Genomic DNA, 57,978 nt, shown 5'->3' on the forward strand with positions numbered 1-57,978 from the left:
TCAAAATGCCCAAACTAAAACTTAGGTCCACAAATCAAATGAATTAAAACAACACATTACCCATTCAGTGACTGGAGGCCCCTTAGTGGGTGGCTTTTTTGCCGAACACGTGGCACACTGTTTCGATGTCAAAAACTAATGAAAATAATTATAGAAATTATCTTTTGTAGTACAATATAAATTAATATGAAGAAAAGCTGTCACACACACCTGATGCAGAGTAAGTCAAGTGCCATGTTTTGTCGTTCCTCAACAATGTTGTCCAATTGTGTCCCAAAGGCCATGCACATGGACATAGCAGAGGTCCCTCTTAACAAGACTACAGTGGAATTCCAACATACACACCTAAGGATCTGTTTTTATAGCCGTTTGAATATTGTGAAATTGTGAACATCATTATGAAATTTAAGCAGACTTTGAATTCACTTTTCTCCAAAACTGTACAGTAATATTTGGAGGCCATGCACATGGGCATAGCAGAAGTCACCATGAACAAGACTGCAGTGGAATTTTTATATACAAGTCTATGGATCTGTTTTTATAGCCGTTTGAATATTGGGGAATTGAGCTGGGCCCCGTACCGTAACACCTTGAATAGAGGTGCATTTAGACTTGCAACTGAGGCTCACTCGGCGGATGTGGGCTCACTTGACCGCAGTTCATGTACTGAACGTCTGGTTGTTGGTTCGTGTTTAGCTTTAACTTAGTTGCAACTGACAAGTAATAAGCCCGTCCGATTTTGACAGTTATTATCACAAACATGAACAAAGATCACTTCGACTGAGGCGCAACGAAATTTCTGCAGGAAGCATCAATTAACAGATACAGTCCAAAGAGAAATGCATTCAAAAAAGACAGGATATTATACAACTTGAGCAGGCCTTTGTTATTCAGATTTAAAGTGCAGTCAGACCTCCATCTAAAAGAAATGCATGCTGGTTGTTTTATAGTTACTGTGCAAATAGATCAGTGTTCTCCTTACCATGCAGGTCTGGAGCGATATGGAGGAATAACAAAGAAGTCAGAAAGACCAAAGTTTGTTTTGCACGGCGGTTCATGGCAGTCATCTCGGTGCCAGATTGTGACACTGTTGGTTTCAGCTGAACGAGAAAATGACGTCTCGCAGAGTATGGGGTAGATCTACTGTTGAGTGATGAGTTGATTGAAGGCAGCTGGGTTGATTGGACAGGTGAGGTGAGTTGTAATCAGCAGGAAGCTGGGAGGAGACTAGATCGGAGCCACGCCCACACACACGATAAACAGGGAAGAACAGCCTGGCCGTGACAGGTTGACCAGGTCTGTGGGGGAGGGGCTAAACGAGGGTTGGAGGGTGGAGAGTTTTTCAGTGAGTCAGGCAGACGCGGATGAGAGGCAGGTGGACTTGATATTAGGGAGGGTCATGATGCGCGTCTGTTTGTGTTTTGGGATCGGGATGTCCATATTCATGATGATGGCTAGGTGGTCGGAGATGGTGAGGTCAGAGCCAGAGAGGTGATTGATGGTGATTCCTGTGGAGCAGACCAGGTCTAGGATGCAGTGGCGGGCCGTCATGGCCAGCTAAGCCTTCTCTGTTGGCCTAAACAGAATCACAAAGTTATAGCTATTTTATAGTTTAATTGTTCTTCACAAATGCACTACATGTATTATAATTATTTTTCCCTCTTAGCTTATTTTCTCATTGCACACCTGCTGTGTTCCTCTGAACCAGCGCCGCGATCAGCTGTTAAACTAAACAGACAGAGCAGGCGTAGATACCAAATCCACGGCCCGCCACTACTAGGATGTGGTTGTGGGTGGGTAAGTTGATGTGCTGAGTGAAGTTGAAGGTGAGAAAGAGCAGAGCTGGGTCAGGAATTCAGATAGGTCGGAGAGGAAGGAAGGGTTGGGTTTGGGTGGGGGATAGAAGATTGAAATGACCAGGGGTTTAGGACCAGAGAGTTTGAATGTAAGGTGTTCAAATGAGCATGGATTTTGGATGGTAGTCAGGCTGACTTTTATGTGTTGGCAGTGAAGAGCGGCGATTCTTCTTCCATAGCCATCAGGGTGTGGTTTGTCCAGGTAATGATATCCAGTGGGGGTGGTTTGGTTTAGTGCAGAGTAGTCCAGGTGTTTTTGCCAAGTGTCAGTGAGACAGAGGCTACTACCAAGATTGTTGAGGTAAATACCATCGTTCTTAAAAGAGCGGTCCCAAAACAGATTAAAATGGTCAATGAAGCCCACGTTGTGAGTCCTGCAGGCGGACTGGAGTCAGGTGTGGAGACTGAGGACTCGCTGAAATCCATGGACGAGTGTGGGGGTTGGACCACTGATTAAAAACGTACAGACCACAGCTGTTTCAGATGTGTAGAAGATTTTTTAAATCAGTCTTGGTCAACTCAGACTGTTGGAGGGCTGTGTTGTTGATTCCGACATGAACAATAATTTGCTGAACGGTGGTCAGGTGTGCGCGGGGCAGATTCAGAAGGATGTCGTGGACCGTCGATCTGGTGAAACAGTGTGTGGCTGTGATTATTATCACACAACGCTAACCTCTAAAATGGGAGCTAACCGAGCTACGGGCCATTCCTTCAAATATCGATACATCTCAAATCATTTGTATTGACAATGCATACAAAGGATTGACTTGCTTTCTCAGGTATAACAGTATGACATGGTAAAATATATATATATATATATATATATACACATACACACACATACATATATATATATATATATATATATATATATATATATTTTTTTTTTTTTAATTTAAAAAAGACGGGTACATTATACATATTTTGGTATATAAGTGTAATATATTATGAAGTGAAATGTAGTAGTAGCAAAACAATATTCAATATAGTAGCAACATCAGTATTATTCTATATGTTATCTTATTGCATATTGTAAGTATTAAGTCTAACAAATAACCCACATTATCTATGTATCCATATATCTATCTATTTGTATACTTAGGCATTAACAACAAAACAAAAAAACGCAGCTCCTCCATTCTATGATCATACAACTGATTTACAGCAGCTGACCTGTTGGGTGTTCGCATGAAATGTGGCTCCACCCACTCGCGTCAGCTTCTCGCCGAGTGTCGACACTTGAGTGGCGACTGCCACTGACTCGCCGCGAACACGTCGCTGAGTCGCCGCTCTCCTGGCACCTGGCTGACGCCTGCCACATGCTCGCCACGGACTCGCCGCTGCCAGTGATCGCACTCGCTGTCACTCCCTTCCTGGGCAGAGAATCATTTAAAACCACTGGGCAGCACTTTCATATTAGACTGCAGATTTACTAACATTTGCACACAAAAAGTCTCTGCTAAAGCATTATCGATTGTATTTGATTACTTTCTCCTCATTTTCAGTAGAAATGTTTTATACATTATCTGTAAACCCTCTGTGCGCGGCTATTTGAATGAAATGTTGCTTTCTACTATTTTCCAATTCGAAATGCCTGATTTTGTGGAAAAAAACACAACAGCCCTGTATTACACGCGCCCTGTGTACTGTTGTCGGTTAAGGTTTGAACCCATGTTCACCTTGCATCCCACATTGTTTGACCTCTGAAGAACCCTGGGTCCACCATTTCACACCAACAGCCACTGTGTGTCTTCTGTGTTCATCTGCATGAATGGTGAATGAAATGGTTTGACAATAATGAATCACAGACAACACACAGGCAAATCATTTCACAACATTTTTTTTATTTTACATTTGAATCTAGATATTAAATATGTGGCTAAACACTAAGGATATCTCATAACTTGAGGTGTCCTTCTGCTACATATTTCCTCTTGGGCTTTTAGATTTTAAAGAACTTTTCCCTGTGGCTATCTACATAGAAACTGATGTTCAATATACACAGTATTTACCAAATAAGTCAAAATGCCACTTCACACGCAGCTTTTTTGAAAGTTCAGATGCAATTGGAAAATCAATCACATTAGTTTAACAAATGTATTAAACATTTTCTAATGTTCGTGGTTGAAGATGGAATCAATTAAAAAAATAAAATAATGGAGGAGAAAGGAGAAGTGGCAGTTCTACAGCTCGTTACGCTCCTTCTCTTTATGTTGTCGGATTTTCTCTGGGAGAGTTTGAGTCACGAAGACAAACTTGTCCTTCTTCAGGTGCTGACCAGTTACCTGCTCCTTTACATCAATTGACAAGTAGTCTTCTTCTGCTCCATACTTGGGCCAGTGGACCAGACCGTCACCATTAGGAGACCTACATGCACACAAGTTAAAACAAGTCTCATCTCCATTTGAATATGAACTTGTAATGAGGCAAGGCAAGTTTATTTGTATAGCACATTTCAACAAAAGGCAATTCAAAGTGTTACACATTAAGTCATTAAAAGCATCAAAAGATAATGCAAAATAAAACAAGATTTAAAAACATTCATAAAAACTGTCATTAGGGTGAATTCCTACCCTGAACGAGCAAAGTTCCCCCAGTAGCTCATCATGGTTCTGCTCAGCTGTTCCTCCTCTTCATGGCATGCCTCTAAATGAATGATAATCTGGTAAAACACTTTGCACTCAGGAAACCAAATCTCTGGTTGATGAAGACATTTTTGTATTGACTTACCGCTTAATTTGACATGAGTAGTTGTGAAGCAGAATCCGAATACAGTAAAGATTTCATCACCATGGTCGCTGCCAACAAAGCTTGGCCTTCTTGTCTGCAGGTATTCTGGAGGATACTGGTACTCATACAGGTACACCGGGGCACCTGCATCTAGTAGTAGAGGAGTATGATAGATATATATATATAAATCACATATATTGTTAGTGAACGTGTGAGACAGTAAGTTATTATCTTGAGTAAATAAAATACCTCTGTGAGCATTAGCCGTCCTAATGGCTGGAATGTTGAACAACATATCTCCAATAATCTGAGTGAACCCATCTCTATTTTTCATACGATCTTCACCACTTCCAATATATTCATATGCAAACAAATCCCTGAAGCTCTCATCTTTGGCCTGGAGAAAAGGACCAACACATCTGTCTGAGTTTGAGCACAATGCAGCAAAGCAATATTGCAATGCCGAGCACCGTTTGCCTTACATCAGGGTAGAACATGTACAGCATGTTCATAACGTCCTCCCGATCCATTCCCTCCGTCCAGTTTGGAGGAGCAAAGAACTAAAAAGGGAAGACAAACAATATTTCAGGCAAAATCATGTTTCCATGGGCTCACCTGGAAATCTGTGAGCTCGTCAGTCACAGATTTCAGTAACGCTCAGACTTACGGCAGGAAGTAACCAGCCCCCTTCATCATTATTGACGCCGGTCATGAACGGTATGGTGAGTAGTTCATGTGTACGGTACAGCTCATCCACACATTTAGTCAAGAAGACACCGTCAACTTGTGGAGTAAATCTCCATATTTGATCCTTTAGAAGACAATTTACAAAAGAAGAAATCGAGATAAACGTGTAATTCAAATAAACATATTTATCAGTCTATATCAGTCTCGCATAGGATATCTCACCTTCCCAACAGCCAGAATTGTGTTAAGATCGACGTTTCTCATGCAATCCGCGATCTTCTTTGTGCTTTCGATGCTACAGCCAGACATATTTGCAACCATCTGAGGGAGATATGTGGATTAAACCCAATTATTTTGATTTTGCAAAGGATAATATTTACTCAAAATAAACACCGACCTGCGTCACTGGGAGCGGATCATTTGCGATGAGTACATCCATTGCAGCAGTGCCACTCTCAGCAATGGCATGGTGAAACAGGCCATCAGACAATGGCGAGAGAAGCTGTTGATTAAAGCAACAGAAAAATAAATGAAGTTTCTGTGGACAGTAGAGACTGTGCTGTGACATAACTGTGTAATAGTTGCAACATTAAAGTGCTTTATATGCAGATTGATCCTTACCAGGAGGGATACACTGATTCCACCAGCAGACTCCCCAAAGATGGTGACTAAATCTGGGTTTCCTCCAAAGGTATGAATGTGCTGCTGGATCCACCTCAGAGCTTGTACCTGGTCCAACATTCCAAAGTTGCCCGACACGTGTTCATCTCCAGTGCTGGATAGAGAATACAATCATAGTCTACACCCGCTGGTAAGAGGGACTCAGTTTAGAATTATTGTTCACATGTGTTCACAGATCAGATCAAAACCAGGATAATAGAATGTCCAGCATGTCCAGTCTGCTTGTGCTGAGTCATTTAAAGGCTTTTTACCTGAGAAAGCCCAGAAGTCCCAAGCGGTACTGGATCACAACCACAACCACGTCCTGGTACGCAGCCAGGGCGGAGCCGTCATACATTGAAGCTGCCCCCATGGCAAACCCTCCACCATGGATCCAGACCATAACCTGGTGAGGCAATAAAAGACCTTCATCTTTTCCACAGACCATAAAGCACATTTCTTCTTTCTTCTTTTTTCTCCCCAAGCTGGTAAAAATCTCAATCAAACAAAGACTTTAATCTAACTAAAACATTGATGGTAAGAAACCAAACAGGGCATCAGTATCTTTGCAGTGTGGTTCTAAATATGGGAATCGTTACTCATATTGCCATTATGGATTCTTCTAAAAGCGATCATGTCAACTTCACCATGAACACTGTCAAAAGTTATCCAAAGCATCATTTCAAACCGGCAGCAACTTACTGGGAGCTTGGCACCGACAGCTTTCTTTGCAGGAGTGTAAATGTTGAGGTAAAGGCAGTCCTCTGAAATCTCTGGGAGATCACCCAACATGCCAAATTTATCAAGCAGATCTATGGATACCTCTTTAATTTGAACACACCTGAAAAAGACATGTTTTTACAGCGAGAACTGGAGGGGATTTCTCCAAGTGTGTTAAGCAACAACAGAAGCACACGAAGGCCTTACATGGGTGGCTGCTGGGTGGCATCTCTCACTCCTTCCCATCCCTCTACAGGCTGGGGTGCAGCCAGTCTCAGAGCAGGGCCTATGGGTGGCCTGGCAAATGGGACACCCAGGTAGGCATGGACCCCGGTCTCCTTCCCCTTTACACTCACATACTGACCTCGAAGGGTCCCAAGCTCTGTGTGCACTTCTGGAGCTGTCGGGATATTAGAAAAGACTCCAGATTGTAATCTAAAGCAGTTGATCAGTTTCAGGAAGTGGACAATATAAAAACAAGACGACATTTTTAATATGTAAACATTTGATCTCAAAATAAGTGTGGAGCATGCTGGGCATTCGTTTAGATCAGTGATTCTCAACTGAGACCTAAAGCACCAGATGTTTTTTAATTAGCCCCAAATATGAATAAAAAAATAAATAACAAATATTATTATTATTTTGGTGATGTCATTAAATTAAACTATTGTTTCTCACATGGACAAATTATTTATAACTCTAACATGCTACATATGTGCGTGTGTTCTGGTTTGTATGTTTTCTCCCCTTAAAATTACAATCCAATAGCCTATCATCATACTTATCCTTAGGGCACTAGGACCTTGGGGAGGCTGCTGCGCTGGCTTTCTCTCTCTGCCAAGTAACGTCTCTCATCAACCACAACAGGATTACACCAAGGAGTTTATCTCACAGTAAACTATACCAAGGAGCTGTCGGGATATTAGAAAAGACTCAAGATCGTAATCTTAAGCAGTTGATCAGTTTCAGGAAAATATGTCCAAGTAACAAATATAAATCCATATATATTTACATATAAATATGTAAACTTTTGATCTCAAAATAAGTGTGTAGCGTGCTGGGCATTCATTTAGATCAGTGATTCTCAACTGGTGGGGCAATGCCTGGGCGGAAAAGAATCCTGTGCTTTTATTTTGAAGGGGATTTTTATTTTGAAGTGTCGTTTATTCCCACTCCTTAATTCTGCGTTCACACCACGCTTTCCTGCCGTGAGTTTACTAGCTGGTCTATTTGTGATCATTCGCTTCATCTGCGCCGGAGAGGAAGAGGGGCTTATCGCCATGAAAACAGTTAATACCCGCCATCCACCATGGAAGAAGTAACCACTATTTCTTTGTACATGTTGTGGAAGTTGCACAAATGTCGGAACATCAAACGCTCCCGTGTCTGGATTCATAATATTATCCGTGAATGAGGCAAACTTTTTCAGGTCGCACCATTCGCGTCATTCACGCCGCCAAGAGGGAATATGCATTACTTGCATCCATACGTCTGCACTGACTCTATGTAATCTACTTGCAACGCCAATGGTGTGAACGCAGCATAACTCCAAACTTTGAGACTCTTTTCAGGAGCAAACATCCAGTTCTCCCATTATGAATTCCTCCAGACTCAGGTCTATGTCAGTTTGAAGTGAGTGCTGATTCATGTTTCAGTATTTACCTACAGATAAGGTAATTAGAAGAAAAGTTAATTTTGTATAGTTGAATCTTTTTTTAATTGCACTTTTTGTTTAATTTATTTTGAGTTTGTGGAGTTTGCTCCTTAAGAAACTGAATTATTTCCATAGTGCAGAGTTGGTTGTCACAGCTAAAGTTACACCGTTTGAGTCTTTTTTTTAACAATTTCTCAGTCGTTGGACTTTTTTATTTCATGTTTGTGCATTAAAGCTGTTGAGTCTGTTAAAAAAGGCTGAAGTTACTGAATTGTTATGTTGTATTACCTTGTGTCCTTAAAACCGTATAAACGCAAAGCTCCTTTTTTCAAATTTTCCAAAAATGTGTTTTTTCAAAACTAAAACTGCTATCTCCTCATCCACACGGTCGATTTAATTCATTTAAATTGCTAAAGTACCGTAACCCTTGTGAGAAGAGGCGTGTGGTTTTAAATTTAAAAAATCGTTAAGTTTTAATATTTCCGTAAGCTCCTTAACATGACTCATTGATTTTAAAGTTTTACTAAAACTACAAAAAGTACCCCTTGCAATGGTGGATTTCAGTCAAAGACACAACCCTGTAACCGTATGGGCCTGTAGGAGTCAAATAAATCTAGATCATTTTCTGACCATTCTTTTTTTTGACGTTGTTAGATCCTGCGATCTCATTGGTCCTCAGCCTCTTATGACAGTGCATCAGGCGGAACATGCGGACGAAGGGGGTCATGTTGCTATGCAGCATGTCATGGTGGGACCAAGGATCAGGTCAAAGTAGGGCACTTTTCAATTTCTGAACCGAAAAACACGTTGTTGTTTTTTTACAGAATATGCTTTCTAACATGTCAATGCTTTGTGTTTATCGTTGTTATTGTTGCAGATGCTTTAGGTCGTAATCTTTCTAAAGATGTGCAGTTAGTCTGTGGCTTGATGGGAAGGCACCGAACAATACAATTTAAAAAAAACTCGGGAGCAATCGAGGAGTCATTTTTTGGGAATCCTGCTCAGACTCATGAATTTTGATCATATTTATGCTTGATTGTTGGAGATCAAGGACAATAGGCTATGGTATTCATATCGTAGATAATAGTGTTAATCCGACCTCTTCAACTCACCTGCTGAGTAGAAAAATTACCACAATAGAAATGATGAAGAAGGAGGAATTGATGGATTTGAAAATGGTGTATCACGGGCAGTTTTCCGGCATTGTGTAGTATTTGTTTATTCACCCAATGTCATTCCCAATCCGATCCCGAAAGTTGGTCAGCAAAATAAATTATTTGCCTCACTTAACCCCTCAACCCAGTTTGCTCTTTGGGTGAAGTGTTTCACCTTTGGACAGTCATTATCGCAAACATGACCAAAGATCACTTCGACTGAGTCGCAACGAAATGCCAGCAGGAAGCATCAAGTAACAACAGATTCAGTCCGAAGAGAAATACATTCAAAGAAGGCAGGATATTATATAACTTGAGCAGGCCTTTGTTATTCAGATTTAAAGTGCAGTCAGACCTCCATCTAAAAGAAATGCATGCTGGTCGTTGTATCGTTACTGTGCAAACAAAGCTGTGTTCTACTTACCATGTAGGTCTGCAGCGACATGGAGGAATAACAAAGACGTCAGAAAGACCAAAGTTTGTTTTGCACGGAGGTTCATGGCTGGTTTCGGCTGAACGAGGAAATGACGCCTCCCACGCAGTGTTGCCAACTCCTCAGCAAGAAAAATAGCTATTTGTAGCATCCCCGGCTGAATTATGGTCTGGAGTCTTTAACTGAAATAGCAGTTGATTAGATTAAGTTCTGACACAGACAAAAAACGTAACAATCTAAAACAATATTTTCTCAAAAAATGAACTTGAACAGGTACAAACCTTGTGCCCATATCAGCAAGGTGCTAAAACTAATACAAACGTAACCTTTGTACCACTGTTTTCCGTTGTGATGGTAACTTTTCCTTTCTGCCGTTTCTTACGAACAACGTTTTTTCTACCTTCAAAATAAGAGCGCAAACAGAAATGCACCAACTGCAGTAACAAAACGGACTAAAATAAAAGACAAAAAAAAAGGAACAAACTATTACAATACTTTAAACTCTCAGAGGTCCGTTACACTCCCACCAAATCACGAGTGGTTTTAAGAATAAAATAGAATACAAGCACGAATGATTTCTAAACTCAAAATGACCATAACTATAAAGGCTCAGTAAATACAAAATGTAACTTTGGCAAATGTCCACATTTTGTAGCTCTTCATACAGTAAAGGATAGGACAGTTAAACAGTCTCTAGGAGTAGAATCAGCTTCTGAACAGGACGTTTAACGACGGATGGCTTGCCAGAACGCTGTCCATCCTTTCCCAATTTCTGATCTCCGAAACAAATCTTTACTCTTCTCACTAGTCCATCTCTATCAGTCATTGTCTCTACAACTTTGGACAATCTCCACTCATTCCGTGGTCGATCATCTGCTTTCTCCATGACGATGTCGCCGACCTTCAGGTTCCTTTTTGGGGTATGCCAGCGTTGTCTGGTGGCAATATTGGAGAGATACTCTCTTTTCCAGCAGCTCCAGAATTGCTCTGTGAGATACTGAATATGACGCCACTTCTTACGAGCATACATGTCCTCTCTAATGAATTTGCCAGAAGGTGGCAAGGCCGCACCAGATTTCATGGTAAGCAGGTGATTGGGTGTCAGTGGTTCAGGACTGTTTGGATCACTTAGATTGTCTACTGTGAGTGGACGACTATTAACAATAGCCATTGCTTCATAGAAGAATGTCCGCAGAGAGGCATCATCCATCCTGCCTGAAGAGAGTGAGAGAGTGGAACGAAGAACATTCCTTACTGTTCTGATTTGTCTCTCCCATACACCTCCCACATGGCTTGAATGGGGAGCATTCAGGATGAAGTCGCACTGCTTTTCAGCCAAAAATGTTGTCAGCCTATTAGCATCCATTTGCTCTAATGCTCCTTTCAGTTCGTTTTTAGCTCCAATGAAGTTACTTCCTTGATCATATCTCAATAGACGTACAGCTCCTCTTACAGCAATAAAACAACGAAGACCATTAATAAAGGCATCTGTTGACAAGTCATTAAAAAAGTCATGTGAGGCTGCTTTGGGACGGCGGAGGGGGCGGGGCTCACGGCAGCACCTGCTGCTCGCTGAGGGCAGTAACTGCAGAACGATACGTGCAGCGCTTTCTCGTCAGTCTCCAAGAAGTCTCCAATAACACACAAAAAAGTCTCTAGATTTGTCGCTAGTCGCTTTTCACAAAAAAAGTCTCCAAGAGGGTTTGGAAAGTCGCCAGATATATCGAGAAAGTCTCCAAGTTGGCAACACTGCTCCCACGAAGCTCTTCCCTTGTATCTGCGACCAAGGTGCTGCACTTTGTCACAAGATGACACGTGACTCCGGTGGCTTTATACGGCAGCTAAGGGTCACGTCAAGAGAAAGAAGACTTTCCGCCCCCCAACTGCCTTGTGTTACTGGACAGCTGGGCGTTGTCTCCTGTAATTGAGAGCTGTAGTTGTGCAGAGTACGGGGTAGATATACTGTTGAGCAGTGATAGCCAGTCAGGGCCTAAACAATCACAAAGTTATAGCCATTTTATAATGTATTTGTTTTTCACAAATACACTACATGTGTACTGTCTTTGCTAAAGGTTGTTGTGAGAAACGTATTCTTCAGCTCAGGGGCGGACTGGGGGAAAAAAAGTGGCCCGGGAGTTACTGTCAGATCGGCCCACTCGATACACGGCGCGTTGCCCACTCAATGCATCGCACGTATCCAGCAGTCAGTGGCTTACTTAAGCAATAAGGTACGAGAGGCAGTACTGTGTCGTGCAATAATGTACTGTTCAAGGGAGTTGGCCCGACGCGCAGCGGAGGGCCGGCAAACCCTTGAACTGTACATTATTGTATGTAGACACAGTACTGCCTCTCGTACCTTATTGCTTTTATAATACGGGTACCTGCGACTTTATAAATAGTAAGCTCCCTTTCAGCACAAAATAGTTGTAGCCACCAAACGTTGTGTATCGCATTTCAGCGACAGAGAAAATAGTCCCGGGACGCACATACGGGACTATAAAACTGACTGCCTGTACTGACCAGGCCGGTTGAAAGCAGGGTGGAGGACGCATGCAGCCACCGATGTAAAGAAGTGCTCTCGCTGCTTCTGTCCGTCTTTTCTCTGTCATTTTTCTCCTCCATGATGTTTAGAGAACTTGCCTCGCGTCGGGAAATTACCGACGTAATTATCTCTCACTAGAAATGATCATGATTTTGTGGTCAAACCCTTTTCATTCCCCATCTCATTTTAGGGAGGAAGTGACGTTGTGTTGTCGTTCGTTATGCTAGTGTGGGGGATGCTAAGTGAGCTTGTTAGCTGTTCCGTTTGAGCTAACGTTACTGTTAGCGAAGAGCCCCGTTGCAATACTGTGAACACTCAAGCAATACACCTGCAAGTTAAGGAAACCAACATATGCGAGTCGTTTCTGCGAACGTTACAATATCAAAGTTTACACAAACATGTTTGGTAACTGTCAAGCTTGAAATGACAACCACGGTCGCGCAATTTAAATCTACCTGTTGTTTTAAGTGCGCACTGATATGGAACGCTCTAAATGTAAACAGGCTGTACAGTACTTTATGGCTGAATAAACTACACCTCGTGACTCACTCTCAACCAATCAGAATGCTGGATTCTATCTACCCGTATTATAATTGGAAATATACCCATACACTTAACATTATTTTGGACAAATACAAATAAATCACATCATATGTTCTTTTATACAACATTTGGCTCCACAAATTTCCCTGGATGGACACATGAAATAAACATTACCCCGATGAAAACTTAAATGTACGTTTCAACTCCGCTGAAGTGCCGGTGTTCTGGATTTAAATCCAGGCAGAATATCCAAAAAAAAAAAAAAAAAAACTCTGAAAACCTGCAAGCAACTTCCAAACCATGAGTGAATACAGATCGTGATCAGTAGTGTTGCATTCTGGGTGTTGAAACCATGAGTGAGAGTACAGATTCAGAGGAGTAGTAGGTCACCCTTTTGCTGTCCCCCACAATTACAACATTTATCCGGCACATTATCCTTACAGTCCTCCACTCTGAACCTCTCCACACTTGCTATATGCCCATACCTCTGGCATTTGTAGCAGCGAAGTGGGGGAGGGATGTAGGGCCTCACCTGGAAACTCATGCATCCTACCTTTACGCTCTCTGGAAAAACGGAGCCCTATGACTCAATAACAGATAAGCTGTCAACCCTTTCTCCATTAACTGTTCTTAACAATCTTTTCATTTTGCTCACCCATACATACTCAGTTTGAGTTTTTCGAGATCCTCATCAACAGGAATACCTGTTATCACCCCACGTGGCACTCGAGTCTCACCCATCGATCTTTTCTCACTTATCATTTTCTTACATATGCTTTCTACTAGCATAGATTTGTTTTTCTGTTCTTCCGTTTTACATATTATCAACAAGTTTCCATCCCTCAGGACTTTAGCCATTTCCACCTCTGATCTTCTTTTTCACTTCCCTAGACAGGGCTATCGGGCTAAGACCGACATGCTCGTCTTCCTTTCTGAAGTTAAGGATTATGTTAAATTCCCCCCTCACCATCTTCTTGCACACCACTCTATTTCCTTCATCAGCACTGTTACCCTCCAAACTTCTCTTCAGATGTTGACTGCCCTTCATACTGCCCTCCCTTTGCCTGTTCGCTCCCTTCTTTTGTCCTCCTTTCCCACTAGAGACTGGAGTCCAACCATCCGTATCCCCATCATCATCCCCATCCATTTCCTGATTTGCCACCCTAACCCAGTCACAAACCAGTTTATGCCAACCGCCGACTCCAAAGGAAAATCGTTTAGTGTCTCACGAAACCGCCCACAACTGTACAGCCGCTCTCCACCGCGTGTCACACCGGACCGGAAATCCTTCGTCGCCTGCATCCGCAATCGACGTAGAGATGTCTGAATGGACTCGGGAAACTATGGAATGTCAACCAGATCCGAGAGCTGTAGATGTGCAGAGTACGGGGTAGATATACTGTTGAGTGATGAGTTGATGGAAGGCAGCTGGGTTGATTGGACAGGTTGACCAGGTCTGTGGGGGAGGGGCTAAACGAGGGTTGGAGGGTGGAGAGTTTTTCAGTGAGTCAGGCAGACGCGGATGAGAGGCAGGTGGACTTGAAATTAGGGAGGGTCATGATGCGCATCTGTTTGTGTTTTGGGATCGGGATGCCCATATTCATGATGATGGCTAGGTGGTCGGAGATGGTGAGGTCAGAGCCAGAGAGGTGATTGATGGTGATTCCTGTGGAGCAGACCAGGTCTAGGATGTGACCGTAGTTGTGGGTGGGTAAGTTGATGTGCTGAGTGAAGTTGGAGCATCAAAGCATGTCCAAAAATTCTATGGTTGTTTTACAGTCAGAGGTGTCGATGTGGCTGTTGACGTCACCAAGCAGCAGGATGGAAGGTGAGAGAGCAGAGCTGGGTCAGGAATTCAGATAGGTCGGAGAGGAAGGAAGGGTTGGGTTTGGGGGGCGGTAGAAGATTGAAATGACCAGGGGTTTAGGACCAGAGAGTTTGAATGTAAGGTGTTCAAATGAGCATGGACTTTGGATGGTAGTCAGGCTGGCTTTTATGTGTTGGCGGTGAAGAGCGGCGATTCTTCTTCCATAGCCATCAGGGTGTGGTTTGTCCAGGTAATGATATCCAGTGGGGGTGGTTTGGTTTAGTGCAGAGTAGTCCAGGTGTTTTTGCCAAGTGTCAGTGAGACGGAGGCTACCAAGGTTGTTGAGGTAAATACCATCGTTCTTAAAAGAGCGGTCCCAAAACAGATTAAAATGGTCAATGAAGCCCACGTTGTGGGTCCTGCAGGCGGACTGGAGTCAGGTGTGGAGACTGAGGACTCGCTGAAATCCATGGACGAGTGTGGGGGTTGGACCACTGATTAAAAACGTACAGACCACAGTTGTTTCAGATGTGTAGAAGATTTTTTAAATCAATCTTGGTCAACTCAGACTGTTGGAGGACTGTGTTGTTGGTTCCGACATGAACAATAATTTGCTGAACGGGTGGCATGAGTCTCTATGTGTCTTCTTACGGCCTGACGGGGCTGCTCAGTAGCTTTCTTACTCCAAGTGCACCTTTCTGGGCAATGAATCATTTAAAACCACTGGCCAGCACTTTTATATTAGACTGCAGATTTACTAACATTTGCACACAAAAAAAGTGTCTGCTAAAGCATTATCTATTGTATTTTATTACTTTCTCCTCATTTTCAGTAGAAATGTTTTATACATTCTATCTGTAACCCCCCTTTGAACTGCTCACAGACGTCAAGGAGCTTTTAAGCTTAAGCGCTCTTAGTAATACAAAACTGTCAAATCTGTTGTAGCCCATTGCTGCTCTACTATAATAATAATACATTGTATTCATATAGCGCTTTTCCTAGTACTCAGACACTTTACAAACGTTTAAAATAATCAAGAGCAATAAAGAGCAATAAAAACAGAGCACACACTCACACATTAAAAGCAGTTCTGAAGGTGGGTTTTGATGTGAGATTTGAATATGGAAAGGTCAGTACAGTCACGGATGAGTTTGGGGAGAGAGTTCCAGCCATGGAGAAGCTCTGCTACCCCATGTCTGGTGATTGGTTCTAAGGTGGTATGAACAGTAGATTGGCATCAGAGGAGCGGAGACGACGGGATGGAGTGTGGTGGTGGAGCAGGTCAGTGACCATCACCTAAAAGTATTCTCACCTTCCAGTGCCACAGCTGCATTTTGGATTATAATGTAATAAAATGTTGCATCCCTTTACACAACAGCCCTGTATTACACGCGCCCTGTGTACTGTTGTCGGTTAAGGTTTGAACCCATGTTCACCTTGCATCCCACATTGTTTGACCTCTGAAGAACCCTGGGTCCACCATTTCACACCAACAGCCACTGTGGGTCTTCTGTGTTCATCTGCATGAATGGTGAATGAAATGGTTTGGCAATAATGAATCACAGACAACACACAGGCAAATCATTTCACAACATTTTTTTATTTTACATTTGAATCTAGATATTAAATATGTGGCCAAACACTAAGGATATCTCATAACTTGAGGTGTCCTTCTGCTACATATTTCCTCTTGGGCTTTTAGATTTTAAAGAACTTTTCCCTGTGGCTATCTACATAGAAACTGATGTTCAATATACACAGTATTTACCAAATAAGTCAAAATGCCACTTCACACGCAGCTTTTTTGAAAGTTCAGATGCAATTGGAAAATCAATCACATTAGTTTAACAAATGTATTAAACATTTTCTAATGTTCGTGGTTGAAGATGGAATCAATTAAAAAAATAAAATAATGGAGGAGAAAGGAGAAGTGGCAGTTCTACAGCTCGTTGCGCTCCTTCTTCTCTTTATGTTGTCGGATTTTCTCTGGGAGAGTTTGAGTCACGAAGACAATCTTGTCCTTCTTCAGGTGCTGACCAGTTACCTGCTCCTTTACATCAATTGACAAGTAGTCTTCTTCTGCTCCATACTTGGGCCAGTGGACCAGACCGTCACCATTAGGAGACCTACATGCACACAAGTTAAAACAAGTCTCATCTCCATTTGAATATGAACTTGTAATGAGGCAAGGCAAGTTTATTTGTATAGCACATTTCAACAAAAGGCAATTCAAAGTGTTACACAAAGTCATTAAAAGCATCAAAAGATAATGCAAAAAACATTCATAAAAACTGTCATTAGGGTGAATTCCTACCCTGTACGAGCAAAGTTCCCCCAGTAGCTCATCATGGTTCTGCTCAGCTGTTCCTCCTCTTCATGGCATGCCTCTAAATGAATGATAATCTGGTAAAACACTTTGCACTCAGGAAACCAGATCTCTGGTTGATGAAGACATTTTTGTATTGACTTACCGCTTAATTTGACATGAGTAGTTGTGAAGCAGAATCCGAATACAGTAAAGATTTCATCTTCATGGTCGCTGCCAACAAAGCTTGGCCTTCTTGTCTGCAGGTATTCTGGAGGATACTGGTACTCATACAGGTACACCGGGGCACCTGCATCTAGTAGTAGAGGAGTATGATAGATATATATAAATATATATAAATCACATATATTGTTAGTGAACGTGTGTGACAGTAAGTTATTATCTTGAGTAAATAAAATACCTCTGTGAGCATTAGCCGTCCTAATGGCTGGAATGGTGAACAACATATCTCCAATAATCTGAGTGAACCCATCTCTATTTTTCACACGATCTTCACCACTTCCAATATATTCATATGCAACCAAATCCCTGAAGATCTCATCTTTGGGCTGGAGAAAAGGACCAACACATCTGTCTGAGTTTGAGCACAATGCAGCAAAGCAATATTGTAATGTCGAGCACCGTTTGCCTTACATCAGGGTAGAACATGTACAGCATGTTTGTAATGTCCTCCCGATCCATTCCCTCCGTCCAGTTTGGAGGCGCAAAGAACTAAAAAGGGAAGACAAACAATATTTCAGACAAAATCATGTTTCCATGGGCTCATCTGGAAATCTGTGAGCTCGTCAGTCACAGATTTCAGTAACGCTCAGACTTACGGTAGGAAGTAACCAGCCCCCTTCATCATTATTGACGCCGGTCATAAACGGTATAGTGAGTAGTTCATGTGTACGGTACAGCTCATCCACACGTTTAGTCAAGAAGACACCGTCAACTTGTGGAGTAAATCTCAATGTTTGATCCTTTAGAAGACAATTTACAAAAGAAGAAGTTGAGATGAACATGTAATTCAAATAAACATATTTATCAGTCTATATCGGTCTTGCATAGGATATCTCACCTTCCCAACAGCCAGAATTGTGTTAAGATCGACGTTTCTCATGCAATCCACGATCTTCTTTGTGCTTTCGATGCTACAGCCAGACATATTTGCAACCATCTGAGGGAGATGTGTGGATTAAACCCAATTATTTTGATTTTGCAAAGGATAATATTTACTCACCAAAATAAACACTGACCTGCGTCACTGCGAGCGGATCATTTGCGATGAGTAAGTCCAATGCAGCAGTGCCACTCTCAGCAATGCCATGGTGAAACAGGCCATCAGACAATGGCGAGAGAAGCTGTTGATTTAAGCAACAGAAAAATAAATAAAGTTTCTGTGGACAGTAGAGACTGTGCTGTGACATAACTGTGTAATAGTTGCAACATTAAAGTGCTTTATATGCAGATTGATCCTTACCAGGAGGGATACACTGATTCCACCAGCAGACTCCCCAAAGATGGTGACTAAATCTGGGTTTCCTCCAAAGGTATGAATGTGCTGCTGGATCCACCTCAGAGCTTGTACCTGGTCCAACATTCCAAAGTTGCCCGACACGTGTTCATCTCCAGTGCTGGATAGAGAATACAATCATAGTCTACACCCGCTGGTAAGAGGGACTCAGTTTAGAATTATTGTTCACATGTGTTCACAGATCAGATCAAAACCAGGATAATAGAATGTCCAGCATGTCCAGTCTGCTTGTGCTGAGTCATTTAAAGGCTTTTTACCTGAGAAAGCCCAGAAGTCCCAAGCGGTACTGGATCACAACCACAACCACGTCCTGGTACACAGCCAGGGCGGAGCCGTCATACATTGAAGCTGCCCCCACGGCAAAACCTCCACCATGGATCCAGACCATAACCTGGTGAGGCAATAAAAGACCTTCATCTTTTCCACAGACCATAAAGCACATTTTTTCTTTCTTCTTTTTTCTCCCCAAGCTGGTAAAAATCTCAATCAAACAAAGACTTTAATCTAACTAAAACATTGATGGTAAGAAACCAAACAGGGCATCAGTATCTTTGCAGTGTGGTTCTAAATATGGGAATCGTTACTCATATTGCCATTATGGATTCTTCTAAAAGCGATCATGTCAACTTCACCATGAACACTGTCAAAAGTTATCCAAAGCATCATTTCAAACCGGCAGCAACTTACTGGGAGCTTGGCACCGACAGCTTTCTTTGCAGGAGTGTAAATGTTGAGGTAAAGGCAGTCCTCTGAAATCTCTGGGAGATCACCCAACATGCCAAATTTATCAAGCAGATCTATGGATACCTCTTTAATTTGAACACACCTGAAAAAGACATGTTTTTACAGCGAGAACTGGAGGGGATTTCTCCAAGTGTGTTAAGCAACAACAGAAGCACACGAAGGCCTTACATGGGTGGCTGCTGGGTGGCATCTCTCACTCCCTCCCATCCCTCTACAGGTTGGGGTGCAGCCAGTCTCAGAGCAGGGCCTATGGGTGGCCTGGCAAATGGGACACCCAGGTAGGCATGGACCCCGGTCTCCTTCCCCTTTACACTCACATACTGACCTCGAAGGGTCCCAAGCTCTGTGTGCACTTCTGGAGCTGTCGGGATATTAGAAAAGACTCCAGATTGTAATCTAAAGCAGTTGATCAGTTTCAGGAAGTGGACAATATAAAAACAAGACGACATTTTTAATATGTAAACATTTGATCCCAAAATAAGTGTGGAGCATGCTGGGCATTCGTTTAGATCAGTGATTCTCAACTGAGACCTAAAGCACCAGATGTTTTTTAAATAGCCCCAAATATGAATAAAAATATAAATAACAAATATTATTATTATTTTGGTGATGTCATTAAATTAAACAATTGTTTCTCACATGGACAAATTATTTATAACTCTAACATGCTACATATGTGCGTGTGTTCTGGTTTGTATGTTTTCTCCCCTTAAAATTACAATCCAATAGCCTATCATCATACTTATCCTTAGGGCACTAGGACCTTGGGGAGGCTGCTGCGCTGGCTTTCTCTCTCTGCCAAGTAACGTCTCTCATCAACCACAACAGGATTACACCAAGGAGTTTCTCACAGTAAACTATACCAAGGAGCTGTCGGGATATTAGAAAAGACTCAAGATCGTAATCTAAAGTAGTTGATCAGTTTCAGGAAAATATGTCCAAGTAACAAATATAAATCCATATATATTTACATATAAATATGTAAACTTTTGATCTCAAAATAAGTGTGTAGCGTGCTGGGCATTCATTTAGATCAGTGATTCTCAACTGGTGGAGCAATGCCCGGGCGGAAAAAGAATTGTAAGAAAAGAATCCTGTGCTTTTATTTTGAAGGGGATTTTTATTTTGAAGTGCCGTTTATTTCCACTCCTTAATTCTGCGTTCACACCACGCTTTCCTGCCGTGAGTTTACTAGCTGGTCTATTTGTGATCATTCGCTTCATCTGCGCCGGAGAGGAAGAGGGGCTTATCGCCATGAAAACAGTTAATATCCGCCATCCACCATGGAAGAAGTAACCACTATTTCTTTGTACATGTTGTGGAAGTTGCACAAATGTCGGAACATCAAACGCTCTTGTGTCTGGATTAATAATATTATCCGTGAATGAGGCAAACTTTTTCAGGTCGCACCATTCGCGTCATTCACGCCGCCAAGAGGGAATATGCATTACTTGCATCCATACGTCTGCACTGACTCTATGTAATCTACTTGCAACGCCAATGGTGTGAACGCAGCATAACTCCAAACTTTGAGACTCTTTTCAGGAGCAAACATCCAGTTATCTCCCATTATGAATTCCTCCAGACTCAGGTCTATGTCAGTTTGAAGTGAGTGCTGATTCATGTTTCAGTATTTACCTACAGATAAGGTAATTAGAAGAAAAGTTCATTTTGTATAGTTGAATCTTTTTTTAATTGCACTTTTTGTTTAATTTATTTTGAGTTTGTGGAGTTTGCTCCTTAAGAAACTGAATTATTTCCATAGTGCAGAGTTGGTTGTCACAGCTAAAGTTACACCGTTTGAGTCTTTTTTTGAACAATTTCTCAGTAGTTGGACTTTTTTATTTCATGTTTGTGCATTAAAGCTGTTGAGTCTGTTAAAAAAGGCTGAAGTTACTGAATTGTTATGGTGTATTACCTTGTGTCCTTAAAACCGTATAAACGCAAAGCTCCTTTTTTCAAATTTTCCAAAAATGTGAAAGTGTGTTTTTTCAAAACTAAAACTGCCATCTCCTCATCCACACGGTCGATTTAATTAATTTAAATTGCTAAAGTACCGTAACCCTTGTGAGAAGAGGCGTGTGGTTTTAAATTAAAAAAATCGTTAAGTTTTAATATTTCCGTAAGCTCCTTAACATGACTCATTGATTTTAAAGTTTTACTAAAACTACAAAAAGTATCCCTTACAATGGTGGATTTCAGTCAAAGACACAACCCTGTAACCGTATGGGCCTGTAGGAGTCAAATAAATCCAGATAATTTTCTGACTATTTTCTGACTATTTTCTGACCATTCTTTTTTTGGGCGTTGTTAGATCCTGCGATCTCATTGGTCCTCAGCCTCTTATGACAGTGCATCAGGCGGAACACGCGGACGAAGGGGGTCATGTTGCTATGCAGCATGTCATGGTGGGACCAAGGATCAGGTCAAAGTAGGGCACTTTTCAATTTCTGAACCGAAAAACAAGTTTTTTTTTACAGAATATGCTTTCTAACGTGTCAATGCTTTGTGTTTATCGTTGTTATTGTTGCAGATGCTTTAGGTCGTAATCTTTCTAAAGATGTGCAGTTAGTCTGTGGCTTGATGGGAAGGCACCGAACAATGCAATTTTAAAAAAACTCGGGAGCAATCGAGGAGTAATTTTTTGTGAATCCTGCTCAGACTTATGAATTTTTATCATATTTATGCTTGATTGTTGGAGATCAAGGACAATAGGCTATGGTATTCATATCGTAGATAATAGTGTTAATCCGACCTCTTCAATTCACCTGCTGAGTAGAAAAATTACCACAATAGAAATGATGAAGAAGAAGGAATTGATGGATTTGAAAATGGTGTATCACGGGCAGTTTTCCGGCATTGTGTAGTATTTGTTTATTCACCCAACGTCATTCCCAATCCGATCCCGAAAGTAGGTCAGCAAAATAAATTATTTGCCTCACTTAACCCCTCAACCCAGTTTGCTCTTTGGGTGAAGTGTTTCACCTTTGGACAGTCATTATCGCAAACATGACCAAAGATCACTTCGACTGAGTCGCAACGAAATGCCAGCAGGAAGCATCAAGTAACAACAGATTCAGTCCGAAGAGAAATACATTCAAAGAAGGCAGGATATTATATAACTTGAGCAGGCCTTTGTTATTCAGATTTAAAGTGCAGTCAGACCTCCATCTAAAAGAAATGCATGCTGGTCGTTGTATCGTTACTGTGCAAACAAAGCTGTGTTCTACTTACCATGTAGGTCTGCAGCGACATGGAGGAATAACAAAGACGTCAGAAAGACCAAAGTTTGTTTTGCACCGAGGTTTATGGCAGTCATCTCGGTGCCGGATTGCGACGTTGCTGGTTTCGGCTGAACAAGAAAATGACGCCTCCCGCGAAGCTCTCCCCTTTTATCTGCGACCAAGCTCTGACGTTAGAGCAAGGTCCGCCGACTTTAGAGCTAGGCGGCTCTAAAATCTGGCTCTAAAAGTGGCTGTAATTAAACCTCTTCTTAAGAAGCCCACTCTCGATCCAGAGGTGTTGGCTAACTACAGACCTATCTCTAACCTTCCCTTCCTCTCTAAAATACTGGAGAACGTAGTCACAAACCAGTTATGTGACTTTTTACATAACAATAGTTTATTTGAGGAGTTTCAGTCAGGATTAAGAAAGCACACAGAAACAGCACTAGTGACAATTACTCATGGCCTTCTAGTTGCATCAGATAGGAGACTTGTCTCTGTACTTGTCTTGTTAGACCTGCATTAGTGCTGCATTCGACACCATTGACTATGACATCTTATTACAGAGACTAGACCAGTCAATTGGTATTAAAGGTACAGCACTAAGCTGGTTCAAGTCCTATTTACCAGTATTGTATTTTGTATTTGTATTTGTAAACGATGAAGCCTCGATGACCAACGCCGTTCATCATGGAGTTTCACAAGGTTCTGTGCTTGGACCAATTTTATTCACCATATATATGCTTCCTTTCGGCAATATTATCAGAAAACACTCCATAAACTTTCACTGCTATGCCGATGATACTCAACTATATCTGTCGATCAAGCAGATGAAATTCACCAGGTCGCTAAACTTCAAGCGTGTCTTAAAGACATAAAAACCTGGATGACCTGCAACTTCCTGCTGCTGAACTCGGACAAGACTGAAGTTATTTTACTCGGCCCAGAACACCTCAGAAATCAATTATCTGATGATATGGTTTCTCTGGATGGCATCGCTCTGGCATCCACCGCCACCGTAAAGAATCTCAGAGTTATTTTTGACTAGGACCTGTCCTTTGGCTCCGATGTGAAACAAATCTCAAGGACTGCCTTTTTTCACCTACGGACCATTAACAAAATCTGGCACATCCTGTCTCAAAGTGATGCAGAAACGTTGATCCACACATTTGTTTCTTCAAGACTGGATTACTGTAACTCCTTATTATCAGGCTGCTCCGGTCAAAATGCTACTAACGAGGATGCGGAAGAGAGATCACATTACTCCTGTACTAGCTGCTCTCCACTGGCTTCCTGTAAGATCGAGAATCATATTTAAAATCCTTCTCCTTACCTACAAAGCCTTAACTAGTGATGCACCATCATATCTTTAGGAGCTTATAGTGCCATATTACCCCACTCGAGCGCTGCGCTCACTGAATGCAGGATTACTTGTGGTTCCCAGAATCTTAAAAAGTAGGTTGGGGGCCAAAGCTTTCAGTTATCAAGCTCCTCTTCTGTGGAACCACCTTCCACTTTCAGTCCGGGGGACAGGCACGGTCACCTCATTTAAGAGTAGACTTAAGCCATTTTCTTCTGTGATAGCGCTTATAGATAGGGCTGACTCAGGCTTATAGTTAGGGCTGGCTCAGGTTTGCCCTGGTTCAGCCCCTAGATATGCTGCTATAGGCCTAGACTGCTGGGGGACATTTTAGGATACGTCAAGCTCCTCTTCTCCTCTTCTTCCTCTCTTTCTGGATAAATTATTGTCTATTCAAAGGCACATTACTCTACTTTTTTCGAGGAGCCTCTGTGCTTCCTTGCCTCAAGTATCCATGGATCGTGGCTGTCTGGAACCGGTCCTGCCTGCTGCCATGGATCGTGGCTGTGTCTGGAGCCAGTCCTGCCTCCTGCGATGGCCCTGCTGATGCCCCTCCTCTCCCTCCTTCTGCTGACATGGATCGTGGTTATCTGGATCGTGGACCATGCCTACTTTATTATATGAATAATTTCTGTCATATTCATTGAATGTGCTGTAACTACGTTACATTATTCATTCTGGTCACATGACATCTATTGCTTCTGTCCACCCGGGGAGAGGGATCCTCCTCTGTTGCTCTCCCTCAGGTTTCTTCCCTTTTTTCCCTGTGAAATGGTTTTTACGATCTGTATTTGGGGGAGTTTTTTCTGATCCGATGTGAGGTCCCGGGACAGGGATGTTATGTGTACAGATTGTAAAGCCCTCCGAGGCAAATTTGTATTTGTGATTTTGGACTATATAAAATAAACTGAATTGGATTGAATGATGGGAAACGCCTGGCTGTCGCCACATCAGAGCTGATTGGCACTTAGATTTGACAGCAAACACGTGTTATAGAATATTCTTATTTTTTGTGTAGTTGTCATACTTAACGCTCGATTGTTGATTATTAGTCTCAGGTTTAATCTAAAAACATGTATTGTGTGGTTGATAATAGAAAATCATATTTATACACATAGACATATTTAACACACATAAAACTAGTAATGCATTTCACAGGCAGACATAAAAAGAACAAAGGATGCAACTATACACACACTTCTATATAAATAAATATTTGCCTGCCACAGGTGAGTGGTAGGAGAGGGATACCTCACTCCCGAGCTGCTGTGAGCACGGACCAGGGACCAAGGTTTGTGGTGGGATGGAGCGGAGCTGACCAGGGCATTAGGCTTAGCCTCGAGCCGTATGCCAGGACTCCTCAGGGACTGTGACCGGAGGAGGGGAGGCGGCATCAGGAACACGGTCGCTGCTTGTGTGCGGTTTGTACTGGACCAAAGATGATGCCGTCCATGAGTTGCTTGGCATCCTGGATCTTGTACAGTGTGGATATTCTTCCTTCCAGCTCTGTGATTTTATCGGCCAGGCGGGAGTAGCTGACAGTCTGATGGAGAGGGGAGTGGTGACATAGATGTGGCGGACGCAGGGGATCTAGCCCAGAGCCTGGAGCGTTGTTCAGGTTGAAGCAAAAGACAATTGCTGATTCACAAAGGGTCCCGTTTTTAGCTTACCGATTGTAGACACCCAGTATCTGTGGTCCCCGTAGGGTAAGGTAGCTCCAAAGCAATGAGCTAAAAGGGAGCTTTAGACGTAAAGGGTCTTGTGAATGTTTAAAACCACTGGCCAGCACTTTCATAGACTGCAGCTTTACTAACATTTGCACACAGAAAAGGTGTCTGCTAAAGCATTGTCTATTTTATTTCATTTTATTAATTTCTCAATTTCAGTAGAAATGTTATATACATTCCATATGTAAGCCCTCTGTGTTTATCTATTTGAATGGTTTGCCTTTCCAATGTGACACGCCTGAATTTCTGGGAAATTCATTGAGTTTGACCTGCTCACAGACGTCAGGGAGCCTTTCAGCTTAAGCAATCTTCTCAGTAATAAAAAATACAAAACTGTCCAAATCTGTTGTATGAGTCTCCAATTGCTGCTCAACTAACACCTACAAGTATTCTCTCCTTCCAGTGCCACAGCTGCATTCTTGATTATGTAATAAAATGTTGCATCCCTTTACACAACAGCCCTGTATTACACAAGCCCTGCGTACTGTGGTCGGTTAAGGTTTGAACCCATGTTCACCTTGCATCCCACATTAGGCTCGTTCGTTAGAGCTGCGCCTCGCCTGGAATCCAGACGAGAGCAGGCGGCCGCAGCAGGAGGCGTTGTCAATAAACTGCGATCAAGTCGGACAGTTTTCAGCTGCTTTCAAAGTATGCACAGGAAGTAGCAGAAAAAATGACTTCCTGTTAGTTCCGAACTTTTGTCTACTTGTAGTTTACGGATCACATTTGGATTCATTCATGCATTTGTAAATATAGAAATGTGTAGCTGCATCCTTTGTTCTTTTTATGTCTGCCTGCGAAATACATTGCTGGTTTTGATATTATATAAATACGATTTTGTATTATCAACCACACAAGATGTTTTAAGATTAAACGAGACGAATAGTCAACAATCCAGTGTGCATGACGTCAGAGCAAGTCGGACACAAATCTAACCGGCATGCATTGCGCGCCGATCGATTCTGCCTCATCTCGAACGAGCCTATTGTTTGACCTCTGAAGAACCCTGGATCGACGTTAACCCTTTCACACCAACAGCCACTGTGTGTCTTCATCTGCATGAATGGTGAATTAAATGGTTTGGCAATAATGAGTCCTGGACAACACACAGGTAAATCATTTCACGTTTTTTTAATTTTACATTGGAATCAAGATATTAAATATGTGGCCAAACACCAAGGGTATCTCATAACTTGCGGTGTCCTTCTGCTACATATTTCCTCTTGGGCCTTTATATTTTAAAGAAGTTGTCCCTGTGGCTATCTACCTTGGATGGAAACTGATGTTCAATGTACACAGTATTTACCAAATAAGTCAAACTGCCACTTCACACGCACCTTTTCTTTTTTAGGAAGCAATTTGAAAAAAATAAACCCTTAGTTCAACAAATGTATTAAAATATTTCTAATGTGTGTGGTTGAAGATGGAATCCATTTTTTTTAAAGAGAAGGGAGAAGTGTCAGTTCTACAGCTCATTGCGCTTCTCTTCATGTTGTCTTATCCTCTCCGGAAGAGTTTGAGTCACAAAGACAAACTTGTCCTTCTTCAGGTGCTGAGCAGTTACCTGCTCCTTTACATCAATTGACAAGTAGTCTTCTTCTGCTCCATACTTGGGCCAGTGGACCAGACCGTCACCATTAGGAGACCTACATGCACACAAGTTAAAACAAGTCTTATTTTCAATGTGAATTTGAATTTTTAATGAGGCAAGTTTATTTCAACAACAAGGCAATTCAAAGTGCTACACATAAAACATAATGCAAAAGAAAAGATTTGAAAACCCTCATGAGGGTGAATTCCTACCCTGTACGAGCAAAGTTTCCCCAGTAGCTCATCATGGTTCTGCTCAGCTGTTCCTCCTCTTCATGGCATGCCTCTAAATGAATGATAATCTGGTAAAACACTTTGCACTCAGGAAACCAGATCTCTGGTTGATGAAGACATTTTTGTATTGACTTACCGCTTAATTTGACATGAGTAGTTGTGAAGCAGAATCCGAATACAGTAAAGATTTCATCACCATGGTCGCTGCCAACAAAGCTTGGCCTTCTTGCCTGCAGGAATTTGGGAGGATACTGGTACTCATACAGGTACACAGGAGCACCTGCATCTAGTAGTAGAGGAGTATGATAGATATATATAAATATATATAAATCACATATATTGTTAGTGAACGTGTGTGACAGTAAGTTATTATCTTGAGTAAATAAAATACCTCTGTGAGCATTAGCCGTCCTAATGGCTGGAATGGTGAACAACATATCTCCAATAATCTGAGTGAACCCATCTCTATTTTTCACATGATCTTCACCGCTTCCAATATATTCATATGCAAACAAATCCCTGAAGATCTCATCTTTGGGCTGGAGAAAAAGACCAACACATCTGTCTGATTTTGAGCACAATGAACAAAGCAATATTGTAATGTTGAGCACCGTTTGCCTTACATCAGGGTAGAACATGTACAGCATGTTTGTGACGTCCTCCCGATCCATTCCCTCCGTCCAGTTTGGAGGAGCAAAGAACTAAAAAGAGAAGACGAACAATATTTCAGACAAAATCATGTTTCCATGGGCTCATCTGTAAATCTGTGAGCTCGTCAGTCACAGATTTCAGTAACGCTCAGACTTACGGCAGGAAGTAACCAGCCCCCTTCATCATTATTGACACCGGTCATGAACGGTATGGTGAGCAGTTCATGTGTACGGTACAGCTCATCCACACGTTTAGTCAAGAAGACGCCGTCAACATTTAGAGTAATATTCAATGTTTGATCCTTTAGAAGAAAATGTGTAAAAGAAGAAGTTGAGATAAACATGTGTACTTCAAATAAACATATAAATAGGCAGATTCCATCAAGTCAGTCTATATCAGTCTTGCATAGGATATCTCACCTTCCCAACAGCCAGAATTGTGTTAAGATCGACGTTTCTCATGCAATCCGCGATCTTCTTTGTGCTTTCGATGCTACAGCCAGACATATTTGCAACCATCTGAGGGGGATGTGTGGGATTAAACCCCAACATTTAGATTTGGCAAAAAATAATGTTTACACAACAAAATAAAAACACTGACCTGCGTCACTGGGAGCGGATCATTTGCGATGAGTACATCTATTGCAGCAGTGCCACTCTCAGCAATGGCATGGTGGAACAGGCCATTAGACAATGGCGAGAGAAGCTGTTGATTCAAGCAACAGAAAAATAAATAAAGGTTCTGTGGACAGTAGAGACTGTGCTGTGACATAACTGTGTAATACTTGCAAAATTAGTGCTTTATATGCAGATTGATCCTTACCAGGAGGGATACACTGACTCCACCAGCAGACTCCCCAAAGATGGTGACTAAATCTGGGTTTCCTCCAAAGGTATGAATGTGCTGCTGGATCCACCTCAGAGCTTGTACCTGGTCCAACATTCCAAAGTTGCCCGACACGTGTTCATCTCCAGTGCTGGATAGAGAATACAATCATAGTCTAGACCCGCTGGTGAAAGTGACCCACCTTAGAATTATTGTTCTAAGATCAGATCAAAACCAGGAGAATAGAATGTCCAGTCTGCTTGTGCTGAGTCATTTAAAGGCTTTTTACCTGAGAAAGCCCAGAAGTCCCAATCGGTACTGGATCAGAACCACAACCATGTCCTGGTACGCAGCCAGGGCGGAGCCGTCATACATTGAAGCTGACCCCAGGGCAAACCCTCCACCATGGATCCAGACCATAACCTGGTGAGGCAATAAAAGACCTTCATCTTTTCCACAGAACATAAAGCACATTTTAACTTTTTTCTCTCTAAACTCGTAAAAATCTCAACAAACAAACAGAGGGAAAGTACAACATGGACGTACAACATGGACAGATTGAGGAAGGCAAGGAGCAGTTATGCTCTAGTGCTGACAGAGCAGGGCATCAATCAACCATTTCTTTAGTTGTGCCTTAAAAGAACTGTATGTTCGTAGATCTTGTATAGTCCCTGGAATGGAGTTGCAGTCTAGTGCAGCTTGCACAGAAAATGCTGACTGACTGAAAGCACTCTTCCTAAGTGGGATAATACAATCCCCTCTTGCTGCATCTCTTGTGAACCGGTATTCAGCAGATCGTGAAATAACAAATTACTTAAAGTTACTCATATTTATGGATTCTTCTAAAAGCAATCCTGCCAACTTCACCATGGACTATCAAAAGTTATCCAAAGCATCATTCCAAACTGGCAGCAACTTACTGGGAGCTTGGCACCGACAGCTTTCTTTGCAGGAGTGTAAATGTTGAGGTAAAGGCAGTCCTCTGAAATCTCTGGGAGATCAGCCAACATGCCGACATTATCAAGCAGATCTATCGATACCTCTTTAATTTGAACACACCTGAAAAAGACACATGTTTTTACAGCGAGAAATGGAGGGGATTTCTCCAAGTGTGTTCAGCAACAACAGAAGCACATGAAGGCCTTACATGGGTGGCTGCTGGGTGGCATCTCTCACTCCCTCCCATCCCTCTACAGGTTGGGGTGCAGCCAGTCTCAGAGCAGGGCCTATGGGTGGCCTGGCAAATGGGACACCCAGGTAGGCATGGACCCCGGTCTCCTTCCCCTTTACACTCACATACTGACCTCGAAGGGTCCCAAGCTCTGTGTGCACTTCTGGAGCTGTCGAGATAATAGAAAAGACTCAAGATCGTAATCGAAAGCAATTGACCAGGTTCAGGAAAATATGTCCAAGTAACAAATATAAATCCTTCATGTACTAAACGTCTGGTTGCTTTTGTTGCAACTGACAAGTGGACAATACAAAAAACGAAGAGAAGACATTTTTAATATGTAAACTTTTGATCTCAAAATAAGTGTGTAGCGTGCTGGGCATTCATTTAGATCAGTGATTCTCAACTGGTGGGGCAATGCCTGGACGGAAAAAGAGTTGTAAGAAAAGAATCCTGTGCTTTTATTTTGAAGGGGATTTTTATTTTGAAGTGCCGTTTATTCCCACTCCTTAGTTCTGCGATCACACCACACCATTTTGTCTACTTGAATCTTTTTTTAATTGCACTTTTTGTTAAATTTATTTTGAGTTTGTGGAGTTTGCTCCTCAAGACACTGAATTATTTCCATAGTGCAGTCTTGGTTGTCAAAGCTAAAGTTACACAGTTTGAGTCTTTTTTTTAACAATTTCTCAGTCGTTGAATTGTTATGTTGTATTACCTTGTGTCCATAAAACTTAGAAGCTCCCTATTTCAAATTTTCCGAAAATGTGAAAGTGTGTTTTTCCAAAACTAAAACTGCATGAAGCATCCCGTGTTGGTTCAACTGCTCCTGCAGAAACAGAGCGACATCCAGCACGTCAGTCTGGGCTTTCCGCCTGAAAAATCCTAACACCTTGAGATGCCTGCGCAGTGTTGACATACTCAATTTAATACCATCGTCATTTTTTAGAAACATCAGTATTTCCCAGTGTCTTAAACCGAGAAGGTAATAATAGCGAATTAACTGCGATAGCGCCATCATTGCCACTGAGAGAGAATTTACAGACGTTTCCTTTTTCTTTATCTTTTCTCGTAATCAGGATCTCGTAATTACGAGATCAGGATGTCGTAATAATGAGAAAAGGGGTCTATTTTTTTTTATCCAGTGAATGCAATGCGCTTCCGTCGTTGAGTCTGTTAAAAAAGGCTGAAGTTACTGAATTGTTATGTTCCTTAAAACCGTATAAACGCAAAGCTCCTTTTTTCAAATTTTCCGAAAATGTGAAAGTGTGTTTTTTCAAAACTAAAACTGCTATCTCCTCATTCACACGGTTGATTTAATTAATTTAAATTGCTAAAGTACCGTAACCCTTGTGAGAAGAGGCGTGTGGTTTTAAATTTAAAAAATCGTTAAGTTTTAATATTTCCGTAAGCTCCTTAACATGACTCATTGATTTTAAAGTTTTACTAAAACTACAAAAAGTACCCCTTGCAATGGTGGATTTCAGTCAAAGACACAACCCTGTAACTGTATGGGCCTGTAGGAGTCAAATAAATCTAGATCATTTTCTGACATTCTTTTTTTGGGTGTTGTTAGATCCTGCGATCTCATCGGTCCCCTCGCCTCTTATGGCATTTTTCAATTTCTGAAATGAAAAATACGGTTTTGTATGTCAATGCTTGTGTTTATTGTTATTATTGTTGCAGATGCTTTAGGTCATAATCTTTCTAAAGATGTGCAGTTAGTTAGTCTGTGGCTTGATGGAAAGGCACCGAACAATACAATTTTAAAAAAAACTCGGGGAGCAATCGAGGAGTCATTTTTTGGGAATCCTGCTCAGGCTCTTGACTTTTGATCATATCTATGCTTGATTGTTGGAGATCAAGGACAATAGGCTATGGTATTCATATCGTGGTCATATGAGCTGTATAACTCTAGGGTCCCGGTTGCACTGGACTTTTTGTTATTTAATCGACTATAAAAGGGAATATTTCTAACTTGTTTTTTCGAGCATACTGTGCTGATCTGTATTATCTCAGGTCCAAACTGCATCATCTTTTCATTAAATAAATTTGAGAAGTTACAATTTTCCTTGATTTGGGTCACGGCTTGTCATTCAGGGGGGGTGGTGGGTCCCGTAGCCAGACCAGTTGAGAACAACTGATTTAGATAATAGTGGTCATCCGACCTCTTCAACTCACCTGCTGAGTAGAAAAATTACCACAATAGAAATGATGAAGAAGGAGGAATTGATGGATTTGAAAATGGTGTATCACGGGCAGTTTTCCGGCATTGTGTAGTATTTGTTTATTCACCCAATGTCATTCCCAATCCGATCCCGAAAGTAGGTCAGCAAAATAAATTATTTGCCTCACTTAACCCCTCAACCCAGTTTGCTCTTTGGGTGAAGTGTTTCACCTTTGGACAGTCATTATCGCAAACATGACCAAAGATCACTTCGACTGAGTCGCAACGAAATGCCAGCAGGAAGCATCAAGTAACAACAGATTCAGTCCGCAGAGAAATACATTCAAAGAAGAGAGGATATTATATAACTTGAACAGGCCTTTGTTATTCAGATTTAAAGTGCAGTCAGACCTCCATCTAAAAGAAATGCATGCTGGTTGTTGTATAGTTACTGTGCAAACAAAGCTGTGTTCTACTTACCATGTAGGTCTGCAGCGACATGGAGGAATAACAAAGATGTCAGAAAGACCAAAGTTTGTTTTGCTCCGAGGTTAATGGCAGTCATCTCGGTGTCCGGATTGCAAGACTGCTGGTTTCAGCTGAACGAGAAAATGACGCCTCCCACGAAGCTCTCCCCTTTTATCTGCGACCAAGGTGCTGCACTTAATACAGCGTGCAAGCGCTACACGGCAGCTAAGGGTTACATCAAGAGAAAGAGGACTTTCCACCCCCTAACTACCTTGTGTTACTGGACAGCTGGGCGTTGTCTCCTGTAATTGAGAGCTGTAGTTGTGCAGAGTACGGGGTAGATATACTGTTGAGCAGTGATGGGTCGTCAGGGCCAGCTAAGCCTTCTCTGCTGGCCTTTGCAGATTGAAGTACACGGAGAGTGGACGTTATCGTTGATTGTCATAGTCTTCAACCAATCAGATCTTTAGTTTGACATGCTGGGCGCATACTAATGGCCTTCCAGTTGCATCAGATAGGGGACTTGTCTTTGTATTTGTCTTGTTAGACCTTAGTGCTGCATTCGACACCATTGAGCATGACATCTTATTTATTTATTTATTAAGGATCCCCATTAGTCTACACCGTATTGGAGACTATTCTTCCTGGGGTCCAGGCAAAAGCATTACAATACAAATCATAAAATGCAGTACAGCCTGATCAATGTTGGTAAACAAAAACACAGACTTAGGAACAACATTTACATTCAAAGAAAAATAATAAAAATGCCTAAATACCTAAAGTAACCTAATCTACACTAATTTCCTTTCTGATTATTGCTGCCTTAAGGTTCCTTTTAAAGTCACATTTTATTTATTGAGTCAGATATGAAGGGAGCACATTCCAGTATGCAATGGCTCTGTACATTACTGTTTTCTTAAGTGCATTGGTTTTGGGTAGAGGAAGAGTAAAGTGACCCCTTAGTGCCTGTCTGGTATTATAACCATGCCTCTCATTTGCATGGGATAGCTGTAAAGACAAACTGAAGGGGTTTCTGTGAGAAATACACATTATTTAAAAACAGAATAAGTCTGCATGCCAGTCTTTCATCCACCATCATCCATGACAGCCTAGCATGCAAAGCATCCACACTACTCCTGACAGAGCAGTGAAGTGCTAGTCTTGCCACTCTGTTCTGAGCAAGCTGAAGTTGACTAATTTCTTGCTTTGATGCACTAGACCAGATAACAGGACAGCAGTCCAGATTTGACAGAACTAGAGATTGTATGACTAGTCTAATTGTTGTGTTAGTTAGCAGATGAGCACTCCTTCTAATGGCATTGATACCATTAATCATTCTCACCACTGTATTATTAATCTGAGTGGACCATGACAGTGTTTCTCAATAGTGACACCCAGCAGTTTGACTTCCTTAACCTGTTCCATAGTAGTACCCTCTAAAGAGAGGCTTAATTTCTGATCTGTCCTGAGAGCATATTTATTTACCATATTTACCATGCATTTAATTTTTAAGACATTCAACTTCAGCTTATTTTCCATGATCCATTCAGAAACCAGCTTTAACTCTTGTTGAAGCACCTCATTAACATGTTCAATGCTGTCTGACGATACATACATAGTCGTGTCATCCGCATAAACCCCCATTCCTGCATTTTTTAATACATATGGCATGTCATTTACAAATATAGAATAGAGAAGGGGGCCAAGGCAGCTTCCCTGAGGAATTCCACACTGAAGTGTCTCAATATTTGAAAGGGAGCCATTGAACATAACACATTGTTGCCTGTTCACTAAATAGCCCTTCAATAAATCAATAGTAGAATCTTTGAATCCATACGCCGATAGTTTCATGAGTAGTAGCTCATGATCTATGATGTCAAAGGCTGCACTGAAATCCAAGAGCACCACCCCAACAACTGACTTCATGTCAATCTGTTTGAACCACTCGTCAGTAAGACATGTCAGTGCAGTGCTTGTAGAGTATCCTGCTTTGTATGCATGCTGTAGATCTGAGTTAATGTTGTTTTCTGCAAAGTATTGCTGGATCTGCTTAAATATAATTCCCTCCAAAAGTTTAGTCAAGACAGGTAAAATGCTGATAGGCCTACTGTTTGGACCTGTAAATGGCTCTCTACTGTTTTTAGACAGAGGAGTAACCTTTGCGATTTTCCACAAATCAGGATAAGCACATTCCTTAAAACATAAATTGAAAATGTGGCCTACAGGTTTAGCAATTGATTTAGCTGATAACTGAAGCAGTCTGCCATCAATATTATCAAACTCACAAGGTGTATCACACTTACTTGTGTGAAGGATCTTAACCATAGAATCAGCACTGATTGGCTTGAAATCAAACACACAATCCTTACCACACATAATATGATTTTATATTATAGCTTTGGACAGCCCACCACTCACAGGCAGCATTTTGGTTTCTTAGTGTGTTCACTTTACTGAGGAAGTAATTATTAAAGTAGTTTGCTATATCAGATGGTTTAGTGATGAATTCTCCATTCAGTTCAATAAATGAAGGTGTTTTGGCTATTTTACTTCTACCCAAAGCATCATTAAGTACTCTCCAAAGTTTTTTACTGTCTCCATGGCATTCCTCAAATTTAGAATGATAGTAATATTTTTTCTTTTGTCTATTTAATTTAGTTATTATATTTCTTAGTGAGCGGTAAGCTTGCCAATCTGCTACATTACCTGACATGATGGCAGATCTTTTCAGTTGGTCCCTTTCTCTCAATAAGTTTCTCAATTCCTCATCCAGCCAAGGTGCTTTAATCTAACAGTAATCTTTTTAATTGGAGCATGTTTATCACACACTGCAGAAAATAAATTCATAAAATAGTCCAGTGCATCATTTGCATGCATCTTCTCAAGCACAGAATCCCACTCAATGTGTTCTACATCAGCAATAAAATCATTTTCTGAAAAGGTTTTATATGTTCTTTTATGAATTACTTTAGGACCTGCTTTAGGGACCTTTGTTTTCACAGTCAAAGCGATTATATTGTGGTCACTGAAGCCCACAGATACCGACACAGCTTTAGAACATTTTCCAGAACAATTTGTAAAAAAGTGATCAATGCACGTTGACGTGATCATTCCGTCCCTATTGACATTAATTCTTGTGGGTACACCTATGACTTGAGATAAGTTGCATAATGTGGCTGCATTGCCCAACTTCCTTTTCAATGTACAATTACTGGATAACCAGTCTATATTCATATCACCAAGAATGCAAATATCATTGGCATTATCAGTTGCATTCTCCAGCATCATGCATATGTTATTCAGATATTCAGCACTAGAGCATGGTGGCCTATAACAGCAGCATGTCAATATAGGTTTCAGATGTGGGATATGAACTTGGAGCCATAAGGCTTCTACTCCAACCATACCTAGATATGTTCTCATTTTAGCTGGAATATGATTTTGAATGTAGAAAGCAGTACCTCCCCCATACCTGTCTCTGTCCAATCTAAATATATTGTAACCTTGAATTGAAACAGCTGCATCCTTTATGGCTTCTTCCAAGTGAGTCTCTGATACAGCCATAATATGAATATAATTTTCGTGTAGAATAGTGCATAGCTCTTGAACCTTGTTATTTAAACTACAGATGTTTAAGTGAGCAAACCTCAAACCTTTTTTCGGTAGTTTAATAGACATTTGAAGAATTAAGATAAAGATAAAAAAAAACAGAAGGTCCTCATCTCTGAGTCCTACATACCACTCTTCATTCAAGATGTGGTGGAGGACAGATGCTGGGGCGACACAGAGACAGAGACTTATTATATTATATACAGAGACTAGACCAGTCGATTGGTATTAAAGGTACAGCACTAAGCTGGTTTAAGTCCTATTTATCAGATCGATCTCAGTTTGTATTTGTAAACGATGAAGCCTCGATGACCACCGGCGTTCGTCATAGAGTTCCACAAGGTTCTGTGCTTGGACCAATTTTATTCACCTTATATATGCTTCCTTTGGGCAATATTATCAGAAAACACTCCATAAACTTTCACTGCTATGCCGATGATACTCAACTATATCTGTTGATCAAGTTGATGAAATCCACCTGGGGGGTATTCTTCGTATGTGGTTCAACAAAGTCGATCAAATGTCCTATTATCCAGCTTAAATTAGCGAGATGATTGACTTCAGGCTTTCCCGGTTCTTCAAAGGCTGACCCGCCCTCAAACGGTCTCGTTCATTCTAACCAGACGTCAGTCTTCTGGATAAATGCTCGTGCACGCTCCTCTTCAGAAGGGGGAGGAGTCGAACACAGATTCGATGATCTTCAAGCGTTTCTTCTCTCTGTGGAGGAACAGGAGATGATCATGACTACATATGATGAATTTAAGTCCATAATCATAGCAAAGTCTAATGCTGCGTTCACATCCAAAGTGTAGCGAATATTCGTAACACTTCCCGTTTGTGAATGCAGCATAACGGCGCCCCCGCTGGTCGGGTTAGAGTTACATAAGCATAGCAAAATATCAAGTTAAATGCGTAAGTGTTGGGAAAATGTATCGGCTAATTTTAAGTGCTTCATCACCCAAATCAATCAGATTATATTTATTTAAATGTGCCTGCTGGCAGTATACAAATTAATATATACTTATGAGGATAGATGTACTGTATGCGCATATGTATCATATATGTGTATATACATGTATGTGTAGATTACCATATAACTAGGAGTTTGAATATGTGTATGGGCGGATCAGTACCTGAATCATTTTCTACAATAATGATATGTATGGTGTACTAATAACACCATCATATAATTATGAGTGCTTTAACACATCCATAAGTTTCTTAAGCGCTAAATAAACGTTTTGAACAGCACGGCATGCAACGGCTTTTCCGATGTTCTCCGCATCGCAGACACTATACAAACATGTACCAGTCGCAAAAAAGCTCAAGGCTATGATCAAGTCTGTGAGACACTGTGATCCAGTCTGCATAGAGTATGTGAGACGAGCAATGCTCTGGTGCGCCTGTGGTGTTTAATGTACGACTCAAGGAGGTCTCGGCAGAATCTAATGTGCCGCGTACAGGAAGTCATCCTGATGTGAGAACGGATCTAGGCGATCTGGAAGAACTCTCTCCCTATAAAACTAATATCGCTCCTTCATCAATGAGGAAGGAAGCTGCCTTTTGTCCGGTGGGAGTGGCCAGCTTATCCAGTGAATTTTAATGTGTTGCTATGGTGATTTTTCTAAACTTGCTTTGAAGAACCGAAAAGCCTGACCTGCGTCCTCTTAACCTGAGAATTATCCAGCTAACTCAGTAAACCAGGTACGAAGAATAGGGCTCAGGTCGCTAAACTTCAAGTGTGTCTTAAAGACATAAACACCTGGATGACCTGCAACTTCCTGCTGCTGAACTCGGACAAGACTGAAGTTATTTTACTCGGCCCAGAACACCTCAGAAATTAATTATCTGATGATATGGTTTCTCTGGATTGCATCGCTGTGGCATCCACCGCCACCGTAATCTCAAGGACCGCCTTTTTTCAACTACGGAACATTTAAAAAAAACAGCATATCTTGTCTCAAAGCGATGCAGAAACGTCGATCCACACATTTGTTACTTCAAGACTGGATTACTGTAACTCCTTATTATCAGGCTGCTCCGGTAAGTCCCTTGGGTCTCTCTAGTTGATCCAGAATGCTGCAGCTTGTGTACTAACGAGGACGCGGAAGAGAGATCACATTACTCCTGTACTAGCTGCTCTATACTGGCTTCCTGTAAGATCGAGAATCATATTTAAAATCCTTCTCCTTACCTACAAAGCCTTAACTGGTGATGCACCATCATATATTAAAGGAGCTTATAGTGCCATATTACCCCACTCGAGCGCTGCGCTCACTGAATGCAGGGTTACTTGTGGTTCCCAGAATCTTAAAAAGTAGGTTGGGGCCAAAGCTTTCAGTTATCAAGCTCCTCTTCTGTGGAACCAGCTTCCACTTTCAGTCCGGGGGACAGGCACGGCTCAGGTTTGCCCTGGTCCAGACCCTAGATATGCTGCTATAGGCCTAGACTGCTGGGGGACATCTTAGGATACACCGAGCTCCTCTTCTCTTCTTCTCTTTTCCCTCTCCTTCTGGATAAATTATTGTCTCTTCAAATGCACATTACTAACTCTACTTTTTTCCAGGAGCCTCTGTGCTTCCTTGCCTCAAGTTTCCATGGATCGTGGCTGTGTCTGGAACCGGTCCTGCCTGCTGCCATGGCCCTGCTGATGCCCCTCCTCTCTCTCCTTCTGCTAACATGGACCATGCCTACTGTATTATATGAATCATTTCTGTCATATTCATTGAATGTGCTGTAACTCCGTTACGTTATTCATTCCGGTCACATGACATCTATTGCTTCTGTCCATCCGGGGAAAGGTATCCTCTTCTGTTGCTCTCCCTCAGGTTTCTTCCCTTTTTTCCCTTTGAAAGGGTTTTTACTATTTGTATTTGGGGGAGTTTTTTCTGATCCAATGTGAGGTCCCGGGACAGGGATGTTATTTGTACAGATGTAAAGCCCTCCGAGGCAAATTTGTATTTGTGATTTTGGGCTATATAAAATTAACTGAATTGGATTGAATGATGGGAAACGCCTGGCTGTCGCCACATCAGAGCTGATTGGCACTTAGATTTGACAGTAAACACGTGTTATAGAATATTCTTATTTTATGTGTAGTTGTGTAACTCTCAATTGTTATTAGTCTCAGGTTTAATCTAAAAACATATCTTGTGTGGTTGATAATACAAAATCGTATTTATACAACACACATAAAACTAGTAATGGAATTCACAGGCAGACATAAAAAGAACAAAGGATGCAACTACACACACATTTCTACATAAATAAATATTTATAAACACATGAATAAATCCAAACGTGATCTGTAAACTACAAGTAGACTACAGATCGGAACTAACAGGAAGTGATTTTTTTTCTGTGACTTCCTGTGTATACTTTAAAGGCAGCCTAAGGGGCCGTTCACACCAGACGCGACTCAAAAACGCGTCGCTAGCAAAACCAATGTTTTCCTATGGTACGGCGCACCTTTCAGGCACGCCTTTTAAACGTTTTTCTAGCGTTTCTTCGGCGCGCCTAAAAGTTGAAATAGTCTCAACTTTTAAGCGCCTTGCACGGAGTCGCACAGCTCATCAATTTCAATGTGTATCGCCTGGTTGCGCACGCAGGCCCGCTCCACAGGCGCACCGGGCTCTTTTGCCCGCCGTGTTTTTGCCAAGGTGTTTTTAAAAGACTGCACTTTTAAAAGTCGCGTCTGGTGTGAACGGCCCCTAAAACTGTCCGACTTGAGTGCAGTTTTTGGTCAACGCCCCTGCTGCTGCTGCTGCCTGCTCTCGTCTGGATTCCAGGCGAGGCGCAGCTCTTTCAAACGAGACTTTTGACTATTCTGACGGTGATCTCTGGTATAGAATGTGGGCTGCTGGTGAGGGAGCAGTACGAGTCTAGCGTGAGGGGATTGTCTTAATGTCTACCTATCTGAACTTACGCTAGAGCCAACACCGTCGCCACAGTGTTGTTTTTATTAAATAATTAATATCGTTCCTTCTGATGGCTTGTATGTGCATTGTTTTAGTGGCACAGTTTTGTTGGATTGTTTTGTCATGTTTTTTTATAACTAAATGTGACTGGTTCTTGTGAATTTGTTCTTCTTGATGTACTACATGTTCGTTAATGACACAGCATCCCGTCATGCGTGTATTTATGTAAAATATTTCAGCAGGCCTAGGTAGAAAATGCACGGCCTGCCACTGCCGTTGAGGGATGAGTTGATGGAAGGCAGCTTGGTTGATTGTAATCAGGAGGAAGCTGGGAGGAGACTAGGGCCGTTTCTTAATATGCATTCTTCTCTGTACTTGTGTTCTCGTGGACTCGTGAAACGTCATCAAGTACTGTTCCAATTCAAAAGTCTGCTTCTTGCCAAGAACGGTGAACATGCCCAGATGTGACTTGATCCGCCCATTTTACCGGGGATGCATCAGAGCAGACTTGAGCGTACGAGAGAGCCAATATCCCAGAATGCATTTCGGACCAGCAAACGGGGAACAATGGCGGATGAGAAAACTCATTACTGAAAGTTGACACTCTGATTACTACCGTTGATGAGTCACAAAATGTAATTTTAGGATGTTTTCAGGCGAGAAGTTAGTTGTTTAAGCATCAAATATGTGGTCACTTTCTCAAGAATCGGCCTACTTAAAAAGATACGCCGACGAGTTGAGGTCCTGCTCGCGGGACCGGTGAGCCCCGCAGCACCGGGCCGCCAGCGCTCTGCTGACTTTTTGAAATGATCCGCTGGCTCCGATGTCTCCGTATCGATTAAACATGAGTTATAATTCGGTTTCGAGGATTTAACAAGCAATCATTATTTATTCACAGTCACATTAAATCAGTTTGACTGAGGGAAAGGTTAAGGTTTATAACTTAAGATTTTAATTTAACTTTGAACTACAGCGGTGTCTTATTACTTTTGACCGAATTGTTTGCAATTATATGTGTACATATATATACATATATATACATACACACACACACACACACATACACACACACATACATACACATACATACATACACATACATACATACACATACATACATACATACACATACATACACATACATATACATACATACATACATACACATACATACATACACATACATACATACACATACATACACATACATACACATACATACATACACATACATACATACACATACATACATACACATACATACACATACATATACATACATACATACACATATATACATACATACATACATATATACATATATACACACACACAATATATATATATACAATGATATGTGTATGTCTGTGAAACTAGTACAAAAAAAGCAGTGTTGTTATATTTTGTTTGACTGTAAAAATACTTTACAGTGAAGACTCAGAGTTACTCATGACAACAACAGCTGAGGTGGTGACGTCATCAAGTCAGCTGCTGTTCCAATTGCGGAAAGACCGTCCTGCGTTCTCCTGTCTTTGAGAGTCTGGACTCCCAAGTCCAGAATCCAAGTGCAGACTCCAAAAGTTCACAAGTCCGTACTTGTGTACTTGGGTATTGAGAAACGGCCTAGGTCGGAGCCACGCACACAGGGAAGAACTGTGCTTCCTTCCGGTTCTTCTCCACCGAACTGCGCAAGGTTTTTGGGGTGGTGTCCATGGGACTGGACACCGTCGGCAGGCTACTGGGGCTTCAGCAGGGTCAAGGCACGATTAAATTCTAGGAACATGGCTGCTCAGTGTGACGCATATTTGCTCGGCAGATTACGTCAAAGACAAACTAGTTTTGTTCGAGTTACCCACATCCTTAGATGCGTTTATTGAGGTAACCACCAGGTTGGATCGTCGCATCCAGGCCAGGCGGCTGGCAAAGTGCATGGAACAGCCCAGCCGAAGCCCACCTTCTCACCTCACTCATCCGGCAATCTGAGATTATCCTCCTGCCAAAGACAACTATTCCACAGCAAGCTACTCGTTGTGGGCTTCATTCAGGTGTGGAGACTGAGGACTCTGCTGAACCGCTGCGATCCACGGACGCGTGTGGGGGTTGGACCACTGATAAAAACGTACAGACCACAGCTGTTTTATACGGAAGCGCATTGCATTCACTGGATAAAAAAAAATAGACCCCTTTTCACGTAATTACGAGAAAAGAAAAAGGAAACGTCTGGAAATCTTCTCTCAGTGGCAATTATGGCGCTATCGCAGTTAATCTGCTAGTATTACCTTCTCGGTTTGAGACACTGGGAAATACTGATGTTTCTAAAAAATGAGGATGGTATTAAATTGAGTATGTCAACACTGCGCAGGCATCTCAAGGCGTTAGGATTGTTCAGGCGGAAAGCCCAGTCTGACGTGCTGGATGTCGCTCTGTTTCTGCAGGAGCAGTTGAACCAACACGGGATGCTTCATGGATACAAATTCATGCATTTGAAATGCATCCAATCTGGTTTGGTAGTGACTGTAACGGACTTCTGAGAGTTTAAAGTATTGTAGCAGTTTGTTCCTTTTTTTTTTGTCCTTTATTTTAGTCCGTTTTGTTACTGCAGTCGGTGCATTTCCGGTTGCGCTCTTATTTTGAAGGTACAAAAAACGAAAGTTGTTAGTAAGAAACGGGCAGAAAGGAAAAGTTGCCATAACAACGGAAAACAGTGATAAAAAGGTTACGGATGTATTAGTTTAGCACCTGGCTGATATGGGCACAAGGTTTGCACCTGTTCAAGTTGATTTTTTGAGAAAATATTGTTTTAGATTGTTACGTTTTTTGTCTGTGTCAGAGCTTAAGCTAACCAACTGCTATTTCCGTTTTTCTTCATCGTTCTCACATGCATACAGACGACGCCTGTACACACACATGCCATACAGTGGCCAGTATGGCACCCTTCGTAATCAGGTCAGGATCTCGTAATTACGAGAAAAGGGGTCTATTTTTTTTTATTATCCAGTGAATGCAATGCGCTTCCGTAGTTTTAGATGTGTAGAAGATTTTACAAATCAATCTTGGTCAACTCAGACTGTTAGATGGCTGTGTTGTTGATTCCGACATGAACAATAATTTGCTGAACGGTGGTCAGGAGTGCGTGCAGCAGGCGGAGCAGATTCAGAAGGATGTCGTGGACCGTCGATCCAGTGAAACAGTGTGTGGCTGTGATTATTATCACACAACGCTAACCTCTAAAATTGGAGCTAACCGAGCCACGGGCCATTCCTTCAAATATCGATACATCTCAAATAATTTGTATTGACATTGCATACAAAGGATTGACTTACTTTCACGAGAAGAAGGAAATCGCAGTTCGGCGTTCTTGGTTTCGACATGAGCGCTGATTGGTGAATTCTTGGTTGATTTGTGGTTGCAGACGAAAAGGTGATTGTCTGTCACAACCTGGAATGAGCTCGACTCACGGGTGCATGAGTGTCTGTGTGTCTCCGTACGGCCTGACGGGGCTGCTCAGTAGCTTTCTTACTTCATGTGCACCTTTCTGGGCAGCGACTCATTTAAAACCACTGGGCAGCACTTTTATATTAGACTGCAGATTTACTAACATTTGCACACAAAAAGTCTCTGCTAAAGCATTGTCTATTGTATTTGATTACTTTCTCCTCATTTTCAGTAGAAATGTTTTATACATTATCTGTAAACCCTCTGTGCACAGCTATTTGAATGAAATGTTGCTTTCTACTTTTTTCCAATTCGAAATGGCTGATTTTGTGGAAATTAATTAAGTTTGACCTATTGAACTGCTCACATCAGAAGTCAGGGAGCTTTTCAGCCTAAGCGCTCTTCTCAGTAATAAAAAAATACAAAACTGTCAAATCTGTTGTATCCCATTGCTGCTCAACTATAATACATTTTATTCATATAGCGCTTTTCCTCGTACTCAGACACTTTACAAATGTTTAAAATAATCGAAAAGAGCAATAAAAACAAGCACACACTCGCACATTAAAAGCAGTTCTACCTAGAGGTAGGTTTTGATGTGAGATTTAAATATGGAAAGGTCAGTACATGCAGTCCCGGGTGAGTTTGGGGAGAGAATTCCAGCTATGGAGAAGCTATGTTACCCCATGTCTGGTGATTGGTCCTATGTGGAATGGAGGTTGGCATCAGAGGAGCGGAGACGACGGGATGGAGTGTGGTGGTGGAGCAGGTCGGTGACCATCACCTAAAAGTATTCTCACCTTTCAGTGCCACAGCTGCATTTTGGATTATAATGTAATAAAATGTTGCATCCCTTTACACAACAGCCCTGTATTACACGCGCCCTGTGTACTGTTGTCGGTTAAGGTTTGAACCCATGTTCACCTTGCATCCCACATTGTTTGACCTCTGAAGAACCCTGGGTCCACCATTTCACACCAACAGCCACTGTGGGTCTTCTGTGTTCATCTGCATGAACGGTGAATTAAATGGTTTGGCAATAATGCATTACAGACAACACACGTAAATCATTTCACTTTTATTTTACATTGGAATCTAGATATTAAATATGTGGCCAAACACCAAGGGTATCTCATAACTTGCGGTGTCCTTCTGCTACATATTTCCTCTTGAACTTTTAGATTTTAAAGAAGTATTCCCTGTGTCTATCTACCTTGGATTCAAACTGCATAATACACAGTATTGACAAAATAAGTTTTGATTCGTACTGCTACTTCACACGCAGCTTTTTTTTAAAGTTCAGATGCAATTTGAATTTAATGTTTGTGGTTGAAGATGAAATCAATAAATAAAAATAATGGAGAGGAGAAAGGAGAAGTGTCAGTTCTACAGCTCGTTGCGCTCCTTCTTCTCTTCATGTTGTCGGATTTTCTCTGGGAGAGTTTGAGTCACGAAGACAAACTTGTCCTTCTGCAGGTGCTGACCAGTTACCTGCTCCTTTACATCAATTGACAAGTAGTTTTCTTTTACTCCATACTTGGGCCAGTGGACCAGACTGTCACCATTAGGAGACCTACATGCACACAAGTTAAAACAAGTCTTATTTTCAATGTGAATTTGATATAGCACATTTCAACAACAAGGCAATTCACAGTGCTACACAAAGTCATTAAAAGCATCTAAACATAATGGAAAATAAAACAAGATTTGAAAACATTCATAAAAACTGTCATTAGGGTGAATTCCTACCCTGTACGAGCAAAGTTTCCCCAGTAGCTCATCATGGTTCTGCTCAGCTGTTCCTCCTCTTCATGGCATGCCTCTAAATGAATGATAATCTGGTAAAACACTTTGCACTCAGGAAACCCAAATCTCTGGTGGGCTATTGATAAAGATATTTTTGTATTGACTTACCGCTTAATTTGACATGAGTAGTTGTGAAGCAGAATCCGAATACAGTAAAGATTTCATCACCATGGTCGCTGCCAACAAAGCTTGGCCTTCTTGTCTGCAGGAATTTGGGAGGATACTGGTACTCATACAGGTACACCGGGGCACCTGCATCTAGTAGTAGAGGAATACGTTTGTGTGTGTGTGTGTGTGTGTGTGTGTGTGTGTGTGTGTGTGTGTGTGTGTGTGTGTGTGTGTGTGTATATATATATATATATATATATATATATATATACACACACACACACACGTTAGTGAACGCGTGTGACAGTAAGTTATTATCTTGAGTAAATAAAATACCTCTGTGAGCATTAGCCGTCCTAATGGCTGGAATGGTGAACATCATATCTCCAATAATCTTAGTGAACCCATCTCTATTTTTCATACGATCTTCACCGTTTCCAATATATTCATATGCAAACAAATCCCTGAAGATCTCATCTTTGGGCTGGAGAAAAAGAACACCACATCTGTCAGAGAAGTTTGGACAATGCAGCAAAGCAATATTTCAATGCTGAGCACCGTTTGCCTTACATCAGGGTAGAACATGTACAGTATGTTCATAACGTCCTCCCGATCCATTCCCTCCGTCCAGTTTGGAGGAGCAAAGAACTAAAAAGGGAAGACAAACAATATTTCAGACAAAATCATGTTTCCATGGGCTCATCTGGAAATCTGTGAGCTCGTCAGTCACAGGTTTCAGTAACGCTCAGACTTACGGCAGGAAGTAACCAGCCCCCTTCATCATTATTGACACCGGTCATGAACGGTATGGTGAGTAGTTCATGTGTACGGAACAGCTCATCCACACGTTTGGTCAAGAAGACGCCGTCAACTTGTGGAGTAAATCTCAATGTTTGATCCTTTCGAGGAAAATGTACAAAAGAAGAAGTTGAGATACATATGTGCAGTTAAAATAAATATAAATAGGCAGATTCCATCAAGTCAGTCTACATCGGTCTTGCATAGGATATCTCACCTTCCCAACAGCCAGAATTGTGTTAAGATCGACATTTCTCATGCAACCCGCGATCTTCTTTGTGCTTTCGATGCTACAGCCAGACATATTTGCAACCATCTGAGGGAGATGTGTGGATTAAACACCAACATTTTGATTTGACACAAAATAATGTTTATACACCAAAATAAAAAACACTGACCTGCATCACTGGGAGCGGATCATTTGCGATGAGTACATCCATTGCAGCAGTGCCACTCTCAGCAATGGCATGGTGGAACAGGCCATTAGACAATGGCGAGAGAAGCTGTTGATTCAAGAAACATAAATAAAGGTTCTGTGGACAGTAGAGACTGCTGTGACATAACTGTGTAATAATTGCAAAATTAAAGTGCCTGTCATTGTCTGCAGATTAATCCTTACCAGGAGGGATACACTGATTCCACCAGCAGACTCCCCAAAGATGGTGACTAAATCTGGGTTTCCTCCAAAGGTATGAATGTGCTGCTGGATCCACCTCAGAGCTTGTACCTGGTCCAACATTCCAAAGTTGCCCGACACGTGTTCATCTCCAGTGCTGGATAGAGAATACAATCATAGTCTAGACCCGCTGGTAAGAGGGACTCAGTTTAGAATTATTGTTCCAAGATCAGATCAAAACCATGAGAATAGAATGTCCAGTCTGCCTGTGCTGAGTCATTTAAAGGCTTTTTACCTGAGAAAGCCCAGAAGTCCCAAGCGGTACTGGATCAGAACCACAACCACGTCCTGGTACGCAGCCAGGGCGGAGCCGTCATACATTGAAGCTGACCCCATGGCAAACCCTCCACCATGGATCCAGACCATAACCTGGTGAGGCAATAAAAGATCTTTAGCTTTTCCACAGACCATAAAGCACATTTTAACTTTTCTCGCCAAGCTCGTAAAAATCTCAATCAAACAAAGACTTTAATCTGACGAAAACAATACTGATGGTAAAAAAACAAACAGGGCATCAGTATCTTTGCAGTCTAGTTCTAAATATGGGAATCGTTGATAATGGTTTATTTAATAAGGGGACAGTGCACATTCATAAAAACATTTCTGTTAAAAGTGCCGGAGTTAGCCAAGAGGCTATTTTCCATCCGTAGTCCCGAGAGGCAGATGTTAAAAAAATAAAACAAACCTAAAAACATAGATCAAATTAAATATACAAGGATTATAAAATGTTGAAGCTTTTACAATACGTGTACAACAGTCAAACACGGCTAAAAAAAACAATAAAAGACATGGAGGTAGATGATGGTCGACCGGCAAAGTCAAGACATGGGCAGATTGAGGAAGGCAAGGCGGAGTTATGCTCTAGTGCTGACAGAGCAGGGCATCAATCAACCATGTCTTTAGTTGTGCCTGAAAAGAACTGTATGTTCGTAGATCTTGTATAGTCCCTGGAATGCAGTTCCAGTCTAGTGCAGCTTGCACAGAAAATGCTGACTGACTGAAAGCACTCTTCCTGAGTGGGATAATACAATCCCCTCTTGCTGCATCTCTTGTGAGCCGGTATCCAGCAAATCGTGAAATAACAAATTACTCATTAAAGTTACTCATATTGCCATTATGGATTCTTCTAAAAGCAATCATGCCAACTTCACCATGAACTATCAAAAGTTATCCAAAGCATCATTCCAAACTGGCAGCAACTTACTGGGAGCTTGGCACCGACAGCTTTCTTTGCAGGAGTGTAAATGTTGAGGTAAAGGCAGTCCTCTGAAACCTCTGGGAGATCAGCCAACATGCCGAATTTATCAAGCAGATCTATGGATACCTCTTTAATTTGAACACACCTGAAAGACACATGTTTTTATAGCGAGAATTTGGGGGGATTTCTCCAAGTGTGTTCAGCAACAACAGAAGCACATGAAGGCCTTACATGGGTGGCTGCTGGGTGGCATCTCTCACTCCCTCCCATCCCTCTACAGGCTGGGGTGCAGCCAGTCTCAGAGCAGGGCCTATGGGTGGCCTGGCAAATGGGACACCCAGGTAGGCATGGACCCCGGTCTCCTTCCCCTTTACACTCACATACTGACCTCGAAGAATCCCAAGCTCTGTGTGCACTTTTGGAGCTGCCAGGATATTAGAAAAGACTCAAGATCGTAATCTAAAGCAGTTGATCAGTTTCAGGAAAATATGTCCAAGTAACAAATATAAATCCTTCATGTACTGAACGTCTGGTTGTTGGTTAGTTTGTAGCTTTAGTTGCAACTGAACAATAAAAAATACATTTTTATGTAATTTAGATAATAGCGTTGATCCGACTTCTTCAACCAACCTGCTGAAAAGAATATTACCACAATAGAAATGACGAAGAATGAGGAATTGATGGACTTGAAAATTGTGTATAACGGGCAGTTTTCCGGCATTGTGTAGTATTTGTTTATTCACCCAATGTCATTTCCAATCCGATCCAGAAAGTAGGTCAGCAAAACTAGTGATGGCGAGATGAAGCTTCCTGAAGCATTGAAGCTTTCCATCTAATTGGTTCGCTCATGTGCCGATGCTTCACGGAGCTTCATCTGCGCCACCAAGTGGACAATACATGTAAAACAGGCAGAGTGATCATAACGACACCATGGCTTTGGTGCGTGAAGCTTTAAATTGAATAAATTATGTTTGTGACGCCAATACATCAATTATTAACTTATTAATATTGTGTCTATCTATGTGATATAATGGCGGGGTCAAAATCAAAAGTCGAAACAAATTGGGAGAGGGTTGTAATGCAACTGTGGGTCAGTGGTTAGAATATTCGACTTTCAGTCAGAGGATTGGTGTTTTGAGCCTCAGCTCCGCTAGTCCATGTTGGTGTGTCCAATTTTTTTTTTTAAGTAAAAATAAGAACTTTTTCACAGTGCTGGGCTTTTTGAGACTATTTCGCCTGCTTTATAAAATACCCTTTCACAGGCACACACGAAGCTGGGTACAGAGAGGAAGGGGGGAAATCCATTGAGTTTCGCTGCCTCTTACATTTCAAATCGCACGGCAAACCCACAAACCATTTTCTGAATCAGTCACGTGGTACGGCCGGCTCGCGAGGCTTCGAACGTCACCACTTACGTCATCGACACAAGCCTCGATACGCGCTTCACCAAAATCTACCTGGATTACTCGACACACGCATCGAAGCCTCGACACATCACTAAGCAAAACACATTATTTGCCTCACTTAACCCCTCAACCCAGTTTGCTCTTTGGGTGAAGTGTTTCACCTTTGGACAGTCATTATCGCAAACATGACCAAAGATCACTTCGACTGAGTCGCAACGAAATGCCATCAGGAAGCATCAAGTATCAACAGATTCAGTCCGAAAAGAAATATATTCAAAGACAGGATATTATTCCTTGAGCAGGTTTTTGTTATTAAGATATAAAATGCAGTCAGACCTCCATCTAAAAGAAATGCATGCTGGTCGTTGTATAGTTACTGTGCAAATACATCAGTGTTCTCCCTCTTACCATGTAGGTCTGCAGCGACATGGAGGAATAACAAAGACGTCAGAAAGACCAAAGTTTGTTTTGCACATAGGTTCATGGCAGTCGTCTCGGTGTCCAGATCACGACGCTGTGTGTTTCGGCTGAACGAGAAAATGACGCCTCCCACAAAGCTCTGCCCTTTTATCTGCGACCAAGGTGCTGCCCTTAATACAGTGTGCAAGATGACACGTGACTGCGGTGGCTTTATACGGCAGCTAAGGGTCACATCAAGAGAAAGAGGACTTTCCACCCCCAAAGTACCTTGTGTTACTGGTCAGCTGGGCGTTGTCTCCTGTTATTGAGAGCTGTAGTTGTGCAGAGTATAACTGAAGTAGTTAAGTACATTTTTATGCTAATACTAATAAATGCAGAACTTTTACTCACAGAGTATTTTCACATGGAAGTATTTTCACTTTTCTTGAAGTAACATATTTGAGTATTTCTTCCACCACTGCTTTTACACAGGCCTATTTATTTCACATGTTTTTTTAGTTGCTGTCATACATATGTGATGACCCTCTCCACTGGCTGTTGACCCTGCAGGTGTGCAGGTCGGCGTGGCAGAGGGACATCAGGAGAGTGGATACACCTGTGCTAATTAGTGTCACTCTTAAAATGCCCTCTCCGCTCTGAGACACCCATTTGGCTTTGAGTTCAAGATTATGGTTTGTCGCTGCAGTCACTCACTCACTCACTCACTCACTCACAAACACACACACACAGTACTGAAAATACTGACTCCACATGCCACTGTTAACCTAGTTTGTGACAAGGCTTGTCCATCCAAATTTGGTTTCTTTGAAGTGGTTTTGCTCCAGAGAAATGATGGTTTTGTCTGATGCATGTGTCTGGGGGATACATTTTTGAGGCGCAGTGGGTACATGGTCTTCTAGTCTATTAGTTTGGGCTTTTGTGGAGTATCCCTGGATAGGTCAAAGTACGTGGTCCGTTTGGTCACGTTGTTTTTTTTTTGGGCGGGGCTTTTCAAGGTTTTTTTTCGTGTGGTGTGTGGCCAGAGCAGTTGTCTCGGGGACACATCCAGAGCTGTCAGGTGGGTAACCAGCTTGCTGGGGACCAAACCGAGCTACTGGTTTCAGTGTTTAAAAAGCCTCCCGCTAATCTGCATGAAGACTAGGGTTCAGTGAGGTAGATTAGTTTTTGATAGGCAGTCTAGGTAGAGGGACTTCCACATTAGCTTGGGGGACATATTGTTGTCTCATTGACATTTCAGTGCACTAGTTGTCCTAGGCCAACTACTTGCTGGTTTGGTTGTGACCTTTGACCTGCTCTATTATGGCAGGGTTAGAATACTTTTTTCTGCTCCATGTGGGGATTTTTTTGGATTGTTGCACTAGAGATCAGCTCTAGAAGATTGCAGAAGAGTATGATAATGCTCTTCGTGGTGTGGGGGATAAACGGCTCAAGGAGAATGTAAAGGCTAGGGCAGGGGTGGCCAACCAGTCAGAGACTAAGAGCCACATTTTTTACTGTGTTACTGCAAAGAGCCACATCATACCCCCCCCCCCGTGAGCCAAATTAAAATGTCTCTGTTACTACGACATAAATCCATTTAATTTAGGGTTAAGAAACCAACATTACTCTATCAAAGATCAAACTTAAAACAGATGAAAATAACAAAGTCAAAGATTAAACGCACGTTATTATATTAACTTTGTTGAAAGCTTTTTTGTCACAGTTGAGAAGGACATAACTCTAAGAACATGCATGTGGTCTGGGGCAGTGGTTTAACTGATCTGGCTGCAGGACCCACCATCACCCTGAATGACAAGCCGCGACCAAAGCGAGGAACATTTTCAACTTCTCAATTTGATTTAATGAAAATATGGCACCTAGGTTTGAACCTGAGATAGTATCACATTATGCCAAACAGAAATATTCCCTTTCACACTCAATTAAAAACCCAAAAGTGCTTCTTAAGGATACAAGGTAATACAACACACATAATAATGTTATAACTTCAGCCTTTTTGAACATAACAAAAAAAAGGTTGGGAATGAAGCAAACTATCACAAATAGTCCGATGTGTAAACTCACGCAAGTAAAGTGTGTTGTGAACGCAGCATTGAGGAGTGTGTGAATATTCAATTCAATTCAGTTTATTTTATATAGCCCAAAATCACAAATTAAAATGTGCAATCTGTACAAATAACATCCTGTCCCGGGACCTCACATCAGATCAGGAAAAACTCCCCAAATAAAGATAGTAAAAACCATTTCACAGGGAAAACAGGAAGAACCCTTCAGGAGAGCAACAGAGGAGGATCCCTCTCCCCGGATGGACAGAAGCAATAGATGTCATGTGACCAGAATGAACAACGTAACAGAGTTACAACACATGACATCAATATGACTGAAATTGAATAAATTGCACTCTGCCGCATTTAAAAAATCCCTTCAAAATAAAAGCACAGGATTTTTAATTTTTTTTTGCCCATGTAAAATGACCGTCCTGACGGACTGAAAACGTGTCTGCGAAAGACTGAAAACGTGTCCGCGAATGACTGAAAACGGGTCCGCGAATGACTGAAAACGGGTCCGCGAATGACTGAAAACCAGTCGCGAATGACTGAAAACCGGTCGCGAATGACTGAAAACGGGTCCGCGATTTCATGGCTTTCAAGCCGTCGCGCCTTGATTTCGACACCAGTGGTCTAAAGTATTTGCAAAATCAATAAAAAGATTAAAAAAAACAAAAAACACAAACTTTGATATGAACGCAAGAGCCGCATGAAACCAGGCAAAGAGCCGCATGCGGCTCGGGAGCCGCGGGTTGGCCAGGCCTGGGCTAGGGTAAAACTGCAGTTGTTTGAAAAGGGGCTGCTGGTTGCTAAACAAGAGGGACTGGGTCAGTCGATGGCACCACAGACACTTTTAGTTCCGTCTGGGAGCCTCACCTTCGAGCAGCAAAAGGAATTGCTTTTGTTAGTCTTCTCGGGAGAAGGAGAAACCACAATTGGAACTAGAAAGGCAAAGTATTGAGGGGGAGAAGCAAGTGGCAATTGAGAGGTTGCGGCAGGAGACAGAGCTGGCGAAGTTAGGGTTAATCAGAGATCGTAAACTGGGGATGTTTTGCGAGTGGAAGACAGTTCTTCATCACGGTATCCCGGTATTGTGAGTAATTTCGTGCACATTAAGATTAAAAAAAGGTAGTTCGTTTTAGAAGCCTGCAGACTCAAACTAAGGACCTTCATATAATGATGAAATAAACAAAGAATGTGACGAATAGGATGACTGTTTATCTACAGTTTTGAGTTCAGATAATCTTCTCTTGGGTAGATCAACACAGAGGTTGTTTTGTATTTTTATATTCTATAGGAAAACAACAATAATACATTATATAAAATAAATAACAACTTACTCTTCAACTTTGCAACCTTGGCAGCCTTCCATCACTTAATCCACATGTACACACACAGTTCCAAACCTATTTGGAAGATGCTGGAGGGTTTTCATTTCCTAGCTTTTTTTCCCCCCGTAACCTCTGGTTTTCAGCATAGCCCGCCATTCATCAAATGACTGAGTCTCAGTCTTTTTGCAGTAGCAGTTGACAAAGTACTGCAGGTGTGATGGTGGCTTTTTGTCTTTGATTGAGATGGAGGGACCACGACATGAATGACATTGAGCTGGTTGCTGAAGGAGTTGGAGATGGGACAACAGACGGTGCAGACACTGATGTTTGTGAAGAGGCAGCCGGTATTCTGAATATATGAGGTGGGGATAGTGATGTCCTGAAACTTCTCAGGTTCAGCACAAACTTCACCCGCCTGTACAGAAAAATCAGCGGTCTCTGACTCTTCAATGGCCAACTTGTAGTCCTGTAAAACTTTACCAGTTTGCTGGTACAAGCATTCAACTCCAATAACCTCATCTGTAAAACATAAAAAAACATTGACAAACAATTAGATAAACCAAGACTTTATTAGTGGTAAACTGGTATTTGTAGATTTTAATTAAATTGTGAAAAAACCACAAATATAATAGTTATCTACCTGTGTATTTTCTTGGCCCGACATAAGGGATGGTTTTCTCGCCCAGAACCTCCTCTGCAAGAGCATTTGCAGCATGACGGAGGAGATGATTGTAGCAATGTGGAGCTGCTCATCAGTTGTTGCTGCCACAGCTCGGTCCTCATTCCACCTCAAAAGTCCATCCAACAGATACGCCTGGAAGAAGGTGTCACTTGCCAGCGTACCTGTGAATTAAGAAATTTACAAAAAATGGAAATTAAGCCTGAGACCATACAAACTGCTGTTATTATAATTAATTGAATATCCTAATGATTAATAAATAATTAAACATAATGGGATGAGAAAAATAATTCACATATTTACCTGGGATAAATTGGCGCAGGTGAAATGACGCGAGGGATGTGGAACCTTTAGTACAGCAGAAGGTGCATCAAAGGTCTGGTGGGGCTCTTAATCTGATCCTGGGTCTCCCTGGTCCGGCGCGTAGTTCACCTGCAATGCAGGGCTAGTGTGTTGTGGCTGATGGAGCGCATCACGTCAGCCTTGGATGGTTGTATCCGTGCAGCTTCTAGCTCTGCACGCTTTGCCTCCTTCAGGGCCTCTTGGTCCCACATGAACGTACAATGGCTGAGTTGATGAGTCAGTGGTGCAACCCACAGCAAATATCCGCATGAAGTGACATACATCTAACGGATGATAATTTTATCCCACTCTTCAAACATCATCCTCAGAAGAGTGTTACCGCAGCAGTCTCTGTCTCCATATAAAACCTCAGGAGGAGCCACCCCAGCCACTCTGTATCTGGTAATTATGCCTTCAATCATCGGCCCAAGACCAAAACCTTCGCTGGCATTGAGCACGGACATGATCACCTGTCCATGCTCATTACCAACATTAGCAGTGTCTTGCAAGCTTTCGGGCCAACTTTTTTTGTGGAATCCATCTTTTAGGATCCGACTATATATTTGTCATCTTGGGATGGTGGCCTTGATGGCATCCAGCCTTTGCAAGACAGCCTCGGCATAAGTCTGCATCAGACACTGGTGCTTGGGGACAGGAGGCATAGCAGGTACATGTTCAAATGTCACAGGCAGGATAATGCCGGATTTTACAGCACAGGCAATCCCCTTGCAGTCTGTCAGGTACTGGACTGTCTTCTGCAACCTGACCTCAGCATGACGCTCCTGCAGCTTCCACTAGATCTGGCTGCTGCTGCTTCCCCGCCCTCGCTGACGCATCAATCTGACTACCTCTAATTCACATGCCAGTTTAGATGTAAGGGTGCATGGGAACTGCACCTTGTGGCCAATGTCGAGCTGAGACACGAGGCCAAGGCTCAAGCTGATGACCTTCCGCTTGCATCTTTGGCAGGCCAGGTACTCTGATGCGACATAATACATTTTTCCCACGGCCACCATCTGCCTGATCTTTTGATGCAGGCCAGCTGAGGTCAGAAGTTCATTCTAACAGTACAGCTGTACTTGCCACAGCTTTCGTGGCATGCAGAGCAGCAAGGGATGGCCTATGCAATTTTCCTGGGGCGAACTACTGGTCTTCAGTGGCACCTTTTGGAGGACACCACTAAAGTGTGTCCACCCTGCTGAAGTCCAGCTCAGGATGCCCATGTGCTGTCTACCTGAACAGAGCTTTGGATATCCACTTCAGGCAAGGTGTGTATACAGCTAGCTGGAAAGACTCATCGTGCTGGATAAAGAAACAAAGAAAGAAACTCATAAATAAACAAATGTGACCGATTTTAAAGGAAACTGGGTATAGTAATATAATATACCCAGTTTCCTTGAGTTATATTCAGTCAAGATCACCTATGCTCTGTCTGTCTATAGTTTTCCAACAGGTTCAAAATGTCGGATAACATCCAAGAATCACTGAGTCAGAAGGGAAGCACTGTATGGGAGTGATGTATGTCATGACAAGTACATTAAGCATTAAATACGCTGGTATGTCCCAACTGGGTCCACTGGTGGAAGAAGTATAAGTATCTTTTAGTGAAGTAAAACTAGCAATACCACACTCTGAAAAATGCTCCCCTACAATAAGACTCTTCCTTAGAATTACAAAGGTATTAGACCAAATGTATTTAAATTCTGAAAAGTAAAAGTACTCATTTGGAAGCAGAATTACCTATCCATGTGACATCATATTATTATTATTATTATTGCATATGCATTACTGTCCAGTGTAGTTATTGCAAACTGAAGGCTACATTTAAATGTAATTCAATAACAAATTAGTGCACGAATAAAGATCAGAGGAAAATATTAAAATACAACATTACTGTAAGATTACTTTTTTCTAAATGAATGAATACAGCCAAAGAAAATTATAATAATAACCGTGTAATTGCGGTGTAATCCCCCCCAGCTACCACGTTAGCTCGCTATGGTCACCAACAGATGGGGTAGTCTGTTAACTGTGTTAGTTCAACTTAAATTGACTTTGATGAATGAAATATCAGTAAGCATAGGCCTAACTAAGGGTCGCTATCGGAGAGCAAGCTGTAATATAGTGTAGCGAACCTGTACAGGTGCCTGTGTAGGTGGGAGTGCTCGCTCGGTCACCTCTCGCGGTCAATCATAGGGAAGCAGTGTGCATGAGGGTCGGGTTGCGGCCCTGTGATTAGTGGAGCAGAGGGGAGGCGGGGTTTGACCTGTCGGGCAACCGGGGAGGTAATGAGGGTGTGAGACGCAACGTGTGCTTGTTAGCTGTTCTGTAGCTTCGAACTGTATGTACGAGAGTCTCGCCAACGTTGTTGTCAGTTCCATAAATTAACCTGCAATGCAAGGAAACCAGCGGTCTACGAGTCGTGAAGTGATAGGACAGGTGACGTTATAACTACACTAGGACACGTTAGCTAGCGAGTGAGCTCGTTAACGAGCCACGGTAATATATCTCACATTTGTATTGACAATAGCTAGAAAAGCAGTAAATGACTTTGGCAATCTTGTTGATAAGAAGACAACAATCAGTCGGCCGTTCTGGTCACTCACCGTAAGTATCCGTGACCTCGCAGTTGCAGTTGAACTCTCGAAAACGTGGGCGGACGTAAACAATATTAGTCGGGCGTTGTCGTCAATCACCGTGAGTCTTCGTGAGCTCGTCATTTTGTGGTTACTTCGTGGTTGCGATGCGAGCGCTGATTGGCCACTTTCTGGTTGTATTGTGGTTACAGACGGTAAGGTGATTGGCTGTCGCAACCAAGAAGTACATCCTCACGTGGCAGGGAGTTTGCAAACACATCACGTGAAATACAATCGCTGTGCCTGTCGCTGCCAACAATGTTACAAGATTTGACCGGTCATGAAAGGGAAAAAATACCAGGGTAAAAAAGTCCTAGCACCGCAATTTTGTTGGGACATTTGTTATATGTTTGGTAAGCTTAAATAATGTAAATGTCAGTAACAATTAGCAAACGTAAAGTCGCGAAATATTCTAATTAATTAAAAAAAAAAAAATAAAAAAAAAAAATATATATATATATATATATATATAGTCCCCAAAAGTGATATATTCTTAAATACTTGTCCGTTACATAAACTGGCGTATGAGGGTTCAAATCTAAGGCGTCCACTCTTCAATCGGCGCGATTAACTTCTTCCGGGTCATCAAAAAATCCCAGCGCGGGCCAGTGGCGCAATGGATAACGCGTCTGACTACGGATCAGAAGATTCTAGGTTCGACTCCTGGCTGGCTCGTAATTTTTTTCTCTTAAAAAAATACGAAGAAAACAATTTGTCCTAAACATGAACTGTCATTTACAGGTTTTTTCTGCAAGCGATTTTTTTGCCTAATTGACTATTCCT

At 41.8% G+C, this 57,978-nt stretch overlaps 5 protein-coding genes across 5 annotated transcripts in view; all 5 read right to left on the reverse strand.

The window, feature by feature from the left end:
* The window catches only part of LOC306741827 (cocaine esterase-like), a gene marked incomplete at its 5' end in the record, with an annotated part of 6,387 nt that extends 5,320 nt beyond the window's left edge, over positions 1–1,067 (reverse strand). The window contains one exon of the mRNA XM_079224144.1: positions 983–1,067. Coding sequence (XP_079080270.1) covers positions 983–1,067 — 85 coding nt within the window. The remainder of the gene's footprint in view (positions 1–982) is intronic.
* Positions 1,068–3,799: 2,732 nt separating this feature from the next.
* LOC306741470 (cocaine esterase-like) lies at positions 3,800–9,973 on the reverse strand. Its single transcript, XM_079223761.1, has 13 exons — positions 9,886–9,973; positions 6,861–7,053; positions 6,636–6,774; positions 6,206–6,339; positions 5,895–6,048; positions 5,671–5,775; positions 5,496–5,594; positions 5,254–5,397; positions 5,069–5,146; positions 4,836–4,983; positions 4,587–4,736; positions 4,430–4,502; positions 3,800–4,223 (listed from the first exon to the last, which is right to left on the reverse strand). Exons 1-13 carry the CDS (start codon positions 9,959–9,961, stop codon positions 4,040–4,042), a joined length of 1,677 nt encoding a protein of 558 aa, XP_079079887.1. The 5' UTR covers positions 9,962–9,973; the 3' UTR covers positions 3,800–4,039.
* Positions 9,974–16,725: 6,752 nt separating this feature from the next.
* On the reverse strand, positions 16,726–22,691 carry LOC306741828 (cocaine esterase-like; the record flags this gene model as incomplete). The annotated part of the gene is made up of 13 exons (XM_079224145.1): positions 16,726–16,912; positions 17,101–17,173; positions 17,258–17,407; positions 17,513–17,660; positions 17,746–17,823; positions 17,931–18,074; positions 18,173–18,271; positions 18,351–18,455; positions 18,575–18,728; positions 18,886–19,019; positions 19,316–19,454; positions 19,541–19,733; positions 22,607–22,691. The coding sequence occupies 13 exons, from the start codon at positions 22,689–22,691 to the stop codon at positions 16,726–16,728; spliced, it is 1,689 nt and encodes a 562-aa protein (XP_079080271.1).
* A 4,457-nt stretch (positions 22,692–27,148) lies between these two features.
* On the reverse strand, positions 27,149–32,886 carry LOC306741829 (cocaine esterase-like; the record flags this gene model as incomplete). Its single annotated transcript, XM_079224146.1, has 13 exons — positions 27,149–27,329; positions 27,487–27,559; positions 27,644–27,793; positions 27,899–28,046; positions 28,131–28,208; positions 28,316–28,459; positions 28,578–28,676; positions 28,759–28,863; positions 28,981–29,134; positions 29,273–29,406; positions 29,904–30,042; positions 30,131–30,323; positions 32,802–32,886. The coding sequence occupies 13 exons, from the start codon at positions 32,884–32,886 to the stop codon at positions 27,149–27,151; spliced, it is 1,683 nt and encodes a 560-aa protein (XP_079080272.1).
* Positions 32,887–44,866: 11,980 nt separating this feature from the next.
* On the reverse strand, positions 44,867–50,226 carry LOC306741720 (cocaine esterase-like; the record flags this gene model as incomplete). Its single annotated transcript, XM_079224035.1, has 13 exons — positions 44,867–45,323; positions 45,500–45,572; positions 45,665–45,814; positions 46,001–46,148; positions 46,235–46,312; positions 46,420–46,563; positions 46,680–46,778; positions 46,861–46,965; positions 47,082–47,235; positions 47,374–47,507; positions 48,343–48,481; positions 48,568–48,760; positions 50,151–50,226. The coding sequence occupies 13 exons, from the start codon at positions 50,224–50,226 to the stop codon at positions 45,137–45,139; spliced, it is 1,680 nt and encodes a 559-aa protein (XP_079080161.1). The 3' UTR covers positions 44,867–45,136.
* Between the last annotated feature and the right edge of the window lie 7,752 nt (positions 50,227–57,978).

This window comes from Taurulus bubalis (genome assembly GCF_910589615.1).
Source record: "Taurulus bubalis genome assembly, chromosome: 9".
NCBI classification, from domain to species: Eukaryota; Metazoa; Chordata; class Actinopteri; order Perciformes; family Cottidae; genus Taurulus; species Taurulus bubalis.

Excerpts from the sequence above, each read along its gene's own strand:
- LOC306741470 (XM_079223761.1), bottom strand. The coding sequence starts at position 9,961 with ATGAACCTCCGTGCAAAACAAACTTTGGTCTTTCTGACGTCTTTGTTA. Across the intron at positions 6,775-6,860 it reads GCCACCCAGCAGCCACCCAT|GTGTGTTCAAATTAAAGAGG; the intron begins GTAAGGCCTTCG and ends TGTCTTTTTCAG. Across the intron at positions 4,224-4,429 it reads GGGAACTTTGCTCGTTCAGG|GTCTCCTAATGGTGACGGTC; the intron begins GTAGGAATTCAC and ends GTGTGCATGTAG.